Source organism: Maylandia zebra, linkage group LG7 (genome assembly GCF_041146795.1).
Source record: "Maylandia zebra isolate NMK-2024a linkage group LG7, Mzebra_GT3a, whole genome shotgun sequence".
Lineage (NCBI taxonomy): Eukaryota > Metazoa > Chordata > Actinopteri > Cichliformes > Cichlidae > Maylandia > Maylandia zebra.
This window is the reverse complement of record NC_135173.1, coordinates 28,564,194-28,619,370: the sequence shown is the minus strand read 5'-3', so window position 1 is coordinate 28,619,370 and position 55,177 is coordinate 28,564,194. Positions and strand designations below refer to the sequence as shown.

Genomic DNA, 55,177 nt, shown 5'->3' with positions numbered 1-55,177 from the left:
TGGCCATCGATCAGTGAGCTTTGATCAGTGGTTGTTGATCAATGGTCATGACGATTTGCATATTAATGATCAAGGAACTGACCTCACAGCCCATTGTTCCTTCAGTGGGCTGGTTTCAGTCACTATGAAAATGTACTGTTTATAAGATTGGGCAAACCTGCAGTCAGCTGAGACTGAAGAAGTCACTTGGGTGATGATGAAACATTTCTCCCACTGAAAACACTACGTCCAGATGAACACAATAAACTTTTTTGAGTTAAGTTCTGCTATGAGTCTGCGTTCTGGGTCCTCCAATCCTGCCCACTTCATACAGTACATAACACTCAAGTCACTACTATGCAGACTCTGGCTCCAAAAGTGCAACATGGTAGCCCACACAAATGGAAAATTTTAATATTGTAAAAAAAAATGTAAATTGTAATAGGAAGAACTGGAGTTACGCCGTCACTCTTTTATATTGTCATTTGCTCATTCTTGAGGCAATGCACAAGTTAGCATGTCCTATAAAAGGACAGACAGGAATATTATACAGGTCTCTACTTTAAAAAAAAAGAAGTCTTTACTGCCATCTCAATCCATCCTAGAAAAAAAGAGGCATTTTAAAATAGAAGAAAATGAATATTTTAAGGTGCTTTTTTTGCTCTGTCCTCTCAACACTCTCCCACTCTGCAGCTGCTCGCCTGACACAAACCCCTTATGGCCTTTTAACCAAGAGTTAATTAGTCTTTTCTTTATCAATGAATGGGTTAATTGATTAATGAGAAATGGTAATGGATTTATCTGTAAACAGCCTCTCATTTGCTTTCAGCACGCTCTTCTCTTGTTGAGGTTTCCCAACACGTTAAACTTCAAGCTAAACAAAGAAGAGGGTTGTGTAGAATTTCTTGGCCCATTCTAATTAAAACTCAAGAATCCGTTTCTTTTTATTATTATTCATCTCACATCTCACTTCATTGATATTAGCCCTCTTTCACGGATTACACTCCTTCACTTGAGCCACTTTTCCCTTCATCTGTTATGCTCAGTGGCAGATGGAGTGACCTTATCCCACATTCAGAGCTCCCTTATGTCCTGACTGCTCTCAGAATAAGAGGTATTAAACACAACAAGAGAGAAAGATAGGGCTCTAATTTCAATCCCCTCCTCCTCTGCGTTTTTACATCATTATGGTATTAGCTGTGAGTGAGCGACAGAGACACCAATAAAAGGACAGAAGAATGAATGTGGGACTTCAAAGTGCAGCAGCAGAGGCAGAACTCGAGAGGAATAATCGGTCAGCTCAGCGTGGCTTAGCAGGGATTCCACAACTTATAGGAAAAACTTCAAACTAAAGAGGCGACGTGAACAGAAAGGAAACATGAAATGAGATGGAGTTTTCACTGCCGTTGTTTAAATATTGTTGACTAAAATGAATTACTTTGAAACTTTTAAGGTATAAATAATGAAAGAAAAAATACTAATATTATAATATAATATAGTATTTTTGTGTGCATTATTTATACCTGTATTTTTGGGTCTGTTAGAGGAGTTTCTTAGGACATTAGTTAGATGGGGAGAAGAGAAACGGTAGCAAGTAGCCAGTTAAAACAGATATGGGCTAATATGAGAGAAATATGGTCTCTTTTTCTAGTCCCTGTCAGTACTGTAACTACAGAATTCTGGATCAACTGAAGTCTTTTTAAGGAACTTGTAGAACAGCCTGAAAAACAATGAAGGGCAGTAGTCTGGGTTTGGTGTAATTAACTAGTTTTTCAGACAGGATGTTTCTCATTTTAGAGATATTGTGCAAATGCAAGAAAGTAGTCCTAGATTTTTTTTTCAACATTATGTTTATTAAAGTTTTACATATATACATATATAAAGTACATACACAAACAAATTTACACAATAAACGAAACACAAGGTACATTCAATGAAAGCACTTGAGTCCATGAGACCTCTGACAGATTTTAAAGAATAATTTTCAGATTGCAGCATATGGTTGTGGTCCTGTACCGGGAATAGCTAGGCTGTCCCTGTCTCACACAGTAAACCAGATAGATCTTTATTCCCAATATACTGGATGTAGCGCCCCCAAATTTTCTGGAAAATTTCTTGTTTATCTTTTAGAGTATATGTAATTTTCTCTAATGGTAAACATAAAGACAATTCTTTGAACCAATGTGAAATACTTGGTTTGCCAAGACTCCTCCACGTTAGAGCTATCACTCTCTTTGCTTGTAGTATTCCCATGTTTATGAAGATTTTTTCAAAATGATCTATGTTACACCCTACAGGATATAATCCCAGTAGGAAAAGTTTGGGATCCATCACAAGTTTAATTGACAAAATCTCCTTTATCATTGCTCCAACCTCTTCCCAAAACTCCTTTATTTTTGGACATGACCATAAACAGTGGAGCAATGTGCCCTTATCTTCTTCACATCTATTACAGATATCAGGAATCTGCATATTAAATTTGTTAAGTTTTTCTGGTGTTATGTACACTCTCATCAACCAATTAAATTGTAGCAATTTTAGACGTGTGTTCCCTGTCTGTGTTTGGGCTAGCTTACATGCTCTACTCCATTGTTCCACTGTCAAGTCCTCCTGTAAGTCATACCTCCAAGCTTCAAGCTTAGCAGCAGATGAATCAGGAGAGGATGTCATCATCAAGTTATATAATTCAGATATCATCCCTCTACCACTGGGGTTTTTGGTTAGGATTTTCTCTAATGTGGACAGCGGGGGAATATGTGTAAAATCATTATGATAAGACCTGATAAAACTCCTAAACTGTAGGTATTTGAAAAAGTGCTTTCGGGGAATATTAAATTTAGAGATTAGTTGTTCAAAACTTAAAAGTCTTCCATCACCCCCGAAAGCATCCTTCACCAGTCCCAGCCCCGAGTCTGCCCACATTTTAAAACCACCGCCCGCCCTACCCGGGGCAAAATAATTGTTGCCCCAAATCGGGCTAAAAACGGAGAGGGGAGATTTTACGTTTAAATATCTTTGAGTGACATGTAAGATATAAATCATGTTTTTAACTATAGGATTAAGCGTAATGTCTTTGAGTTTAGTAGTCCTACATTTAATATTTAATATTGAATATTGAAGGGCATATTCTGATCAGAAATAACTCAAAGATTCCTGACAGTCTTACTGGAGAGCAAAGTAATGCCATCTAGAGTAAGTATCTGGCTTGATTTTACGATAACCTCAGTTTTGTCTGACTTTAAAGGCAGAAAATGAGAGGTCATCCAGCTTTTTAACTCTTTAACCCCCTAGGACCTGGCGTCCACATACTGTATGTGGACATCAAATTTTGGGTTTCCTAGACCACAATACTAAATTTTGCTCTACCATGGCCTGATATCCTCTTCTCAGAAACTACATCAGGTAAAAAGATTTGTTTTTACATTCATCAGGTCCCAATCAGCCCAAATAGCAAAGAGAAATTAAAAATGAATGCCATGAAAGAGTTCAGGTCTTAGGAGGTTAAGACATGCCTGCAATTTAACTGTAGTTTAATTGGTGTTCATTGTTTAGTCTCATATATAAATAAAGCTGGGTATCATCTGTATATGAAAATGTATCCAGTCTTTTCTAATAAACTTGATGCATGCTCAATCATCATAAGTAAATCCCAAAAAGTTGATTGTGTTCATCTGGACGTAGCGTTTTCAGTGGGAGAAATGTTTCATTACTCATCCAAGTGACTTCTTCAGTCTCAGCTGACTGCAGGTTTCCTCAACATTATAAATAGATTAACTGCTGCCTAAGTGAAAACCCTTAGTGATCCCGTATGTGTTAGGAGTATCAGAACAGTTGAGACACATTTTTTCTAAGTGGCCTTCAAACCCCAAAACACGCTGCGTCAAAAATTGGTCCCTCCTGAGGATCGGGTCCCCGATTCCCCTGCAGTTTGAATCACTACATATACTTCTTATATTCCAGACAACATTTTTTCCAATGGAGCCCACTCCCAGTCTGGCATTATTTATGTACTTTATATACAGTATATACAAGTGCAGTTCAGCCTCCATAGAAAACTGAGACTATAAAATATATGTTATGATATCTGATATGATATATGATATTTTGTCAAGTTAAAAAGTTGTCTTGTGAACATATATAACATTTATCCTGAGTTTAAACAGAGTGAATCAAATTGTAATAAGATATTTAACAAAACTCTTCTCCAACTGTGTGGAGAACAGATGATGAAGTCAAACTGGAGCTGGTTATGTAGGAGGGGCCTCTATCCATTTTTCTCTGTGTTTCTTAGGAAAATAGCACTTATGATTATGGAAAAAGAATGGGATAATTGAGAGAGGTAATAGAAGAAAGAGGGGATACAGCTTTTGATTGTGAAGTGAATGATGTGAATAATAATTTGAGGTGAAAGGAATTAATTGGGCATAAGGCCAAGTAGAGGAGGGTGGAGGGTTTTTCATGATCGTCACTCTATTTCAGGGATTAAAGAGGGTGGGAAGGCATGACACAAACATGCACTTATCAATATTATAGTCATATAGAAACAATCACATGCACTGACAAGTGATACACGTATTTTAAATTAAAGTGATCACAGGTATGAAATAACACATTTGGGGTCATTAACTGTAATTTATGCAAAATATATTGTAAATGCTCTTCAAAGACTTAGATGTGGTTGGTTAGGGTCCACCTTACAATAAAAAGTGCCATGAGGCACCTGTTGTTGTGATTTGGCGCTGTATAAATAAAATAAAATTGAATTGAACTGAATTGAGTTCCCTTGCTCTCCAAGAAGCACAATTAGAAAGACATTTAAACATGAAAAATCTCCAAGTTAGGAGATATGTTGACTCCATCAGCTTCATTACCTGCGTAATCCAATACCCACCTCCTGTTTTTGACCAGCCACAGCTTTCAGCTGCAGCCTCGCCACTGCTGCTTCCAGCACAAGCTGTCCAAACCCCGCAAAGTATTTACCAGACAGTTGGAAAAGGTTTTTGAAGGTTTAACTCAATGTGTTGTGGTGATTAGACAGCAGTATTGCACTTATGCCACTGACAGCTCAAGGATAGCCTTCATGGAGTTGTTACAGGATTACACACTGAGGTGGGTACATTTTGGCGAGGCATGCCAACAGGTGTTATAATAAAATTTTCCTTGTATAATAAAAGTATTATTTCAAAAACAATATTTGGAATGTGCACTTTCATACTATGAACATTTTCCAAATTACAGGTCACTGAAGGGTTGAAATTTCTTTTGTGTTTTTTAAACCATCTTATTTTTTCAAACATTTGGAGCTCTCATGTCTTGTGAGGTATAGGTGCTAGCCACATGAAATTATTAAGAACAGAAAAACCCCAAATAGGATCACAAAGGATCATTTTTGTTTGCCCGTTGTTACCCTACTATTACCCCTTTATTACCGAGGTGTAAAAGAATTATTATAATAAAATTATTTGTTTTAATCATGAAATAGTGTCTCAAAGGCTAAATTAAAAAGACTACTTTTTCAGAAGCAATTTTCAAAGCTGGATTAAAGCCAGTAAACAGTTAAGCTAGTGTCCTGCACAGTGTTATCCCTATGGCAATTTTATTTCTGCATTTTTCTTACGTGTTTGTTTGTTTTTAAATAGCAACTATAGATGATAATATATAATATAAAGTGTACACAAAGCTCATTATTTTCTAGGTGATCAGAAAATACTAAGGGGTCCCTCTTGTGGTACTGGGTGATATTTGCTTCAGCTTCACTGTTGCTGGATGGCTGCTCAATGAAAACACAATTCCAAATTAATGGTCATGTTTCTGTTTTTCTGCCTCAACCATCACAATTTGATGAGCCATATTTGGGGGTAGCTTGGCCATCTAATTTGTAAAATTGATAAGGCTTATGTGTCTTGCTATAGAGAAGAGAATCTATTAGAGTTGTTCATAATAGTTTAAGTGTTCACACATAGTTAGATTGTAAACCAACATGCAGCAACACATAGTTGCTGTTTTGCTTGTGTGTGTTTATGGGAGTCATACATCTTTGCATTTTCTTTTTATTTGCTTTCTGCACAGCATTCCAACTTTTTTGGAAACTAGGTTGCAAAATACGGCACAAAGGTGTTACAGAGGGAGCAAACTACATACACAACGGACACAGAAACACACTCGTCCAATAGTTTTCAGCTCATTAGGAAAAGAGTAGCATGTCTAATCAGGTTTTGCATGGATGTTCCAGGTTTATTATGATTTACCTTGAGTGGTTATTCATCACATAGAAAGTGAGGAAAGAGGAAGATGATACTGGAAGGATGGATGACCGTCCACCACAACAGTGTCATTCATGTTGCATTTGCAGCATGTAGAAGAAGAAAAAAAAACTCAGTAAATTACAGGCAGACAGATTAATATTACCATGGCAAATTATACTCGATGGTTAAGATAAAGCCATTTTAACCATCATAAATGGAAAAACTGATATATGGAGTATATTTGATATATATAGGCCACCCCTAATGCAAACACCACACAGAAAGGCCCTGACAAGATGGCACTAAACACACTAAACATTCCCTAAATTGAAAAACCTGGCTTCAGACCGAGGGAATATGACAGAACATTTTGTTGCCTTTAGCTTTTTATATTCCCCAAATTAGAATTATGATTTGCCTTATTGTGAGACACGTAGATATAAATATATAATAACTATTGTCAAAACAGTGATCAGTTGTTAGACTTAGCAAAGCCTAACTAAAGGCAGATGAAAAACACGTCACCAAGTTACGCTTGTTAATTAAAGTTGGTCACCAACTAAAACAAGGCATCATGAGGAGCACAATTACCAGTTTTCAGAGTGGCTTTCACTAGCTTTCAGACTTAATAGTAATTTATAAGTACAAATAAGCAGGTGTTTTGTTGTTTTAGAATTAATAAAAACATCTTCCATCCTCCCCCTGAAAGAGCTCGTTACTTTTTCCATGTGTTTATGTGTACACAAACACCAGTACAAACATAAATGGTGACACTGCTCTGTGTCTATCACATAAGTAAAAAGAAAAATCATTAGTAATATTAACTTTACAAGACTTTAATATATAGTTATTCAAGCCAATTCAATTCGCTTTAGTTCAATTCAGTTTAATTTATATAGCGCCAAATCACAACAGCAGTTGCCACATGGCCCTTTAGACTGTACCTACAACAATAAAAGGAAAACAGAGAAACCCCAACAATCAGATGACCCCTCGTATGAGCAACAGTAACAGCAAGAAACCTCTGGAAGAACCAGGCTGAGGGAGGGGCGGCCATTGCTGCATAAAATAATTATAAAAAATATTATTTAAAACAAATGGTACATTAACATTTAATTAAACTTCAGTAAATATTGTTTTTCTTTCTGTTAACAACAATGAAATGATAAAATGTATATAAATTATTGCTAATATTATTTTTAATATTTATATGATTATTTAAATATATATTAAAAATATATATATTATTATTATTATATTATTTTGTGTGAAGTGTTTTGAGTGGTCAGTAAGGCTAAAAACTTATCATCATTTTACTAAACCACATTTAATTTAGCTATGAATGTATTTTATTTAACAATGGTTGTTATTAAGCCTTCTAATGGACTGGCAGAATGCACCTGCCTTATGCTCTACGACCATTGTTGAAATGAAATTATTTGCTTTATATTAACTAAAATGCCATATAACCATATAGTGTAGGATTAAGTTGACGGCCCTGGGGGAAAAAAAGGCATTAGACCATGTGTCCTTGGAGGGTAGAATGCTGTAGACCAGAGGTAGGCAACTCCAGGCCTCGAGTGCCGGTGTCCTGCAAGTTTTAGATGTGTCCTTGATCCAACGCAGCTGATTCAAATGGCTAAATTTTCTCCTCAACATGTCATGAAGTTCTCCAGAGGCCTGGTAATGAACTAATCATTTGGTTCAGGTGTGCTGACCCAGGGTGATATCTAAAACCTGCAGGACACCGGCACTCGAGGCCTGGAGTTGCTTATCCCTGCTGTAGACTCTCGCTCACGCTTGCCTGGGAAAAAGTAGATAACAGGGGACCATCTTCTAGTGGAAAGTTACTGAGATGCTGTTGTTCAAACTAGAATGAGAGAGCGTCTGTAATAAAACTGTTAGGGGTACACCACCATTTTGAGATCCGCGGCAATGTGTCATGCAGGACGCATCTCCCTTCTAGAAGTAATTGTTTAAGAGAGTAAAGCATGAAATCGTTTACTGAGCAGTGTTTTGTCTTCCATCAGATGCCTATGAGGAATCAAAAGAACTCGTTCAAGTGTTGATATTTAACAATTGGGGGCTCACTCCGGGATTCCAATAGGAAGCTAAGGAAGACAGATTGGGCGGTCTGGGGGCTTGATCAGCAAGGCGAACAGAGACCCGGGTCATTTTAAAATAAAGGTAAGCACCACCTGTTAAATCAAAGTGTGCATATTGGATATTATCTAAATTGTCTGTTCGCTAAGTTGATCGAATACTCAGTGTCAATTTGCTGCAGTAGACAAAGAGCCGGTGTGTGATCCATCCCAGTGTGTTAGAGCAACGAAATTGTGGGTGTAATAAGTAAATAAGCCGAGTAAACTAATTGGCTGCTGTGGATAGCGACTGAAAAGTGTAAGAGTAATTATCCTTAGGCGTGATTGATCCACTTACTTTCATCTCAACAATTTCATCTCAACACCATAGATAGACTCCAGTCCCAGGATGACCCTGAACTGGATAACTGATTAATTTCAAATCACTTCACTTCAATTAGGATTTATTTGTATAGTACCAATTCACAACAGCAGTTTCCTCAAAGCACTTTATATGTTAAGGTAAAGACTCTACAATATTAGAGACAAAACCCCAAAAATTAGAGATACAAGCACAAAACTCAAACTATGAGAGAAGAAAAAAATGGCATATAATAGTAGAGCACTGCTTGATTGTTGGAATCACTATAAGATCAGCGGGTGTTTATGTGAGCACTACTTCAGTCATAGTCAGAATTTCAGTCGTGCCAGTGAAGTTGGAAACAGTACTCCCTGAGGACTGCAGTCTCATTCAGCAAGATAATGCAAGCTGACGCACAAGTTCCTTCAAAACTTTCATCATCTGGTCTCTAATGTCTCCACATCTCTATGAACCCAAGAATTATTCCTTGTACTTACTAAAAATGTTGTCAAATTTCTGAACTTGGCGGTAAAACACCATCAGTGTGGGTTTTGTTGAAAAAACATGGCAGTAAAAATAGCTTGCTGCTTCCTGCTCTGGTTATCAACCAGATCATCCCTTCTAAGACTTTCCCAGTAGGCCTCAGTGTGTTGCTTCCCTTTGTTCCATCTTGAAGTAGTGCCATTAATCTTTTGCAATAACACTTGAGAGCGTTTATTTTTCTATGCAAGCTACGATTGTATTTGTCTTTTCAAGTGCTTGAAGAAGACATTCACCACGTCAAACAATATAGCGCCACTACAAATCAAACCTTCTTCACAATGCCATTCTTTTGATGTTAAATTTCAGCTGCTTGGAGTCTTTGGGAAGCCTTTGGTACATCTGATTAGGAGATTAGAAAAAACCCTGAAAATTGGTCTGAGAAATATAAGAAAAGCAGCTTTGTGAGGTGTTTACAGATTTCAATTGTGGTTGCTAAGAGAGGGCAGGGTGTGTGGTCGAGCTCCTCAAGTGCTACTTTACAGCCTCGCTCACATGTTTGGCAGGATTGGAGCTCTGATCTGCTCGCATCAGTGTACCAACAAAGTCTTTTCCTTGGAGCCACATTTTAAATGTGAAATGAATCTGCTTTGAGCTGTGAATCTGCTATTAAAGGAACTCTGGAGGTTTGGATGGCTCAGATGATAACAGAGTTTCTGGATTACAATGCAACACCAAACGATTTTCCATAATTGTGTGAAAGCTCACAGCAGCAGAACTCTTCCCATGATCCAGCTGCACTCGGTCCTGCCCCACTGTGTGTAAAAAGTTACAAACAGCCCCCTTTTATTGTCCCAGCCAAAGAAAATCCTGTAACGTTGACTCAAAACAGATTCTTCCTCCATCATACAGAACTGTTGTTAAAAACTATAAAATGAATTGGAAGTTATGGATGAAATGAAATATTCAGTTACAGTGAACATTTGCATGTTCACTGTAACTGAATGTGTCAGTGGTTTCACGAATGGTCAAATGGTCCATCACAATGAATTTTGGGACGGCATTTTCTCCTCCCTTTTCATAAACGATGGTTCAGTGTATCCTATGCTAACGGAAGCAATAAAGGAAGCGTTGAAGTGCTTCCTTTTTTCCCTAAATATTTGGAGAACTGAACAACTCTTACCACCATGCAGATACAGTCGGGTCACATCTCTCAGTCAGGAATCTTCCGAAGCAAAATGAACTTTTGGAACGCTCCCAATGGGAGCAATCTTTGTGTTATTTTTACTGTCATATTACAAAAAATATAGTATATGATTTTGAACTAAATGGAACTTATTACCTGTTTAATGGTCACAGAACCTGTACAACTAATAACATCAATGTTGCCATCTGTTAGAGGAGTGCATACATTTTCTGATGCTGATAATATTACCACGCCTTACAGGGTTTTTTATTTTCAAGGTATCAATTTTTTGCAGTCACTTATGTAAAAATTACATTGTTTTACTTACAGTGTGGCATTACCGTAAAATTAATTAATTACAAGTAAAATGCTAGTAAATGCTAGTATAAAATAAGTATAAAACTGCTTATAGAATGGGTTTATGTGTTTTCTGTAAACAGCTGCCAGGTACCTGAATCAGAAATATAAACAAATCTTTATAAACAAAAAGTTTTAACTAATGCAAAACTTCTATTAAGCCTTACATTTTATTGCTATATTCCTGCTGTAGCTCACCAGCAGGAATACTGGAAACAAAGAAATTATGTTAACACCCCATACTGCAAACATAGCAGCTATTCTCTTAGTGATTAACTTAGTTTGAGGTAAAATATTTAATACAGTTTTCAGAAAAATGACTGTGAATAAATTGGATCACTTTGATTCAAAATACATAGGAGATCTTTTAAAATAGAAGAAACTATTGACCTGTTGTGATAAGACCAATCACTGTATAAAACATGGACGACCTAACAGCTCTCCCAAAATGAAGCAAAACCGTTTCTGTCGCGCCCAGGTGTCTGGCTGCAGTATAGGTCATAAACCCTGACTCCTCCATGTTAGTGAATGGGACTGGGGTCGCTAAAACAAGTTCTTTACAAATAATTTTTTTTGCAGATATGCTTTCTCCCATTATTAGTACTCATGCTGATTTGTGTTCAAGGGGTCTCCTTTCTCATAAGTTTGATTGTAATTACTACCATAATGCTGTAAAACCGGGGTGCAACCTCATCATAACAGCTTTGACTGGCAACTGCAGACCGCCGTCCACATTTGAAAATTTACGCAATAATTTGCGCACCTACATCACTATGTACGGCTCATTGTGGGTTCGCTTTTCATGGTGCCTTTAGGTGCACCTCGTAAATTCTGCAATTTATACTCCCAAAGACACAAGGTTGTTTAATTTCCCTTGGTTGGGATAAGAAAAATACTGTATATCTGTAATCACTTTGTTGTTGATGCCAGGTTTCATATAATTCAGTGCTAAAATCACACTCATACAAATAATACACACAAAATACAAACTGATAAACGGTTATATTTACACATTTCAAAGAATATAACAACCAAGTTGTTATCAACCGTCATCAGATATCAACCCTATGGTTGTTCAAGCTGTCTTTGTGTGGATCATTGATCATTTTCAAGTTTTATGGTTGCAAAATTTTGACATTACATCCTAGAAATCACAAGAACTCCCACATTCACTGCTAAATCAGTACATACTTCATAATTCATTTTAAAAAATGAATTCACTGGTTTCATGCAAACACTGCCATATTCTTCTTAAAAATGTTTTTGTGTACATCTGTGATCATTTTCACATGATATGGCTGCAGAAGTGTGAAATTATTACATACAGAAATCAAAGTGTCATCCCATTCCGTGTAGGCAGGAGGAAAAAAAAAAAAAAAAATTCCCAGCACTGCCACTGGATACTTTTGGGATTATTTTACATCGTGTTTCACATCTTATTGAGGGGCAAATTAAAAGGTCAAAGGTCTCTCTCTCTCTCTCACTTTCAGTGCTGCTAAATTTGAATTTAATTCCTCATTACACTCGTTTTGTCCTGCTGTGTGTCTGTGTCCAGATCCTGGAATGTCTCAATCTTTGTGTTGACTGTCAGGTCTACTTTATTTATAGCTTGTGTTTACATTTCAGGTCTCCAAAAAAAGAAGTGAAGTTCATCATTGTAAAATCAGTTATTTGGTGGTCACTATATATCATATAGTACTTTAACCATTTTCCCCTCCCAAAGGGAGGGCATTAATATTTTATAGACCAAATAACAATGAATTTTGGAAAAACCCAGAAGAACCATTGATGAGTCTTTTCACTCCTACAAATACAGAAGTTCTAAAACAACAAATTTTCTCCTTTAAGGGCAGAAAAAAAAATAAAAAAATTCCACAACATATTATACAAGCATGGCTAAGGAATTACATACTTACTCAGCATCTGTTTTTGTATTTAATATTAACTACGGAACAGATGACTTAACAGCCTTAGTTATCTTCATTGGCCGAGGGCTGGAAATAAGAGATGTAATAAGCAGTTTAATTGATGTAAACTTTATTTACAGAATAACATAAAAATCACAGGCTCATGCCATGCTCCTACAGCCTACAAACACAGAGTGCTTCCTTCTGCTGAACAAGTTTGGACAATGCACTTTACAGTGGCAACCACGTTCACCCTGCAGTCTGGCTTCATGGCTGCGGTTTGTTAAGTGAAGGTTAATGGAGAGTTTTACATACATTATTTACAGCTGAGTGTAAACCCACAGCACAGCGCAACACAACTGCACACATGTAAGAAAAATTCTCAGCGGTCACTTCCTTCCTTCAACAAAATAAGCCTTTTTTGTTTTTTTAAACTGCACCATTAATTGTACACCAGCTCCAACCCATTTCAGGGGGAAAACAGTAGCTTCTAGACTCTGAAGCAAGACTACAAAAACAGATGGAGTTACTAAAACAATGGATCTGATTCATTTAGTTTACAAAACCACTAATAAGTGGACTGGAGGAGTCTACTTTAGAGATCCAGACAAAAGGAGACCGTTATGAGATCAGCCCGTCCTTCAGTGCAAGCTGATGAGAGTTTGAAACATTTTCCCACTGTTTTCTGATGGGTCAACCATTGCATACACTAAAATGAGAAAATGACCTGCAGATTAATAGAGAACATCTAGTAGTTAAAACCCTATACCGAAGTGTGGACCAGCCAATGTTTTTGGTTACACTTTTGCTCTTCCTGTGATAACAAAGCTCAAGAAAAAGCTACAAAACAAACCAGATACTTTCTGAAAGCCCATCATCTGAGTATCTGGTTAAAGAAGATGCAGATAATCCATCAGAATCTGAATAAATGCAACTCAACTTACAATATTTTCAAGTCTGAAATTGACAAAAAAACAAAAAACAAACAAACTTTAGACACGTTAATTAAAGTAGGTGCTGGAGTTTTACAGTGTCACTTAGAGATGCCAACCATGGGCCAGAGGACAGAAAGCCTTTATTATTATTACTTTGACTTCATGCAGCTATACAGTTGAAATTTAGTTAATGACCGTTAATGTGAAACAATGGTTTTAAGTACATTAATTTTTTGAAGGTTATCCTTTCAGCTGAATATAACATTAATTCCTATTTATAATCAATATGACCTGGACTCATTACTGAAGCTAAACTCTTGAGCAGTGCAGCAGTAAATCAGCCTGTCCCAGCAAATTTCACTCTCCCAGTAATGACATCTCCTATTCAGAGGTGGAGAATGAAACCTGACAACTGGATTCACATCAGAATATAACATGTTACTAAGGCAGAAAAGGGGAAAAACTAAAGGCTTTTGCAAATAAAATTTAAGAGCATCTTCTCAGATTTCCTGCTGAGGTAAATTTAATTCAGTGTGTTGAACACATTCTTTAAAATCATACTGAACTGATGCAAAGCTGAAATCACAGAAACTATGTATGACCAATAGGGGCACTCACCTCATGTCACGCACCTCATTTTGGGCGTCTACCTGAATATTGCTACTGTTGTGTCCTTGACATTTTCCCCTGCAGCCAACAGAAGTGTTGAACTGTTCAATATATACAAAACAAAAAAACGAGCAGACAAGTGGCTGAGGAAGCTTCATAATACAGAGTGTACATAGAGGGCAAAGACAGAACAAAGTACATGATCCTAATTCTCTAACAACTACAACACCACCGGTGCCCCTCCTCTCATATTGCTGAAGGGCTTCAGCTTTTCACTCTGATGAACAATAACTCACATTCTGATAACAGTAGCTGAAAACACCTGTATGGTTTCTACAGGGTGCGTTTTATTTCTAACAACATACAGGCACAGTGGGTGGAGTCAGGTTCAAATCTGAGGCGGGGTCCTGTGTCCTTCCCTTTCCCTCCAGCAGAACATCAATATAAAGACAGCATGAGTTAAAAAGGTGGATGGTCCATTTCTTACTAGAGGACTCCACAAGGTTAATGGATGAGATGATGTGGTGCTCCTGCTTCACTGCCGCTTACTCTTTATCCTCTCTAGGCGTTTCTTCAGGTCATCCAGGTTGGCAGCTGGTGAAGCTGAGCGGGTGTTGGTGTGTGTCGGGGAGTGAACGTTGTGCTCCTGCATGTACAGCTCCCGCGACTCTTTCAGCTGTGACAGCTTGCTTTGCAGCATATCGGTGGATGATGCCACTGACGGCTTTGAGGACAGCAGGGAGGAGATGGTGGGTCGCTGCTGAGCCTCGTCCTCACTTCCCCCAACACTCTGTTGCTGGTGGAGGGAGACAGAGGGCAAAAAGACACGTTAGCTTAGGCTGCATACCACTACTAACAAACACTCATCCTGGAATTAGGGCTGTGCGATATGACCAAAATCTCATATTTAAGACCTCTATCGTCCGATAACGATATAAATCACAAAAATGTGACATTTTCTGTAAATTCTGTGAATCTCGGGCAGCTCGACTTGCGTGAAGTGTTTCCTGCTGCACGTTGTATAGCTGGAGTCGAGTGTTTTAACCGATACATTTTTAGACAAGTTGTTACGGCCGCCGTTTTCTTTGTGAGTATTTATTACATGGCGTGCTGCGGGGAAAAGCCTGTTCTAACGTTTGAGTCTAAGGTTTATTTTTTAGCACCTGACGGCTCTTTCTTAATTCTCATCCGTAAACAGTCTGCATGCTCTTTCACGTGATTCAGTTTATTTTGAAAAGTCTCAACAGGATCTTGAGCTTTATTGTGAAAGGTTTATGTGGAAAATAAACAAGTGGACAAGCCATTGTTGTATCGTCGTTGCTAATGACAACGCATAAAAACAGGCGCTTGTCCGTCTGTACTTCTCTCGTATAAGAGAGAGGACTTTAAGAAATTAATATAGCCACTACACTACTTTGATAAGCAGCTGTAGCTCATCAGTGCATTGTGACTTTACTAAATGAATAATACCAACTGACCCTGGAAGTGTTTTCCAGGCCTTGTCTTTGTCTGAGAATCTTCAGTCTTTCATAGTAAACAGCTGGCTTCAGCTCCTCGTTGCTGCTCAGACTGGAGTCAACACCATGCTGAGGGATCACTGCAGAGAAGCATACACACAGATGTTACTACACATTCCTGATTGATAATAACCAAAGAGCACCATGACAACATGGGGTACAGCTGTACCTGCTGTGGTCTGGATTCGAGTTTTCCCCTCTCTCTCAGACTCAATCATGCGAAGGCCTCGCTCCACGTAACTCTGGAAGAACTGGGATGTGTTTTTGAGGAACGGTTCCAGGTCTGCATCTGAGTACTTCTGTTTGTACTCATATAACTCTGTCAAACCCTGAAAAGGAGAGTGTTCATGCTTCACTTTGTTGTCCAGGGTCAAAAGTATCATAAAACGTATTTCAAAATTAATTACACTGCTGCTTTGATTTTCAAACAGGAGCGATGCTGACCTCTTTAGTGTTCTCCTTGGAGCCGATCTTCTTGAAGATTTCAGACAGAATGTCACTGACCTTTGCCTTTGACATCCGATCGTCCTGCAAAAGAAACATCAGGATAGTGTAACTCAGTAGTAGTTGACAGTTCAATTATTTAACCCTCTGGACTCAATGGATTTGCTACATCATGCTTTTTCCTGAACACTGCCGTCACATTTAGTGCAGGAAGAAATGGTAAAAAACTGGATCGTCTAAGAAAAGCACCGGGGAGGAGAAGAGAGAAAAAACCCCGGAGGAATAAAACACATATTCACACAAGAAAAAGTAGAATTTTATTTAACTTGTAAATCAGCATTCTGCTCAACATAAACTCACAACTCTGATGGAACATTCTCCATTTATAGAATCATTGCCGAGTTTTATGCGTTACTTACTATACGCAGTCCCCCCTTCTCGTTGCTCCGGTCACTCTTGAGTCCCGCCAGGTTTCCAGAGTGTTTGACTACCCGCCTCAGATGGGCCTCCAACTCAGACTCGTTACGATTCTCAATCATCGACAGGTGGTCAAGGATCTGATCATCATTAATACAAAGCAATAGGAAAGAGTCATCAATAAATGAACATTTTAAATACTCATTTAAAAAGAGTCCAATTCAAAACTTTATCAAAAGCATTAAGCATGAATGAATGGTAAAATAATGTGACCTGGACCTATGTATGGGTTACTAAACAGGTATTGCAATACCTGTTTAGTTTTCTTATATAACTTCTATAAGAGCTTTTCTTGTTTTAGTGTCCATTCAAAGCTCTTTAGACAACAAGTTGCACTGAACCATACATTTAGATGGCACTCTAAAGGGAGCATGCAAACTCCACAAATGGAACCCAAGCAAACCAAGGGATTCAAAACAGCAACTTTTATTTTTGCTGTGAAGCGCTAGTATTAACCACTCAGCTACTGTGTGTGTTACCTTTGCCCCGGTGAGCTTGCAGAGTGTGTGTAGCAGCGTCTTGAGGGTCCTGTGTGGGACATCGCTCTTGAGCTGCTTAAGTTTCTCTTTGGGAAAAACTTTCATGAAGTTGTGGACATCCAGCAGGATCCGGTCCAGGTTTATGTTGTTGATGGTCTCTGGGAGGAAGCGGATAACCCTCCACAAACACTGAATGTAAATAAACATGAGTTAGAAGTCCAGTTTAAAGCATTTTTAGTGGACAGCAGGTTTGGCACTAACATCAGGTTCCCTTACTTTCATGACCAGCTCTGAGACCATGGGGGAACCAGCTGTCGAGACCAGTGTGTCCTGAAGCAACACCAGCAGAGCACTGCCAAGGGACGGGAAGGAAAGAAGTAAAGTTTATTTGTCAAGTCAATTTCACAGAAAAACAGTCACAAAGCACCCGTACACAAAACAAGTTAAATAAACAGGAACATTAAGGACTATAACAGCCAGTAAACACAATATCAACTGGTAGTTTAAAAACAAACAAATAGTAATTCAATAAAAAAAATTAATAAATAAAAAATCTCAGGAGAAAGTGATGCTAGAATGTGTTAATAGTCCAGCACTAAAATAATCTAAATGAATGACATAAATGCGTTGAATAAGGAGACCAGTTGTAGCAATTTAAAAATGTTCCTTAAATGAAAGAAACAGGAACAAGACAAAAGGTTTTACATGTTGAAGTCCAAAGAAGCAAATATTAAATTAAGTCAAGACAGGTCGAGCCGAGATAATCGATTGCTATGAACTGGTGGTAGTGTCCACTTGGTAGGGCTGCTCGATTATGGCAAAAATGATAATCACGATCATTTTCACTGAAATTGAGATCTCGATTATTTGACAATATTTATTTAACAATAACAATGTATTGAAAAATGACTTTAAAGATTGTCAAAAAATAATATAAAATAGTGTGCAAATACTGATAACAGTGCAAATGTTTGCAATATAAAAAATAAATGAAAAATGTAAACATCTATGTTTAGTGAACTTTGCAGTGCTGCTCTGTGGTGCAGCTACGACACCGCAGCAAAGTTTACACACTATGTCTACTTGATCCACGTCTGACTCTGCGGACCCATAATGTTTCCACACCACTGAAGTTTTTTTTTACCTCTCTTTTCAACCAGCGGCAGTCACTCTCCTCTCCAGATAACTTCTGCTTAGCTTTCCGAGCTTCCCTCGGGTCCTCTTAATCAGCGGTCCCCAACCCCCGGGCCTCGGACCGGTACCGGTCCGTAAGTCGTTTGGTACCGGGCCGCGAGAGTTGAGGCTCAGGTGTGAAATGTATAGTTTTCAGGGTTTTTAAATCAGTTTTCAGTGTTATTTTGTTATCGTTTATTCGGTTTTCCTGGGTCTTTTCACGTGTGTTATGAATAAATCTTCTTTTTTTTCGGTACCGGTACTAGTTTTATTTTGTTGTATTTATCCGTGACACCTTAAAGGCCGGTCCATGAAAATATTGTCGGGCATAAACTGGTCCGTGGCGCAAAAAAGGTTGGAGACCGCTGCTCTTAATTGTTGTGACACGTGTTCGAAATGCAGAGAGGTGCGCTCGATTTGCCACACGGAGCAGCGCGAGAGTAAAGCACAAGGGAGGGGCTAATAATCGGCTCAGTCATTTTTAATGATCGTTGAAAGCCCAGATCGTAATCGTGATTAAAATTCGATTCATTGAGCAGCCCTACCACTTGGGACAGCCAGGTATCCCAGAATGCATTTCAAATCACAAGCAGAGAAGCATCTGAACCAACACGTTGTTCGTGGATACTGAAGACTCCAGCCTGTCCAGAAATTATTACATCATCTGTTTTTAAAGAAATGTTTATTCAGCGATAATCTAAGCACCAGCTCTCTGTTAGAATTTTCTGAGTTTACTAAAATAAAAATGAAATCAGAACAACATCTGATTTGTGTGGTGTGTGCTTTTTTAAAAAATTTTTAATGTTGGCGTTTTGGTCATGTTACGTTTAAGTGTCAAAGACTTGTTAGAAACTATGAAACACATCAGATTTCTGGATGCTAGCAGTAATTTCCGTAATAGTCTATTTCAGTATTGTGGTGTACAGTTACCACTATGTCGTTGGAAAGTCCACACGAGTCCAGATTTCTGAGGACACACTCACGTGGGCGTTATCTATGATACTCCTAAACTACAAGTTAACTTAAGTCAACCAAGTCAGACAATTCTGTTGTAATGAAAAACAAACACTCATCCCACCCGCAAGTTAGCGCAGTGCCAGCTGTTTAATTCACAGCAGCTTCTGCAGTAACCATGGTAACCATGGACACTGAGCACGTGGATCGATGCAGTTCAGACTTTGGGTAATACCCCAAAATCTGTCTCTTTGAAACTAAAAAAGGCTCATTTATCAGCTGTGCAGCTGGTTTTCCAGCAGGGTCCTGCTGAAAAACTGCAAGATAAAGGGAAACATGTTGATGATGAATTATTTATGTAAATAAAATGGAAGACTGTGGCGCTTTCTGCTGATCGTAAACTGAAACACTGAATGTAACTGGCTCCCAACCAGGTTGTGTGTTCAGAATAGGTTATTATGGTGATTCAGCCGCCCACCTTAGTAACACAAAACTGACCTCTCTGGACTTAAAGCCGTAAAAGAAAGAATGAAATAATAATACAGATACACACACAGAAGTTAGCTGAAGTTATCGCAGTGAGGAGTTTCTTCTTACTGACCTGATCATGTTGGTCTGGTCAGACTTCTCCAGGACTCTGATTACAAGCAGGTTGACAGACCTGATGACCTGTGTTCCATCTTCTACATCCTCCACTCTGCTGTCCAGCATCAACGTTATCAGACCATGCATCAGGTCCTTCAACACACCCATAGATGCCTCTCTGGCCAGGGACTCCATAGAGAACAGCTAGTAGAAAGGAACAAGAGGAGGTCCATAAAGACATCAGCATCCTCCTCTCAAATCAAGCTAACAGATGTGATTACTGTGTAGGCACAACTCACAGACAGCATGTTTCCTATGATGCAGCTATACAACTTTATGATATCCTTCTTATCCACCCGATCGTCAGCCATGTGCGTGCTGTTGATGAGCCTCAGCTGCATGATGGTTGCAATAAGAAACTGATCAATGTGTCCCGACATCACTTCCGCTTTGTCCTCCTGTCGCAGTACCTCATCAATCTGCAGAGGAAAGTAAAATCCTTCAGATTTAGAGAGAAATGCTATTTGGGAACACTGAGCATGGGTTCAGGGATACCATTATACTTTTATTCACCAACATTTATGCATCAAGTTGTGACAGGAGTATCTTTGTAGTGCTTGTGTCAATAAACAAATAAATACATCCTGACTATCATGTGAAAATATCCATTCCTGAAAAGAAGGGGGGGGAAAGAAAGACCTGTGCCATGTTTTCCTAGCAGTGCAAAGTCACCGTGTTTTTTAAAGAAACTCTTCTGCTTCATTAATGATTACTGCGAGTGGTGGTTGACAGTTTACTAAATATTTCATATCCAATCAGTTGAAAATGTGCTCTGTGCAAAATATGTTTGTTTACCTGTGCCAGCGCCTGGATGCTGGTGTTGATGTCACCACTCGCAACCTGAGAGATGACAAAGTTGATGGTGGAAGCCGTGCTGTTGTGCAGTTCATCAAAGTGTGGCGAGACCGAACGCATCCTTTGAACACAAAATTGCAAAGAAGCATTAAACCTCAAATGTTCACTTCTTTCTTGTTTGTGTTGCTTGTGTGTGCGCTTAATTATCAGGACTGAGGTTGTTTACTTGGGTTCAGGGATCATGATGGGCTCCAGCAGCTCATCCAGCTTGTGTTGGACAAGGTCCGGCAGCTCGCACACTCTACCCTGGTCCATCTCAATCATATCCAGGTCTAGCTGGAACTCCTTGGGGATGGATGGATGCAGGGACTCTGTGTGCTGTGCATTCTGACGGGCTTGGCTAGATAGATTGAGGGAGGGATTGGAAGACAGGTGGTGGGAAAAGAAGACAAGACACTAAATTTAGTTGAGCATAATAATCCATCAGTGCTGCTTAGCTCCAGTCCTCACACAACTTCAAGCTTTGAGAGATAATGTGGATATAAGTGAATATCCTCAGCCTAAAGAAGGGTTTATCCAATTTAATATGATTAATAAATGAGTTTGAAACTCTCAAATGTCACATTTCTATGAATCACTGCATTCCAACACAGGACTTGTATGTGTGAGAATTGTCTGATCAACCAAATTTCACTGGGACTGTCTGAACAGAAACAGAGCAGCACTGATTTTAAAGACATTGAGTTTGTATCCTTCAGCGAGATGGGGAAAAAGTCATGTGGACAACCAGATAAAAGGCTACTGTTCATTACATTGATAACAAATAACAGGTTGATGAAAGTGATTTATCCAGCTGGTAACGTATTTCAGCAGCATAGCCTCAGCTATTTGCATAAAGGACCTATGACATTGATTTTGTAAAAAGAAAAACTTTGTACTTTTATAACAAGACTGAAATTTTAAGGAACCTTTTGTTTTGGCCAGAATGAGGGAACGAATCCAGATACCTCAGAAAGGTGTAATGTCACTCTTGAGTTAGCACATTCCAGACAGAATGAGGAAAAACAGGATTTAGTAAGTTGGAGCCATTCAGGCATCACTAGCAATGCAGTATAGTGCTTTTGCTATAGATGGATAGAGCCTGATAAATACAAATACAGCAGTGGTAGTACAGATGAAACATTTACAGGTTTGCTTTTTACTGTTTATGTTCGGTTATCTTGGATTACTGACTCAGGGTATGTTGGTGTGCTCTGATTTTCCGAGTGGGAAATCTGAGTTAAGGGTGGAGTTCCACAAAAAAAAACCAAAAAACCAACAAAAAAAAAAACAAAAAACAAACAAACAAAAAAACCCAAAGATTTCCAACTACGAACTCATTACGACTTATTTAGGAACGCACCAACGTGCAACTTTGGTGGGCAGACAGCATGCTATAAAATTAGAAAGTACCCAGCAACTTCTAAAACTCATGTCATGAACTTTGAAGTAACCCCATAATTTGGTGAAATCTATTTTCACAGCAGTCCAAAGACCCTGAAAATTTAGGTTAGGCTGCAATAACATATTGTTAAGTGCCGGTGCAACACGCCCATCACAATATTCTTTAAACATTGGCCCTTCTTTTAGTGAAAAATAAAGAACAGCACACACTGAAATTTTACCATAATCCACTGACAAAAGTGAAAAAGACAAACATGTCAGCAAAGCTCATTGGCTTAACCAGTGTACTACGGTGGGTGATGTACATCAGCAAGAAGGCTGCAAGAGTGATTCACACCTCTGGGTCAAAAATCAAAAATTCAGATCACCATAATACAGAGGAGGGGAAAAGATACATTTTCATGCTTCTGTTTGAAGAAACAGCAACCACAATATTTGGCAAAAATAACCCTCTAAAAGTAGAGAAATGAGAGAGAAAGAACAGAAATAACAAGTTTACATTGAACACACTGAACAAGAATACAGTGAGACGAGTTCTTACAATGGCTACAGACAGAAAAGAGGGGAAGGAGGAGGAGTTGGTACTCACATCCTATACGTGCGATACATTATTCTGCTCCAGAAAGGAAGGCAGGCAGAAAAAAGGAGGAAATCACAGAGGAAGAAAGAGGAAGGGTTAAGAGAAAGGCAAGCAGTCGGCCAGTGAAAGGTGATTTTAGTTGAAGACTAGACAAGTAACCTTATGAGAGGAACCCAACATGCAATGACTCAGAATATCAAGACAAGAAGGGGACAGACAAAGTTGTGAGTAAACATTCAAACTGATGTATGACTGCATTAGAGTCATCCCAACCAAAACACAATGGACCAAATGTTTAACATGCTCACAGGAAACATTTGGAATAGATTGCCTTGAAATGCCATGTTACAATTCATAATGCAAACTATTTACGGCAGATATTACAACAATCTAAATCCCTCTAAGATTTTTATTTATTCTTTTTTTTTTTTTTTCTTTCCTCATAAAACACGATGATTAACTTGGCTACTGTAGAAACCATATTGAATGTTTTTTTAGCTTAACCTCCTAGGACCTGGCGTCCACATGTGGACATCACATTTTGGGTTATTTAGACCAAAATACTCAATTTTGCTCTACAAGGGCCTGATATCGTGTCACAAATTTAGAGGATCATCATTTAGCCTGGAGAAATAGTTTGCTGCTTTATAAGAAAGCCCTCCGCAAAGCCAGAACATCTTACTATTCATCACTGATTGAAGAAAATAAGAACAACCCCAGGTTTCTCTTCAGCACTGTAGCCAGGCTGACAAAAAGTCAGAGCTCTTTTGAGCCAACAATCCCTTTAACGTTAACTAGTAATGACTTCATGAACTTCTTCACAAATAAAATTTTTATCATTAGAGGAAAAATTACCAATAATCATCCCACAGATGTAATATTATCTACAGCTACTCTTAGTACCATTGATGTTAAGTTAGACTCTTTTTCTCCAATTGATCTTTCTGAGTAACTTCAATAATTACTTCCTCCAAACCATCAACGTGTCTTTTAGACCCCATTCCTACAAAACTGCTCAAAGACGTCCTGCCATTAATTAATTCTTCAATCTTAAATATGATCAACCTATCTCTAATAATCGGCTATGTACCACAGGCCTTCAAGCTGGCTGTAGTTAAACCTTTACTCAAAAAGCCATCTCTAGACCCAGCAGTCTTAGCTAATTATAGGCCAATCTCTAACCTTACTTTCATATCAAAAATCCTTGAAAGAGTAGTTGTCAAACAGCTAACAGATCATCTGCAGAGGAATGGCTTATTTGAAGAGTTTCAGTCAGGTTTCAGAGCTCATGACAGCACAGAAACAGCTTTAGTGAAGGTTACAAATGATCTTCTTATGGCCTCTGACAGTGGACTCATCTCTGTGCTTGTCCTGCTAGACCTCACTGCAGCGTTCGATACTGTCGACCATAATATCCTATTAGAGCGATTAGAACATGCTGTAGGTATTACAGGTACTGCACTGCAGTGGTTTGTATCATATCTATCTAATAGACTCCAATTTGTTCATGTAAATGGAGAGTCCTCGTCACACACTGAGGTTAATTATGGAGTTCCACAGGGTTCAGTGCTAGGACCAATTCTGTTTACATTATACATGCTTCCCTTAGGCAGTATCATTAGAAGACATAGCATACATTTTCACTGCTATGCAGATGACACCCAGCTCTATCTGTCCATGAAGCCAGATAACACACACCAATTAGTTAAACTGCAGGAATGTCTTAAAGACATAAAGACCTGGATGACTGCTAACTTTCTGCTTCTTAATTCAGATAAAACTGAGGTTATTGTACTCGGCCCTGAAAATCTTAGAAATATGGTATCTAACCAGATTCTTACTCTGGATGGCATTACCTTGGCCTCCAGTAACGCTGTGAGGAACCTTGGAGTCATTTTTGACCAGGACATGTCCTTCAACGCACATATTAAACAAATATGTAAGACTGCGTTCTTCCATTTGCGCAACATCTCTAAAATTAGAAACATCCTGTCTCAGAGTGACACTGAAAAACTAGTTCATGCATTTATTACTTCCAGGCTGGACGACTGTAATTCATTATTATCAGGATGTCCAAAAACTCACTGAAAAGCCTTCAGTTAATCCAAAATGCTGCAGCAAGAGTCCTGACAGGGACTAGAAAGAGAGAGCATATTTCTCCTGTATTGGCTTCCCTTCATTGGCTTCCTGTTAAGTCCAGAATTGAATTCAAAATCCTGCTCCTCACATACAAGGTCTTAAATAATCAGGCCCCATCTTATCTTAATGACCTTGTAGTACCATATCACCCTATTAGAGCACTTCGCTCTTGCTCTGCAGGCCTACTTGTTGTTCCTAGAGTATTTAAAAGTAGAATGGGAGGGAGAGCCTTCAGTTTTCAGGCCCCTCTTCTGTGGAACCAGCTTCCAGTTTGGATTTGGGAGACAGACACTATCTCTACTTTTAATATTAGGCTTAAAACTTTCCTTTTTGCTAAAGCATATAGTTAGGGCTGGACCATGTGACCCTGAATCCTCCCTTAGTTATGCTGCAATAGACGTAGGCTACCGGGGGATTCCCATGATGCATTAAGTTTTTCCTTTCCAGTCACCTTTCTCACTCACTATGTGTTAATAGACCTCTCTGCACTGAATCATATCTGTTATTAACCTCTGTCTCTCTTCCACAGCATGTCTTTTATCCTGTCTTCCTTCTCTCACCCCAACCGGTCGCAGCAGATGGCCGCTCCTCCCTGAGCCTGGTTCTGCCGGAGGTTTCTTCCTGTTAAAAGGGAGTTTTTCCTTCCCACTGTCGCCAAAGTGCTTGCTCATAGGGGGTCATATGATTGTTGGGTTTTTCTCTGTATCTATGAAGCGCCTTGAGGCGACTTATGTTGTGATTTGGCGCTATATAAATAAAATTGAATTGAATATCCACTTACGAGGACATTATACTGCTACTGTTCTATCGAAATTTTAAACAAATATCCTCATATGTGGCTCTCATTTTTCTTAGAAACAAAAATCAGGTAAAAAAAATAAAATAAAAAAATTAAATCTGGTAATTCTTTGTTTTTACATTCATCGGGCCCCAATATGCCCAAATATCAAAGACAAATTAAAAATGCATGCCGTGGAAGAGTTCGGGTCTTAGGAGGTTAATGTTATACTGGTCATACTGGTCTTCCATTTAGTTTACTGTGAAGCTGAAGCTGCTCCCTTGTGCACTGGTCCACAAAACTACATGCTACAATAATTCACTGTGCATAATGAAAGGGTCAATGTTGAGCCAGTAACTCTCAAACTATGACAGCTTTATCAAACCGATTCAATTTTACTTATAACGCACCGAATCACAACAACAGTTACCTAATGGCACTTTAGTGGCACAGAAAATAAAATGCTGCCAGCAAAGAGGTGTAGTGGCAGCATTGTCACCTACTAGCAAGATGGTTCCTGGTTTGAATCTGCCAGCTGACTGCATCCTGTTTTTGTCTGCATGTTCTCCCTGTGCCTACGTAGGTTCTCTCCAGGTACTCCAGTCCAGTCTTTCCCCACTATGACTCTAAGATGTATAGTAGTTTCAAACTGCTCTCCTGGATTACTAATATTTTTTCTGGGGCAAATTAACTGTATCAGCTGACATGAAGCTTACTTTTACACTGAAGAGTCAGTAAAGTTTTAGCATCGAGTTGTTAATGTGTTGGGATTCGTGCAGGCACAACCAAGAAACCGTCAACCTCATTACAACAAGGGTCATTTTTACAAGACCAGTGCCTTAAGTGATTTGTATCATGCTTTAAACTATATGTGAAAACTTCTAGTATTTCTGCCCTACTGTAACCAGTCGCTAAACTTGAAGAATAGCCGTTTCAAAGGCCTGCTGTGCACTGTCACCAAGCAGTAATCACACAATGATTTTTCCCCCTCATCAATATTCTTATCTCTTGGTGAGGGTCCTTTTTATTTTTTTATTTAGTTGAGACAAACTCATAATCAGAGGGGACATACTTAAGCTTATTAGGGTCTTCCTGTGCAGGCTTGCGGAGGAAGGTGGCATTGGAGTTTGTTGGGTGCTCCTTCTGAGACCGATCTGTTGCAGTCTGTTTGGCCACAGCTGTGGGTGCCTTCTTTGCTGATCGCTTTATTCTCTCTTCTAGCATACTCATGTCCTTCTCCGACAACTGGAGGCACAGGGATAGAAGCATGTCAAAGAGTGCAGAGTACAATTTCATGTGAAGTCTTACCAAAACATGACCAGGACCAGTGCTCATCTTACATTTCCTATAAGTTTGTAGACCTGATCCCCGCAGACGTTGTAGACAGCCACCACAGTGTTGAGGGCAGCATTGCGTACAGATGTGTCTCTGTCACCAATGTGCACAGCAATTTCTTTCAGAGACTTAGCTGGAGTAGGCTGGCATACATTCATCCCATAGCCCTCTATCAAACAACCTAACTCCTCCAGACATTCTGAGAAAAACAAAAACACAACACAATTACAATGTGTTACAGTATTTCCCCTGCATTTCTCTACATACAGCTTCACATAAATGTGAAGGCCATACAGTCGATAAATTGTCTATTCCTCTCTCTCTCTCCTTCCTGCAATCACCCACTTAAATGTCTTCTGTGGTTTCCCTAAGCCATTTGGTGTTTCAGTTGTCCATTCTCACTTGAATTCCCCCCCGGTTCCAGTCTAATGGCCTCCTCAGTACCTTATAGTACCTTATTAACCTAACAGCAATTTTGCACTTGGACTGCAGACTTACTTGTGTTTCATAGAAGTAGAATGGGAGGCAAAATCTTCAGCTATTTACTAAGGAACCAGTTCCTAGTTTGGATTTAAGAGACATACATGCTCTACTTTTAAGATTAGGCCTAAAACTTTTCTTTCTGATAAAGCTTATATGCTTATGTTACAATAGGCTTAGGCTTCCCATAATGCACTGAGCATTTCTTTTTCCTCCCTGTAGGTTTATACACCACTACTACATTTAATTAGTAAACTCTGGCCCTGTCTCCCATAGTGAGTCTTCGGTCCAGTTTCTGTTTGCCCTCGTCTTTCTCCTAACACCCAACCTATCGCTACAGATGTCTTCCTGAATTGCTGGAGCTGACAGAGCTTGAAAAGAACATTTTCCTTCCCCAAATCAAAATCCTGCCACACAGCTTTCATTTCTAATGCAATTTTTGTTTTATAGCTATAAAAAAAAAATTGGCACAAACAGAAGAGGACTGATAGTCATGTGGTGCAGCAAAGACTAACCAAAGAAAACCTACCAGCTCTCTGTTTGGAGTTTTTGGATTTGGTTCCATCCATGAGGAAAGGGAAGACCTTGGATGCTGGATAAACCTTGCATAGCATGGCCAGGATAGCCCGAACATCTTTGCGAACCACATCTTTTGATTCTCCAACCTAAATATGAGGGAAGATGCTCAGCGGATGGAGTGAGGAAGAAAATAAATGAAGAGGTCCCATTCGGATATGTACTCACCTTAAGTATGAGGTAGGGGACGAAGGAGTTGGCTTCATACTCCGTCAGGTGGTAGTTCTCTCTATTCAGCATGGCAAACAGCAATTTTAGATACTCAAGCACCTTCATCAGGACTGTGGTGTTGGTATCAAAAAACCGCAGGGTGAACCACTTCAGAATCAGGTCCAGACAGCTGATGGTGGCTTCACTCTCACTCTCCAACCTCTGTTAAACAGACTTCATTAGTGAAACGCAAACAAAACGCACTGCAGTAGGAAGAGGACCAGCCAATACCTCAATCATGACTCCAATGGCCTTGACATGTCTTTGGAAGTCGAAGTGAAACAGCTCATCTTGCAGCCACTTTGCAAAACAGGTGGACATTTGAGTTTTCAACTGCTCCACATATTCATCTCGAGGGGTGATGAAGTTCCACTTCAGAATCTACAACAAAAACGTTTTCTTTTTACTTAAGCAGACATGTCATATTTCACCAAAAAATAAAATAAAATACATTTTGCACATCTAATTTTATCACAATGCAACACTATGAAAATGCCTTTAAATGGTTTAACTGGTATTCAACAGTCCTACAGAGGCTACATGTATTCTACCATTTCATTCATTTTGCATCATGATGATGAGAATGATTACAATCTCCCTTTCTCTGACATACATTAAACTGGAGGTGTTGTGTTCACACAAAAAAAGAGTAACAATTTCTTAACTACAAGTGTGTAGTTTACACAGCATCTTAATTATAGTATCTCGTAATTAAGATACTGTAATTGGAGCTGATGCTGCTTTTTTTCAGTACAATACGTTACAACAGCTCTTTATTATTCCATTTAAGAGCTATATACGTGTGCAGCAAATGGGTTTCTGTATTATAAGTGAACCACAATCTGTAGCATTTAAAGTGGTACTGGTGGTAATTAATAGGGAACATAGAACAAAAAGGTGCAAATGATTTTGGACATACATGAAAAATAGAGCTGCAATGAGTCATCAAGTATTTTGAAGCATCTGATTATAAAAACTTCGAATAAACCGCGGCTGTGCAGCGTGCTGCTGTCACGATGGAAATGGGAACTCAAGTGTTTCACCCACATTTGCAACTAAAAACGGGGCTGTAATACAAACTTATTTAGGAGCATTGTGTAAATAAAAGGTGTGACATTAAGGCCACACAGGCCCCAGTTTTAAACAGAAACCCTGATAAGACAACAGCAGCAGTGATGATGACGCTGGCGTAGTTTAACATGGAGCCAGAGTCTGTTTACACACCGCGAAGAGCAAAGAGGCCGAGCAGTTACAGACAGACTGAGCTCAGGTAGAATGAAAAAAACAAAACCAAAACGTGTTTGTAGTATCCAACACAGCGGCGCTGTTCCTGTAACCACCTTGTATAACTACTGGGTAGGTGTGTACCAGTAAAACTGGGCCAGTAAAACTGAGCCACTGACCTGAGGGTTATTATACCGAACAGTGAATTATTGTTAATATTAATTAATTAATAGCTACACCTTCATAACATCTTGTTTTCAGCAGCACAGAAACTTCAGAATGCTGTTATTATTGCTTCTCACCACATTCTCCTTTAAAGGCTTACAGACAAACTCAGTTATTCATAAATAAAGGTGGTTTTTTGGAAAAATGAAACAAATGGGGGGGGGGAGAAAAACAGTCTAAAATGGAAACCAATGAGCAGTTGAATTTGAAAGACATTTTTCTCTCTAATATTCATTATTGCCCATTAATAAGACAAAAGTATTTCTATATATTTTTAGAGCTGCTTTTAATTCTCAAGTCTTCTTCTCTCCTGTACTTTCTCCTCAAAGTAATAAAAGTTTGGGTACAAACCTGATCTTATGCTGCATAGAGATTTCTTATCTGCGATGGTTTTCTTCCATTTCTCCAATTTGGTTAAATTGGAGCGTCTAAAAATTAGCTATACATGAGGATATGAGTATGTGCTTGCCTGTCTTTGTATGGACCCTGCAATGGACTGGTGACCTGCCCAGAGTGCCCTTGCCCTATGACGGCTCCTCTGGAAGTTTCATTTGTGCCAAAATTATATTCACGTGTACATCATCTATAGAGACAACACACTGGTCTTTGTCTATTAAACTTTGACGTCAGCTGTACAACCAGCATATTTTGATCACCAGATTGTGTATGTTTCATTTCAAAGTCAAAGCCTTTGTCTGTGCCAATAAAACTTGTGTTCTTTTATAGGACTTCTATTCTTTTGATGTGTTGTTGAGTATGTTAGCTTCCTGTCACTTCATGTTAGGTTGGTTCTCTGTTTCATTGTGGTGTTTAGCGCACTGCACACAGAACAATATCTAATGTTTAATTTAAATTTCAGCTTATAAATAAATAAATAAATAAATAATAACCTTAGTTCTTAAATTTCATGTTTTTAGACTTCACGAGTCTAAAACAAAGTCCAGCAGCCCAAAGGACACACCTACAATTAGAAAGTCCACAAAGACATGCCCTATTGCTGTTTTTCCATCTACTGGTACCTTCAATTGCTTCTCCTCTTTGATCCTCTGTTCCTTCGCATTGGCGATGAGGATGAAGAGTGGCCCAGACTTATCTTCATCATCCTTCAGACCTTTAGACACAGGCTTCTTACCAGCAGCACCCTGAGGGAAGCAACAGCAAATTCATAGTGAGAACAGCTGAATTAAACATTGTTCTGCCTGTGGATGTGTGAGCATAGTAATGTTTTCTAATGTCAAATGAAGAGAGGAAGAGCTTGTAAGTAACACACTGCAGAAAGAAGAAATATAGGAGGTGTTATGCAAGGCAGGTTGCAACGCTGAAGTCTGACACACACATTCATGCAGTTAAGTGAAACCTGAATCCTGTGTGAACTATCAATTTTGTTTTTGCAACCAAGTTAGTGCATTTTTGACACAACCACGGCGAGAGAGAGAGAGGCTGAAAAGAGTTAAAAAGAGCCCAGTGAGAAACTCTGCTCCTGATGTACTGGGAGAGAGCAGGGACAGTTCAAATGAAGTTCTGAGCCGACTTTCATCACTAAACACCACTTGAACATCTACCTGTTGATTGCCACCAGCAGCCTTCCCTTTGCTGGAAGGCTTTTTACTACCATTATTGTCCTTGTCCTTGGAAGAAGGGGGAGGGATGGGTTCCTCAGGTGGGGAGGGAGGCTGGGTGAGTAGAAAAACCATATTGTGTTTACAACTTCTTAGTCCTGAATTAACTGATAAGAAAATAGTGTAAAAGAAAAAAAAAAAAAAAAAAAAAAAAACCCAGTCGCAAATGTGCATGGCATGGCAAACCATACTGTACTGACTTAATTTATAAAGCACCTTGTATCTGCTGAGTGCAGTACACAAAATGAATAATGTTCACTCACACACACGTGAGAAGCATAAATACCTTCTTAGCAGCCATTCCACCTCGGACTTTCTTAACTTCTGGTTTACTATCAGCGACGTCTTCACTTGGTAGTTGAGACCTGGAGGCTGCAGAGGACAGATTCAAATTAATAGAATGGTCTGGCCATTTTAGCTCATACCTGCAAGCCTAACAGGAAATGACAAACTTCTCTCCAATGAAATCCTGAGTTCTATTGTTAGACCAGTTGAAGAGGGTTCATTGTGAAGGAGAGGAGATCAAAAAAAAGGCATCACTCTTAAACATGAACAAGTACACTTAAAACAAAACAGGGGATTTAAAAGCTAAAAAGGGTTCCATCATTATTTAGTTACACATGAGAAAAAGTCCAATACAGTCTTAACAACAGCAACCTTCAACCACCAAGCTTCACCTTTATCATCAGGATAAAGACTGGCTGTATTGGTGGCATTTACTTTTTTTTAACCATTCCTGTAATATTAAATGCAATCCATTGTTTAGATAAATTTGAGTACCACCGAAATGTTCTGAACACGTACTCGGGACTATGCTAAAATATTAAAAATACCTGAAGCAGCTCTATTTGGCTCTGCAGATCCTTTCCCTCCCCCCGTTTTGGCTGGCGCCGCAGGTTTAGCTGGCATCACTGCTCTGGCCTTTTCCAACATGGATACCACCTGATCCTTAGAGGCAGGCTGAGGGGAGATGAGAGTAAGAGGACATTAATCCCTACTCACTATTTGTGGTCAAGAAGCAAAAATATCCCGTAGGTTCGTACTTTGAGTTTGCCTGTCGCTTTGGTCATCTTGTCGTAGCCAAGATGCATCATAAAGGTAGGAAGGGCATCCTGAGCCTTTTTGCGCACATCTCCATTTCTGTCCTCCAGACAGGCGTAAAGCTGAGGAATGCACAGCATCAGATCCCCTGGAACAGTCCTCTGTGTGGGCAACTTCTCTGCTAACCAGCCGAGCACCTGGGGAATGCAGAGAGGTTTCCAGCAAAACATGAGTCTCTTACTTACATCCCGTTGTGCTGCAATTCATGCAATAAGGAACACCAACAACTAAAATTTCAAATCCATCTCTAGAAAACAGAACAGTCAAAGTTATGTTCTGTGAGACCACACAGCAAAAAGAATAGGTGTGTGTGTGTGTGTGTGTACCTCTTGTCGCAGAAAGGGATTCTCTCTCTTCAGTTCCTCAGAAAGATCTTCTCCCTCCAGCCAGTCCTTCATCCCAGTCTGCTCCACCCAGGCCTGAAGTGTGGTCATGGCAGTCGCCCTCACATTTGGCTGCAGAAATAATTGCCAGCACAATTCAATCTAGGTCTATATATCTTACTATTGTTTTCATTAACATGTTTCCTTCATGGCACTTTCATATTTTTATGAAATTTTCATGTAAAAATCTCAAAAGCAGGAAAGCTCTGGAATGGAGGGTTTTTAAAAAAAAAAAGAAAAAAAAAGAAAAAAGTTTGCAACAAGATGATCATGAATACTATCATCGGTGGGCTGAGTACCTTGCTGTCTCCTAGAACGGTTATTATGGGAATTCCCAGAGCTTTGACGTGCTGCTTAAGTCCAGGTCCCAAGGCTGTAGCCAGTTGCTGCAGAATAGAAAGAGTCTGCTGCACCTGAAAAACACAAAGTAAAACCCTTATTAACATTTACTGCCTATTTAGTTTAAGTATTACTACATAGTTACCTCACATAATATCGCTCCACACTAAACTGTTACAGTTTTTAATTTTTGAGACAGACACAAACACATTAGATTTCATCTAAGGAAATCAACTGGACTTCTTTAAGTTTCACAGAGACATTTCACCTGTCATCCAAGAGGCTCCTTCAGTTCAAAATCCAAATGGAGTTCCAGGTATTTAAATCCTAGTGGTGTTAATGTGCCTCATCACGTCATGAATAAAGGCATGGATCATTATCACCAGATGTTTCGGATCAAACCACTAAGAGCTTGCCTCACCCCATCATCTCACCTATTGGGGTCACCTTACAGATGTGAGTGGCGGTTGAGGCGCCATGGAAGGGATCTCAAATCTGCATTGTAGGTGGCTAATAGTCAGTGTCGTAAGCTACCCCCTCTGTTCAACGACAGTTGACACAGATGGCCTTTATTACCTGTCTTCCAAACCATCTGCCTTTTCATTTCAAAATGTGAACATTAGCATCCTAAAAGTGCCCCCTGGCCGCTCCTTGTTGTCACAGCTGGGAAGGGGTTAAAGGATCTTAACATTCAGCCTTGTGTGAGTAAAAACGATCCAATTAAGTACTCCAATTCTTAATCAAAGATGAATCGAAATATACGTTTGACCAATATGTTAGAAGGAGAAATCTGAGTAGTAAAAATGATTGAATGTTTTTTTTCACCAGACCATCGATATGCATGATTTTAAATGAAGGCAGGAGCACTAATGCTTGAACACAAAGCGATAATTTTTATCTCCATACTTTCCTCACCAAAGATAAGAACCAAATAGGTTAAGTAGATAAATACAGTACAGGTGATTTCCCCCCCCCTCTCCCCTCTCAAATCACGCACGCACACGAGATCTGTAGGTCAGGTGAAGAGCACCATCTTACGCACCAGGATCTTGTTGGAGTCACTGAGACGTCCCTTCAGGGCCAGAGGCAGCTCTCCAATGTTGGCCATGATGAACTTGGCCTCTGAAATGATGGCTGCAACCTCATCCAGACCTTCCTTTCTGATCTTCCAGTTCTTATCTCCAATTTTAGACACAAGGTCAGTCGTGATCTTGTCACTTAGAGACAGAAGGAAAAAGAGCTACATTAAAGAAAGAAGGGGGATAGCAAACATGACATATTACAGATTTAAGGCCCAACATCCTACTGATGGCTTAATTAGCCAGATAAATGTCTAAACAGCAACAGTCTAGAAGCTCTTAAGATGGGTAACAACCCTGTGTGGACCTAAGAATTTGAAAATGTCGCCATCGGAGAAGCCATGCTCCAGCTGCCGCACATGGATGCATGGTTAAATAAATTTCAAGGAAACAATCAGGTTACCTGACATCTGTTCGGGGCAGCAGGTCCATGATATTTTGTCCTCCACCTCCAGCATCTTCATCCTGCTCCTCAACTTCAGCACCCTCCTCCTCTGCCGCCACTTTTTTGGTGAACCTGATAGGGGGTGGTGGAGATTGACCTTGCATCTAAAACAGGAGACAGGATAAAGAGACACTAGTTGTGATTATTTTTCCCGTTGTTGTTATTATACTACTACAATAATTAAACCGGTCACACTTGCTAAACTGAGCACATAGTTAAATTTAGAGAAATCTCTGGAAGTGCTACCTTCTCGAACTCTGCATCTATCTGTGCAAGGAGAGCCGGCTTCTCATCTTCAAAGAACATGCGTAGTGGAGCTCCCATGTAGAGGTACATGACTCCCAGCAAAGTGATGGCTGCTGTCCTAACAGCGGGGTTGGTTGCTCCCAGAGCTGTCTTCACATTGTTGATGAAACCCTTCACATTGATACTGGAGAGCAGGGAGGTCAAATGTTAACAGAGGTCTTTAGGACAACTTCCAGGGTGAAAATGGCATAGATACATGAGGCCAGGAAAACAACTGATGTCATGGTGCCCATCTCAATCTTCTATATGCGATCTAGTTGCAATATGAAAAAGCAAGAACTGCAATCAGGCATTTATAATAACTGGCAAGGAGTCTTTGCTGTAGAAAAACTTTGGCCCACTCTGTTTTTGTAGAATTGTTTTTCCTTTTATTCATTTACTGGTGTTATTGTTGCCTAACAGGAATAGGTGGGATTTCTCCAGGTATTCCCCCTCCTAACACCACCAAAGACATGCAGTTAGTACGGTTAGGTTAGTTCGTGATTTTAAAATTGTCTATAGATGTGAATATAAGTGTGAATGGTGAATGGACCTCCCCAGGATTTACCCTGCCCTTCGTCCTGTGGCAGTTGGGAACAAAAACATAACCTCCCTGGCAAAATGTTAAATGAAGATGTTTTAAAGAAGCCCCCCCCCAAATCAAAACCAGTTGGAAATTATGTTACAAATAAAGTGATGTGTGATGGACAGGAAGTTACCCTGCAAAGCCAAACTCCTTCATAGCATTAGACAGCCAGTTCAGAGTCTCTGCCTGGTTTTTGGGATTTTTCTGGGAAAAAGCCATAGAAACAACCTGACAAAGAAAAATCATAAGTCATTAATACTGTGCATTCTCAGTTCAATTTTATTAACAACAGTTGTATCAAGGCGCTGTTGCTACAGTAGTATCTGTTGATGTTTCTGTCATTTTCTGCACATATAAAAAGACCTTTTCAATCTTTAACAATCCAGAAAAATTGATCCTTACCTGTTCTGCAGTCCATGGCAGTGAGCAGGCCTCTCCAATAGCAGTCAGTCCTTCTTTAGCATTTCCACCACACTTGACATCTCCAACCTTGTCCACCAAGCCATCCAAAACAACAGAGGCTGAGGTCTTGGAAAATTGTCCCCTTTGAGCAATGAGAGCCACAATCCGCAGTTTCAACTGCATCACCTGAACAAGAAAAGGGTAAGTAATCAGACATGGCTGATCTGTCCTATAACAGGTGCTTTATTTTGCCATTTACACACTGGCTTTCAAAGAATGCCAATGGTTTTAAGTGCAGTGCCAAAACTTTGGTTCCCTCTACAGCAGCTTTTCATTGACATTTTTTTTTTAATTCTCATCAAATCCTTCAGTAAAATTTGTATAGGAGCACTGTCAACTGGAAGAGACACTCCCATTAGTTAATTGTGCAATGTAGTTGTTAATTGTTGAGCAGGTGTTAATGATGTTTCATTAACATCATCTTGTCAATGATTACCTGGAAGTTCGTCTCCTTCCACCCTGGTTTCTTGGCCAACATCCTGACTAAGGCCTGGCAGGGCATTGCAGCTTTATCCATCGTCTCAACAGCCTAGAAGGATACACAAATTTAATGAAAAATGGCAGTTATTTGCAATCACTGCTGGATATTATGAGTCAATCAGCTTTTGTTCTGTGATGAAGTTGTTTATGACACAGCTGATGAGGACAGAACAGGAAGACTTTACCCTCTGGAACTCCTCCATACTGGCCAGTCTGTCCTTCCAGTTGGCCGAGTCCAGCTGTTCAAGACAGGAGGCAGGAAGTACACCTGCAGCCAAGTCCTGACACACCTCAGCCTGATATAACAACACACAAGCACACAATAAGAAATTCCAAAGCAATAGCCTGATAATGTTGTATCCCACAGGGATAAAATATTACTATGATAACATGAGTTAATGCTGCTAGGCACTCTTTGTCAGTAGTGAGGACTGGATACTGATTAACTAAGATAACCAACTTTAAGACAATATTCATATAATCCCAAGTGAAAACATGGAATTGTTTTAGTTACTTTAATCAGCTGTTTAAATCTGTTATTTTCAACTGTGCTTACTAGCATGTTGTTTTACAGTATAGTAGGCTGTTGCATTCACATCATTGTCTTTGTTTTTAAGTTGTAAAGCCTGTCAAGAAATGAAGTACGTGGGAATGTAAAGTCTTGCGTTGTGTGTACATTTCATTGGACAGGTACACTGTCAACTGTGCACTGTAGTAGGATAGTACAAGTATATACACATTTTTTCCCCCTGCTGATGGCTTAAAGACTTTCTGCAGCTCTGTCCAGCTTTCTTAGAATAGCTGCCTCTCTTTTCAATGAGTTTCACACTGGACTGGGAGACAGCAAGTGTTCTAGCATGTATTGATATGCCGGACATTTGTTGCAGAGGACCAGCATGCAGTCAAGTAATGACTTACTGAAAGTTCAGACTCCGTGAATTCTTTACTGTCGGAGGACTTCTTGGATTTGGCACCAGCTGCAGAGGTTGGCTTCCCTTTCTTAGGTGGCACTGCTGACACCTGGATAAAGTTTCAAGTAGAATTATAGACTGGTAAAGATGCCAACCATCCTATTTATCAATAACAAAGCTGATATACAATAAGGCAACAATATTTCTCCTTCGACTAATTTGACTTTTCTGTACATGCATTGCTCCCAGCACACCTTATTGGCAGAAGTCTGGCTCTTCGATGGAACAGAGGATTTGGATACAGATTCAGCAGGGACGACGGCTTTAGCTGCACATTTCTTCTCAACTGTGCCGCCTCCTCCTGCACCCTTCCTACCTCCTGAGAGCTCCACATTATCAGCACACTCCTTAATCTGCAACAAAAACAAAGTGAACAGTTCATGACAACAACAAAAAATTGAACCGAATTCACATCTGAATTCACATCTTCCTGATCCTCACCTTATCCAATTTCAGTTTATCTAAGTCAGCCAGGAAAGGGTTCACAGCTTTCTCTCCCACCACTTTCATGGCAGTCCCCAGAGCTTCAAAAGCAGCATCACGGACCTCTGGGGCAGAGTCATTTACTTGCTGTGAGAAAAACATAGGTATACTTAGAATTAGTTGGCCAGACCTGCAGTGCTTTTTCAAATTTTTCCATTCCATATTTAGTGGTGACTAGAACAAAATTCAATAGGCGATACAAATTTTGGTGTCTGTTAAGTTACATACAGGTGACATATATTGAACATAAAACAATGCAAACATAGAACTTAACATCACTGTATCTGTGAATGTTACAGCAAACATTTGTTAAGGAGGTGTCCGAGTTCATACAGATATACACAAATAGGGCTGCAACGATCCTCACCATTATCGATGACATTGACTATACAAATTCATCGAATTTTATTGTTATATACTAATACCATGTACACGTATTTTTGTAACAGCAATACACTTCGGGAAACTATGGGTGCAGTTTCGCCTATATTGTCTGCCAAGATTGCACTCAGTACTAACAAAGAAGAATGTTGCAATTCAAGTCATTCAAGTCCAAAGAATAGACTGAAATGATACAAAAGTGGAGAACTGCCAGGTTTTTTTTTTTGTTTCGTTTTTTTTTTTTTAAAGAAAGGAGAAGGAAACAAAGGGGGGGGGGGGTCAACAATGTAAAGCAGTTCTGCAGCAATGGAGGTTGATCAAGCCTTGAAAGCTGGTGCTACTAATTCCTACAGGTGTTCCAACTTTTGGGATTACTTACAACCCACTCTGTCTGCATAAAAGCAGTGCTGGAACACACTGTGGTACCATACCCTCGTGAGCATCAGTGGAGCAGTATTGTGCTGCAGGAGTAATGTACTGCTACAAAAATTGAGAGAAAAAGGCAATTAACAATAGAATTGATTGAAGAGAGACAGACCATTATAACACTTATAAATGCAGGTCTTTCCTACAGACAAATTGCAAAGAAAGTCAAAGTGTCAGTGATTCCAAAGGGCACACAGAAACTGGGGCAAACTCTGACAGGAAAAGGTCTGGCAGACCCAAAGCCACCACTGAACCAGAGGACAAGTTTCTGTGTGATAAGCAGCTCACAGGACAACAGCTTCAAGCACAGCTTAATAGTGGTGGTAGTAAGCAAGTCTGAGTTTCAAAGACAAGACTTTGAGCTGCAGATTTGACAGGATGAGTTGCAGCAATAAAGGCATTGCTAAGATGTCAGAATAAGGCAAAGAGGCTTTGCTGGGCCATGAAACACCATCATTGGACTACTGAAGTCTGGAAGAAGGTATTACGGACTGATTAATCAAAATCTGAAATCTTTGGTTCATCACGCAGGATCTTTGTATGCCGCTAAGTAGGCGAGAGGATGGTTCCACAGTGTGTGGCATCAACTGTCAAACATGGAGGAGGAAGTGTGACCGTCTGGGGCTGTTTTGCTGGATCCAGGGTCACTGACTTGTACAGAGTGGGAGGCTCCCTGAACCAAAATGGCTACCACAGCATTGCAATACCCTCTGATATGTGCCTAGTTGGTCAGGGGTTCAAACCTGAAGCTTGTTTGGGATGAACTGGACAGAACAGTGAAAGCAAAGCAACCTGCAAGTGCCACACATTTATGAGAACTTCTCCAACAGATATGGGAAGAACTTTCTGAAGAATATTTGATTTCTATTGTAGAAAGAATGCCACGGGTATGTTCAGCCGTTATATCTGCCAAAGGTGGCTATTTTGAGTCAAAAGTTTAGAATACATTTTGGTCTATAAATTGATTTCACAATTTATTTTTTCACTCCAATTGCTTACTTGTACCATGATTTTTTTTTTCAGAGTGCAATTTGACATTAAACTGCAGAAAAAGATTTTTATTGAAAAAAAAAAAACCCTCAAGGTTCTGGAGAAATCCTGATTGAGGTTGTAATTCATGCATGAAAGGGTTAATTATAGGTTCATCCTAAAAGGCATTACACTGTAATGCTGCAGTTCTTAAGTCACCTTGATGAGAGCAGCACAGAAAGGCTTGAGGATGCTCTTGGGCAATGTGGCTTGTGTGCAGTGTCTGAAGGAGCGGGCGAGAAAAAGAGAGGCCTGCTGCTTGATTGAAGGGTTCTTATTGTCCATCACAGCCAGGATTTCCTCTGACAGGTTCTGGAAAGTTGTCTGGAGGGGGGAGAAGTCTGCAGTCAGTGAAATTCTCTACAATTAACAGGAGTTTAAGTTCTAAGTTTATAACTACGGGGAAAATGCATATAATATAAAGAACACCATCAACTGCCAGTGCTACCTCTCAGCTATAAGTCAACACACTTATGTTTTCAATTTCGAAATCTTATGCCGTCTTGATCTCAAGTTATGGAATTCACAAGTTTTTATGAAAACTTGACCTCAGAAGGTCACTGAGATTCAAACTCATCCAAGATTCTTAGTGGATGCACTTCGGTATCAATTTGAAGCTCCTACGTCACCTCGTTCTTGCATTCACAAACTTAGTTGTTCACAGCACCGGCCTAGTGGGGGTGGTGACAATAACCAAACAGCCTTTTATGGCCGACGGCTAAAAACTGAACATGCTGATCTATGCTGTTAAGTGAAAGTACACATAACAAGGACTAGAGGTTTTTCAGTCAGATTTACATGCTGAAGTCTGTTGTCAATGAGATGTAAAGAATTTACTCACAGTGAGAAAGATGGCATCAATTGCCTCCTGCAGGGATTGGACAACCTGTGGCTTTTTTTCCTTGAACTTCTCTAGAATGGTTGGAACCACCTTAAAAGACACATCTCACATTAGAAAGTAACAAACTGGGCCAGCCTATTCGATGACATTTACAAACAGGTGATATAAGATGCAAACAAACAGATCAGTTTAAAAGTGCAAAACTTATGACTGCTGTGCAGCATCCAACACTAGAGAAAACTATGATACCTCAATCTGTTATACAGCTTTGCATCATGTTTGTTTGTTTTTATTCCTAATGAATAAAAGGAATTTAAAATAAACTGAAATAAAACACTTTTGTTTTTTGTTTTATTTCCTAAAGTTGCTGTGCTGATCATTTCAGCCTACAGCATACGTTTAGTGTTTCAAGGTTAAAGAGAACATTTTCTCTTCTCAAAAATGTGCTGTTATTTAGATCAAGAAAAGGCACTTCAACTTACTTGTCCTGCATATGTTCCAAATTTCTTCCTCAGTCCAGTAGCCAGTCCTGCCAGACATTTAGCTGCCATTGAAACCAGCATCACGTTAGCATCTTTCCCTACGACCTAGAACACAGTAAACTTGTCAAGAGACAATCGCGAAACCCAAACCTGTGAGAAAAAATGCTTTTTGAAGCCACTCAAGAGTACTTTGAACCTTTACCTTCTTTAGGGCTCTGACAAGGTCTCCATAGTCTCCGTTCTCTAGTTTGGGGTTCTTGGTCAAAGCCTCGACAGCCTCCAGTGCCTCTTTTCGTTCCTGCCACTTCTTAGCTTCCTACAATAGACAGAACAAACACACGTTATTAAACAGCATTTAAACTCCACGATTGTACCATCACCTGAACTGAATATTTATTTTAATATGCTAATAATTACAACTAACAAAAACAGGCCTGTTGGTACACAAAAACAGAAAAACCAAGGCAGACGGGGGAGCTCAATAACCATGTCCCAATTTATGAGCTGTGTCCTTCAAAGGATGCATTTGAAGGTCAATTACGTCACTTCTATGTTAGAGAAGCAAGTTGTTATATTTGTCTTTCTTCTTATTGGGTTGTCTTGGTTATATTCTTTAGAAAATGCCCCATTTCAACTACTGCAGCTTGTAACCTTGTCATATAAAAACAGTTTTAACAAGTTGTTCCTAGGGCTGTTCAATATCACGATATATATCAGATGATGATATGACAACATCTATCTTTTCACATTACACTATCGTTTGTTTCGTGGTGTCGCAAAATAAACTGTTTACGGCAATATTTTTTCATCGTTTTGATGGTCACTGTAGAATTTCTTAAAGTTCTCTCTTTCTCTTATATTTAGTATAACCACACTACGGACAGACAAGCGCCTGTTTTTATGAGTTGTCGTTAGCAACAACGAAGGTAAAACCATCGCGTGGCTCCGTTGTCTGCTTGTTTATTTTCCACATAAACCTTTCACAATAAAGCTGAAGATCCTGTTGAGATTTTTCAAAATAAACCGAATCATATGAAAAGGTATGTGGAGTGTTTACGGACGAGGAGCTAAAAAGAGCAGTCAGGTGCTAAAAAATAAACCTTAGAACAGAGTTTTCCCTGCATCACGCCATGTAATAAATACTAAGAGAAATTTGTGGCCGTTTCAACTTATGTAACACTGGACTCCAGGTACACGACGCCAGCTGAAAACACTTCACTCAAGTCAAGTGACCGGAAATTCAAAGAATTAACAGAAAATGTAAAATTTTTGTGATATATATTGTTGTCGGGGACAATAAATGTCTTATACCGCAATATGAGATTTTGGTCATATTGCACAGCCCTAGTTGTTCCTGTGGCTCTTTTCCATGTTGTATATAAACACCCCCCTAGGTGGAGTATAAAACATATTGGGAACTCTTCCAGAGGTCCAACTACTCTTTTCCAGCTTGGATCAGTTGAAAGCAAATGGTAGGGTCAAATTTTGCCATTATCAACATGAATGACTGATCCATTCATTGTACAATTCAGGTTGCTGGTGTTATAGCTGTATTGATGTGGGGGGTACTGTCTTTGGGCTTTGTAGGACCAAAAGAAGATCATTTAAATGCTACAGCCTACCTGAGTATTATTGCTGACCATGTCCATTACCTTATTTTGATGTTTGGGAAGGTTTTTGAACTGAAAGCTGCGTAAACTTACAATTTTCTCATAGAAGTCTTTGGGCATCTTTGATAGAATTTCCACAGGCTCCAGCAGCTCATAAGGATCCACTGCCACCACCAATTCCTCCCCATCATCTCCTGATTGATTGGGGGGAAGAAAAAGTCAATATCACACTATGACTGACTTATCTCCTCTTTATCTAACAACACGTCAAAGAAGCAATTCTCTACTCTATAAACCTACCGTCTGACTGTTCTCCTCCTTGAGCCTGTTGCTCCTGAAACTTTGCTTTCAGGTCCTGCTGGGAGCGCAGGAAGCGCGTCTGTTTGGGAGGAGATGAAGGTAGCTTCACCCATTCCTCCTCTAGTTCTTTGAGCTGCAGGAAAAAAAAAAAAAAAAAAAAAAAAAGACAGGTTTATTCAGTTTATCATGCCTTGAAATGAACAAAAATGAATGAAACGTGTGCAAAATGTGTGTAATAATGGGCCCCACCTGTACAGAATTAATGTTCTGAAGTGAAGGTCTCAAAGCATCTCTGATCCACTTGTAGATCTCTACTGCAAGCAGCTTGGCTTCATCTCTCACAGCTTTCTCTCTAGACTCAAACTGTTTGGGTAAAATCTTCACTACTGGCTTCAATGTTACTATTTTAGACCCAAATTCACTGTGAAAAGACAATTACATGACATTTGATTATTGTCATTTACAGAACTGACACTTACATAGACTGACTTACAGCAATTTGATTCCAGTGGTTAGAAATGAGCAATTTGATCAAACTTAGTCAATGCTTTTTGTTTATTTGGTCTTGTGTGGCAGCTAGAGCTTTATCCTGACAGGCAACATTAACATGACATACTACATTTGCTGTGTCTATACATTAAAGGATTCTCAGTATAGTTACACTAACCTGAGAGCCTTTCTTAAAGTCTCGATGCATGCCACCACTATCTTGGGGTTCTTGTTGTCGAGTCCTTTGAGCAGCTCGTCCTGAACCACTTCAGCCTTCTCTATCTCAATGTACATAAAACAGATGTCCATACCCAGCTCTTTGGCCCGTGCTTTTGGCTGGTTGAACACTTTGGTCACCACACCAGACACTACCTCACCTGTCGTCCTATAGAGTGACAAAGACAAAAAAACAAACAAACAAAAAATGATATAGGCATATACATAGATAGATATACAAGTTCATGATAGCATGTGGCCATAATTACCTCTCCATAAGGAGTAGTGTGTGGCCCAAACACAAAATGGCACGCTTTCATCAGTGCTACTACTGCTTAATAAAGAGTTTCACTGCCTTACTGCTACCTTCATTATTCTTTAATAACTTGACTCAAACTTTTGAATACCAAAAAAGGATCTTCGCAGCCGCCAGTGCTACCCCTCAGCTTCCACGTAGGTTACGTTTTTGTGTTACGTTTGTTTGTTTTTAAAAACACATTTTTTCACCAGGTGCTCAAAATTATAACGACATAGCAGGAACATAAAAATATGTCCCCCGAACACACCATAAGGAAAAGAGTAGTACTGCAGCTATTGATTATTTTAATCAATTAATCTATTGATTATCCAATCAATTAACTGAGTAATCCAATAAAAATAAATATGTGTCATATTAATGAGCAATAATAACTATTCAAAAGAGAAAAAAAAATCTAAATATTTGCTCATTGCAATTTATAAAATAGAAAACAATGTTTTTTAATTTCATCCTTCAGCAAGAGTGTGTGTGTGTGTGTGTGTGTGTGTGTGTGTGTGTGTGTGTGTGTGTGTTTGTTTAACTTTGTAATTTTTGTAACTGTGTCACACTTGCTGCTGCCTCTCCTGGCCAGGTCTCCCTTAAAAAAAAAAGTTTTTTTTTTTTAATCTCAATAGGATCTTCCTAGTTAAATAAAATAAAAATAATTAAACACGCATGCTGTACATGTTCAATGAAATTGTTAAAAGCCTCATTTTATCCTGACATTCATGCCTATGATGAATGTATATAAACATCTGACTACAAATGTACTTACACCTTTTCATCATCAGAAATTTTCACAAAATCATGTGGTACAATTTCTAGGGCTATATCACTCACTACAGATAGGACTGCAGTTAGCGATGTGAGGGATTAGCCAAACAAACAATGACACTTTACTAATCAACACCAGCAATACAGTTTCTTAAAAACAACTATTAATTGTCATTAACGCACCACAATAATGGCCTGTATTTATATAGCGCTTTACTAGTCCCTAAGGACCCCAAAGCGCTTTACATATCCAGTCATCCACCCATTCACACACACATTCACACACTGGTGATGGCAAGCTACATTGTAGCCACAGCCACCCTGGGGCGCACTGACAGAGGCGAGGCTCTGTCAGTGCAGACTGTTGCCCTCAAATCATATTAATGCCTTAAATCAATGCTGTAAAAATCTGACCTTCAAATAATGTGTTTAATTGCTTACAGCAAAAAATAATACCCAGCAGATTTCTGTATTAATTTCAGCATTAATGTACTCTGTTCTGTGGTCACAAACACCATTTTTCTGGCAAAACAAAAGTAAAAACCTTGTACTGTTTCTGCAGTTCAAGATAAATGCAGGCTACTGGCAACAAATTAAGTCTGCATTCTGATGAACAATTATATTTTCATCAGATTAACAGAAACTCTACAGACTAGGTCCAAAGCTGCTGTTAGCAAGGGAAAAACTAATAACCATTAAGCACCACCAATTTAACTGGCACCATCTTTGAGTCCAGTTTACCTTTATACATTAATTGAATCACAAGGCAAACCACTGTTGTTGCAGTGCAACTCAACACACAGACTATGTAAAACCAAGAAAGCCTGTTCTTTGTTTAGAGGCACAGTTTTGGGTTTTTCCAGACTTTTAAAAGAAATTGCAGGAGAAACTCTTGTTGTTACTGTTACTTACTTTCCAGCAAAGTGGGCATTCTCAATGAAGGCAAGGGCTGCCTCCAGACCTTTGAGCTGAGCCACTGCATTCGAGTCTGTGACAAACTTCTTAATCAGTCCCAGGTACTTCCCCCATTCTGGACTCTTTTCATCTTCTATCTTCTGGAACAATTTCAGTGCTTCTTCATAACCATTCAGGCGGGCTTTCCAAATCTGAATCAAACACACTGAGAATTAGTGTTGTCACCATATTTTACTTCCAACTTTCATACATTGTTTGGACAATAATGCTAAATGATGCAAAAGGATAAAAGATACTCAAGACAACTTATATTGACAAAACATTTGTTTTGCAATCCCAAGATCAAATAGTCTTAAAACATCACACATTGATCTCACATGTTGCTTTTGGTTTTATTTAAAAAAAAAAGAAAAAAAAAGCCAAATTAGATAAATCATGCATCACCAGTCAGCCTAAAACTAAAAATACAACATGAATCCTTGAAGTCTGACATGTCTTATCAATTTAAATGCTAAAACATTCTAAATGATAGTAATTCTAAGGAGGCCGACAGGATTCTCCAGAATCCCAAAAAGTTGATTCGTATGCAGCATTTTCAGTGGGAGAAACATTTGTCACTCATTCGACTGACTTCTTCAGTCTCATGCATCACAAGACTTCATGTAACTCAGCATGAATTCCATTATGCTGGGAGATGAAGGAATGGCGATGCCAATGCTTAGCTTGAGGCTTCATAAGAGGGCTTCACTAAGCAGTGTGTGATGCAAAGTGGCTCCATCCATATTTGCTACTACTGCTTGGTTTTTGTCAATTCACTCTTGTAAAAGGGGGGGGGGGGGGGGGGGGGGGGGGGAGAGAGAGAGCAAGAAAGTACAGCTTGTGTTGATGTAGTGATATGGTATAAAATCATGATTAAAAACCATTCAAATATTCCTATTCAGTCATGCTTTCACAAACAACAAACTAAATGGACATACAGTGTTTCAAGTTTCTGCGCAGGTGAACTGCCTTAAGAAAAATCTCAGACATCAGTTAGAAAGTGTATATCCTTGTATGCTCCATATGCCTATTAAATCTACTGTAGGCACAGTGATTGCTGGCTTTTCAGTCAAACTTATTTGTGAGCTAAAAGAGAATAACAAAGGAAAAGGGTGCAGTTTCGTTTTAGCTTTAGAAACTTGGATTGCTCACATTCTCTGTACAGTCTACAACACCACAATGGCATTCCTGCCCATGTTAAACACAAAAGCACTAATCACATTGAGTTCAGGGTGTGGTTCATTTAAAAGCCTTTTGTTTGGTATAGAAAAAAAAAAAAAAAAAAACAAACAAAATAAAAAAGAAAAATTGTGGCTCTCATGCTCAGGAGGGGGGGACTTCTATATAAAACATATTCCAGCTGATTATGCTAACCATGTCCAGTGGTTCGTTTGCCTGAGTAGCTGTATCATCTTCCAGTGGCTACAACCAGAATAAAACGGAGGCTTAATCTCAGCATAGTCCAGATTTCAGATCTAACAAGGTGAACCATTTTAATTATATGATCATTTTTTCCCCACATCAGTCAATACTTATTTATTGCATTTCAAGTCGTTCAAGTCCAATGAATAACTTGAAATAGTACAAAGTGGTGAACTGCCAGAGGTTATTAAAAAAAATAAAAAAATTTAAAAAAATAAGGTAAGGTTACCCAAAACTGAAAAATAATGTACATTTCAGAAATGTGTTAAAGAACACAAACTAGAAAACGAAATTCTTTGGTTCTTTCCAAAGAAATAAAAGCCCCTTTAACATTTGTAGCTACTCTGATCGAACCACCACACATCGCCACAACTCGACAGGTTTTCCAGTACAAAATAATACTGCCTTGAGTACGTGACTGTCGACATAGCAACATGTCGGAACGTCCTGCGACATAATTAATATGCAACACGAATGCTACAACAAAGGTGGACTACGAGGCAAGAATATAGCTGCTGCTTGGTCTGTGACTTTTCGTTAGACTCAAGGACCATATTATTGTTTGGGGGTTTTTTTTGTAGTCATTTCCCTGTTGCTGGGTTACCAAAGTGAGCGTTTTGATTTTCATGAACAAGATGATCTCATGACTCATCGTGTGACGCTACTGACCAGCCAATCGGTGGCATCCAGTCTGACGACGTCAGATTTTAGTACCCGCTTGGATCACTTGGAACCTCGGGCAAGCAGGTACTAAAATAAGTACCTTGTACCAGGTACAATAACCTAATGAGAAAACTGTTGAACCATACGGAGTCCATTCAAGTAGGTACTATTGTAAAACAGGCTATAGTAGCTATTAATACACAAAAAAACCCCACTTAAAAAAAAAAAAACAAACACACACACACACACACACACACACACACACACACACACACACACACCTAAAGTACTGGGGCGTACAGCTGCAGTACCCCAAACAGCTCCTCTAAGCTGCGTGTGTCAACCCAACCTGAATTAGAAACAACATTGCAGATGTAGAAGCAGAGCAACTGTGGACAGAAGTTTCAGCAGAGTGGAGGTAGTTCATAAGAGATTACAGGATGACTCCAACCTCAGCAACAGGACCACTCTCAGCACTGAGCAAATGTGTTTCATCTTGAGTGACAAAACGTTTCTTCCGCTGAAAACGCCAATTCCAGATGAACAGTAAACTTTTTATAATTTCCTTACATGGATCAAGACAAATTGTGAAATAACTTTTATTAAAAATCAAATATCAAGTAAAAGAGCTGTGTAGAAACATTTACAAATATTTTTGAAGGAAAAAAATAAATACATTCACAGAGGACAAGCATAAATGAGAGGCTCACCTTGTGTTCACATTTCTGGTCAATGGGGAGCTTCATCCACTCGCTCTCGTCCCCCATGGTGGCTGCCTGGGGACTCAGCTTCCCCAAAGGTACACTGCTGAGGTGTGGGACACACACACATATCATTTACACGGCATGTCCAAGAAAAAAAAAATTAAAGTCCTTGTTATCCAGATATCCTAATTAATCTGGGAAGCCTCTAACTTTGTAAGCTAACCAGCAGTTATGATAAGTGGGACTTTTACACCATCAACATCAAACCAACACCAAAGTGCACCAGTTATAATAATACGTATAAGAGTTTCTTGTGCACACTGGAAGCCTAAAGCGGTTTACTTGCGCCATCATCTGAAGACTCTTGGCTGGCTCTTTGAATTTCTTGATAATACTTCACACTCCAGCTGTTCACACTTGGAAATGCTGTGATAACCTTGTAGATACATGTTCTGCTTTGTGAGCATGAACTCTTTTTCTAAAATCTAAACTAATTTCTTTTAGATTTTTCTCAAGTGAGAGCTCAAATTCTTGCTGAAGTTTTTATACAATGTATACATTGGAAGAAACCCCTCAGTTTTAACTCAAATTTACAAGCTTAGAGCATTACGAAGGTAAAGCACATCACTGACCAGTTGATTGTGGCAATGCTTAATTTAAAAAAAAAAAAAAAAAAAGTCAGCTATGTGGTGGGGGGGGGGGGGGGGGGGAGTCAAACCCAGAAGAAAGCTAGAAGTTTAGAAATTCAATGAATCCACCTCCAATGCATCTGGCCTTGCTTGTATTCAACCTGGTCTCCTGCACACACACAATTCATCCATCTTCCCTCTCTCCATTACATCAGCCAGATCTCTTCCTATACCAATAATCCTGGTATAAATTTTTTTATGTGACAAAAATATCATAGCAAGCTATACTCTACCAATGCCATCTGTTTACATTCCTTTGCACATACACAAAACAAGCCTGGGCATCTCTGACAAGTCAGTCAGCCTCAAATTACAATTTAATACCTTTATTAAAAAATAAATATATTTAAAAAAACGAGGTGGGGTGGGGCAGGGCCTATTTTAGCAACCTCTAAAAAGCAAAAACTAAACAAATGACTCAACCAAACATCTTAGATGAAGTCCATATGACAGAAAAAGCAAACAGTGGTTCAGAAACAATGTGGTACATAGTGGGAAAGTGAGGCTTTAAGCAACTGGTTAAAAATTTATTATGACCATCTGCTAATGTATCTAGAGTGGATAATGTTCTACAGTTCGATCGCCTCATCTTCCCACTGTACAGTCAACAGAAATAGATGTAGCAGGATTCTGAGAAAGAAAAAGAAAAAGGAAAGGAGGAGGAGGAGCAAGTACAGCGTAGTGTTCTATGCTAATGGCAGCTAATGGTAACTGTCATTTGATAGCAACTAAAGTTGGGAAAAAGAGACTTACAGTACATTTGCCCATTGATAATTAATTTAGCAATTGAGGTCACGCCCAAACAGACACCATTATCATGGTCCAGATCAGTTGAGGCACTTGGTTTTGGGTTAAGAAGTGAATGTACATAATGTGGCTATTTCTTTGGCTAGATGAAGCACCAAACTCCACTGGGAAACGCCCAGAGATTCAATTTAATTTCAATGCAATTTTATTTATATAGTACCAAATGATGGAAAATGTATGCTATGCCATCTAATGCTAAGGGGAAGCATGCATAATTTAAGTTTAATTAGTCCTAACACAGAATCTTGTGGAACTCCTTCAATAACCTAAGTGTGCGAAGAGGACTCACCATTTACATGAACAAATTGGAGTCCATTAGGTAGATGTGATTCAAACCACTACAGTGCAGTATCTTTAATACCTATAGCATGCTCTAATTACTGTAATAAAATAACAGTCAACCGTATGAAATGCTGCACTGAGGTCTAGCAGGACAAGCACAGAGATGAGCCCACTGTCAGATGCAAAAAGAAAATAATTTGGAACCTTCACTAATATGATTTCTGTAGTGTGATGAGCTCTGAAACCTGACTGAAACTCTTCAAATAAACCATTCCTCTGCAAGTGATCAGTTAGCAGTTTTGCAACAACACTTTCAAGAATTTTTTAGATAAAAAGGTTGGAAATTAGCTTTCTCTGAAAGGTAGATGGGCTCTCTCTAGATTATAATGTTGATAATGCATGATGCATGCACAGTTAAGCTGCATGATCCATTATTGAAGAATACGATAAATGGTTCAAAATGCTTTTATTAGTTATTGACATTTTCCATTAAAGGATTCTCAAAGTTAACTTACAACGTCCCTGCTGTTAAGAAATTCATGAAGTCATCGCTAGCTATGGTTAAAAGAATGATGGCTCAACAGAGCTCTGACTTTTTGTTAACTTGGCTTAGCTACCATGGCATCACTCATTGGTTTCTTAAGGCCTTAACCCTGGACTACCAAGCAGGATTTGGGCTTATCCAGGTAAATACTAGGGTTTGGAACACGAACACACACACACACACTTTGTGTGGCGATATGCCAAAACAGGGACACCAGATATGAATATTTTGAATAAATTAAAATACTCTGGGAGCACTATAAACTGGAGGGCGCATCTCACCTTTGTGCCAACAGTTGCAAACTGACTTGGACTGATCACTGATCACACTTGAACCAATGTAAAATTTTTGAAAAGCTGAGTTTGGAAAGCCAAGACAGCCAGACAGTGGAAGTGGACAGTATATCTTTTGTTTTAACATTGTTATATCCAGGGGCAGCACAAAAGTGATCCCATTAAATAGATTTTTAGTTTTAGTCCCCTTGCTTTCCACTCTGTTATCCAACTAATGACAGAACTAATAACTAACTAATGCAAGCCTACACCAAACAACCAACCTGGTGACGTAATGTTCTACACTGAGAGAAGATGGCGCTAAAATGTTTTTAAAACTTTAAGCACTTATTTCTTAAATCCAGACACAGACAGTGTTAGATTTGTCCGTTTTTGAGAGCAGGGCTCTATGATGCAAGTTAGGCTTAATATGTGTAGCATTTCATGTCCCCTTTCAAGCTTGGGTCCTCTACCCAAATCCTGGAATCTTGAGGGTCCCGCGTAGCATCATTGCTGTTCCTAGGACTGCGCTCCTCTGGACAGAGATCTTGGGTGTTGTTTCTGGGATCTGCTGGAGACACTTGTCCAGCTTGGGGTCACTGCGGTGATTACCAATGGGAGCACTGCTGCCTTCACATCTTCTCAAGCTCTTCTCTCAGCCTGTGGTACTTTTTTCAAGCTTCTCATGATCCTTTGTTGCTTTCACTTAGTATAGCAACATCAATTACAGTTGCCTTCCTTGGTTTATCCACAAATATTATGTCCGGTTGGTTAGCCAACATCAGTTTGTCTGTATTTGGAAGTCCCACAGAACCTTAGCTCGGTCATTCTCAACAACCCTAAAGAGCATGTCCCAGTTTAACATCACGACTTCCAGGTCATACTCGACACAGTCGTTTCCGCAACACTGCTTTTCTCCCGAGGTCCCCAAAACTGTTGAAAGGAATGGCTTATTCAAAGGCTCTGGAGGTCTCTACATACACACATAAAGTTCTGTCAAAAAGTTCACTGAACTCTGATATGCACTGAATGTTTTTGTTCATCAAGTGGTTGTTGGCTTCATTTGTATTGGTGATGCAAAGGCACGTCACAGTACAGATGCTGTGCAAGAACTCCTTGCTGGCAAGATTACGCTGTACTTTGCTTAATTCAGCAGGAAACCGTTATCGTGCGACACATGCAATAGAAATTAATGGGTTTCAGAGCCTATGTGAAAAGGCCTTCAGGCTACTGAATTTGGGGTGAAACCCTCCATGCAGTGTAATGAGCTTCATTGTCTTGATGTCAGTGGCATCCATCTCCTCCTTTGACCAGCTTATTATCCCAGCAGGGTGTCTAATCACTGGCAGAGCGTAGGTGTTGATTGCCTAGATCTTGTTCTTCCCATTCAGCTGACTTCTTAGGACTTGCTTTACTCTCCGCAGGTATTTAGTGATTGTGGCTTTCCTAGCAGCCTCTTCACAATTCCTATTTGGCTGTGGGATTCAGAGGTCATTGTAGCTGCCCTCAATGTCTCTAATGCTGTAGCCATTTCCTTCTGGTAGTACAGTCGCTTCAGTTCTGACTGCTCCCTCTCCAAATTCACAGCCTTTGCCATGACATAAAATCATATTCTGTACAGTATATAGCCAAAGTTTTAACAATGTGAGTATATGACTAAAACCTTTGCTAGCTTTGAGGCATCCACTGGTGACACTTGGGCACTCTCTGACAACATTTCCTCCTCTGATTCAAACCATCACAAATTCCACCACCAAAATATCACTATTACATTTACAATGGAACTGAATGCAAAAATCCTAATTAATCATGTTTGTAGGATCTATTTAATAACTGTTCTCTGAAAAATGTGTCCTGTTAAAGGGAAATTCATATAAATACATATGCAACAAGGCCAACCAAATAAAATATCTACCGTTTCCACACTTTTCAGTCCAAACCACTTTGCACCACTTTCTTATATCCTGACAGTAGCTTTTTAATGCTGAAAGAGAGCTTTACTGTAGCACAATCTGGCTGATGAAAACCACAAACCACTTTAATGGAGTTGCAATATTCATGCTGACTTTAATATACCACACATTGGCATACAAGAAAAAACAAGGGCAATGGCACACTTGAGCATGTGACACAGTTACCTTCTAAATTCAATACAGGGATGTGTCAGGATCTGAGAGTAAATAACGTTTTGTGTTATGCACATCGTACAAGTCAGGTGTAAGAGATTCTAGGTTTAAACAGTTGAAGCGCTTGATATAAAGCAGGTGTCCTCTGGATGAATCAATTAGGCTGTTGGATAAATCTATAAATCTGGCTTTAAAACTCCTTTACCTTTAGTACCTACTCGGATCGACTCAGATCAACTGGTTTGCAATCAAGTACCATCGAATATCTGTGGTTGTCGTCATAGCCATGCTGCAGAGTGTCCAGTGATGTAATTAATATGCGACACGAACACTACAACAAAGATGGAGTTCAAGGCAAGAACATACCTGCTGCTCAGTCTGTAGCTTTTCATCGGACTCTGGGACCATGGCATTGTTTTTTGTAGCCATTTCCCTTGTTGTCGGGTTTCAAAGACTGCAGTTTTGATTTTCGTGAATGAGACGCTCTCATGACTCGGCCAATCAGTGGCATGCAGTCTGACATCACATTTTAGTACCTGCTCAAATCACTTGGAACTGCAGCTGAGCAGGTACTATGACCTAATGGAAAACCCTAAAAACCGTGGAGAGTCGATCCAAGTTGGTACTAATGGAAAACGAGCTTAACGCTGTGAAAGGTAGAGATCCAAAACACAGAGAACAGGTCAGGGAGAGAGATGAGTTAGAGAAAGAATTGACAACTACCCAACAGGAAAGAATGGAAAAAGAAGACATCCACGAAGGAAACAGCTGTAAACAGCATGTAAAAACTGATGAAGTTCTTAAATTCAGTCTCACATTTGATTGCTTTTCTCAGGTCAGAGTAATGTAAATTTGTGACTTTAGTGAAATAGCCTTAGAAACAAATTACAACTCAATACGTGTGATCAATAAGTTCTCCTACTCAAAAAAAAAGCAGCACTACACCTCTAGCTCTCAGTATTACAGAATGCAAACTTAAATACAACCAAATGAGCACAGCTAACCTTTATCAACTAGACTCCCCTTTAAATACACCCAACCAGTCATTATCACTTTGGTTATCAACCGTGCCGTCAATTAACCACATCACCGATTGTTTGCTTTCCCGGTTTGACTGGGAGTGGCCAGCATAACATAACTAGCGGTCGTTAGTTGCTAACGTTAGTTACCGAGGGCCATTAACTAGCTAACTTAGCAACAACAGTGACAGTTGCTACGTTACCCCGTTAACCGCTCATTCAGGTCCAACCCGCATCAACACAGACGGCTATCGCTAATGACAAATAAACATTGTTAAACATGTCGTGCAAAATTGTATTATGCATAAGTTATTTTCAAAGTCAAACCTCGCCGTTAATTTATTGTCGGTTGGTAATAGCTGTTAGCTGGTTAGAAAGAAGGCTACAAGCTAACCTTCCATCCCCGCCAACATAACCAGGCCTAACAGCGCAGTTCGCAGCTACACACATTACATCACAACTAGCTCCGATTCAAACCTGATTTGTAGTTGCTTAAAATAATAATAATATTTAAAATCTTCAACATAATACCTGTTTGCGTCTTTTAAAAAATACGATGCTGCTTCCCCAATTCGATGAGGATAATAAAGATCACTGAAGCGGGGTCCAGCCGAGTTTTATACAAGTGCTTCCCTGCCTCGAAGGAGATTCAACACTATTTCCGGTACAGAATAAAACAGACAGTTGCGCTGTTTCTTATCTAATTCAAATTATAAATATAATTTACAGAAATTGCGTATTCGTTAAAAGAAAAACTTCGAAAAAGTATTTCTGGGCTGGGATATGAAAATATTTGTTTGTCTGTCTGTGGAATATGCGTGTGTTGAACTCTTATTTTAAACACAAATGAACGCCCACTTCCGATTTCGCTAAATACGTCCAACTTCTTTCAGCTTTTTCAAATTTCTCCAGAGCCGGACAGACGGAGGCGGAGCGGAGAGCGGGACACCACCCCGACGACGTCACTCCAGTGCTGAATCACTTTTAATATTTAGTCCGACT

The 55,177-nt window shown here is 39.3% G+C and overlaps 1 protein-coding gene across 5 annotated transcripts; it reads right to left on the bottom strand.

Moving 5' to 3' along the window:
• Positions 1 to 12,709: 12,709 nt before the first annotated feature.
• On the bottom strand, positions 12,710 to 54,849 carry ckap5 (cytoskeleton associated protein 5). Of its 5 annotated transcripts, none has more exons than XM_012920485.3 (45): positions 54,707 to 54,849; positions 48,443 to 48,539; positions 45,606 to 45,799; positions 43,584 to 43,790; positions 43,166 to 43,337; positions 42,917 to 43,049; positions 42,710 to 42,810; positions 41,209 to 41,322; positions 41,007 to 41,111; positions 40,525 to 40,614; positions 39,843 to 40,007; positions 37,806 to 37,934; positions 37,559 to 37,717; positions 37,312 to 37,413; positions 36,579 to 36,689; positions 36,350 to 36,442; positions 35,854 to 36,039; positions 35,585 to 35,679; positions 34,827 to 35,010; positions 34,539 to 34,684; positions 34,099 to 34,273; positions 33,017 to 33,130; positions 32,661 to 32,789; positions 32,277 to 32,471; positions 32,067 to 32,193; positions 31,520 to 31,605; positions 31,177 to 31,287; positions 30,634 to 30,756; positions 28,397 to 28,546; positions 28,124 to 28,327; positions 27,909 to 28,044; positions 26,905 to 27,098; positions 26,637 to 26,809; positions 22,657 to 22,680; positions 20,851 to 21,024; positions 20,625 to 20,745; positions 20,069 to 20,248; positions 19,786 to 19,973; positions 17,334 to 17,409; positions 17,058 to 17,246; positions 16,521 to 16,658; positions 16,102 to 16,185; positions 15,827 to 15,986; positions 15,619 to 15,737; positions 12,710 to 14,936 (listed from the first exon to the last, which is right to left on the bottom strand). In XM_012920485.3, the coding sequence occupies exons 2-45, from the start codon at positions 48,497 to 48,499 to the stop codon at positions 14,676 to 14,678; spliced, it is 6,174 nt and encodes a 2,057-aa protein (XP_012775939.2). In that variant the 5' UTR covers positions 48,500 to 48,539; positions 54,707 to 54,849; the 3' UTR covers positions 12,710 to 14,675. The 5 variants fall into 5 exon arrangements, with proteins under 5 accessions (XP_012775939.2, XP_012775940.2, XP_012775941.2 ...); XM_012920486.3 differs by having other exon boundaries at positions 48,443 to 48,536; positions 54,707 to 54,844; XM_012920487.3 differs by lacking the exon at positions 22,657 to 22,680.
• Between the last annotated feature and the right edge of the window lie 328 nt (positions 54,850 to 55,177).

What these genes read in the sequence shown, in the direction of transcription:
- ckap5 (XM_012920485.3), bottom strand. Translation starts at nt 48,499, where the DNA reads ATGGGGGACGAGAGCGAGTGGATGAAGCTCCCCATTGACCAGAAATGT. An exon ending in AGAACATTAATTCTGTACAG is followed by an intron (nt 43,050 to 43,165) that starts GTGGGGCCCATT and finishes TTTTTCCTGCAG; the next exon opens with CTCAAAGAACTAGAGGAGGA. An exon ending in GTGGAATGGCTGCTAAGAAG is followed by an intron (nt 31,288 to 31,519) that starts GTATTTATGCTT and finishes CTACTCACCCAG; the next exon opens with CCTCCCTCCCCACCTGAGGA.